The 71932-nt window shown below is 47.5% G+C and overlaps 1 protein-coding gene across 1 annotated transcript; it reads left to right on the top strand.

Annotated features, from left to right (window-relative positions):
* The first annotated feature begins 5336 nt into the window (after positions 1-5336).
* Positions 5337-36172, top strand: LOC142432442 (cytochrome P450 4F2-like). Its single transcript, XM_075537660.1, has 13 exons — positions 5337-5466; positions 5731-5929; positions 10352-10496; positions 13443-13496; positions 13589-13716; positions 24992-25113; positions 26616-26886; positions 27176-27242; positions 27400-27529; positions 34205-34338; positions 34431-34495; positions 34859-34941; positions 35334-36172. Exons 2-13 carry the CDS (start codon positions 5732-5734, stop codon positions 35509-35511), a joined length of 1575 nt encoding a protein of 524 aa, XP_075393775.1. The 5' UTR covers positions 5337-5466; position 5731; the 3' UTR covers positions 35512-36172.
* The last annotated feature ends 35760 nt before the right edge of the window (positions 36173-71932 follow it).

A 71932-nucleotide genomic window follows, 5' to 3' on the forward strand; every position in this document is an offset into this window, starting at 1 on the left:
CATGGTCCCAATTCTACCTTACAAATCCAGCTAGACTAGAGCATGCACCGATAAGAGCCTCCTTACATTTCTGTAGTTAAAGTTTATACCTCTCAGAAAAGAGCATCTAGAAGTTGGACTACCCTACAACTCAGGGTCTTTGGGAAGGCTGTTGTGGGGAAACAACAGCACCTCCATATGGAATTTGAAATTGAAGGAAAAAGGTTTTTCAATTCTGGATGTGGGGTTACTTCCTTAGGGCAATCACTAGGGCCTAAGACCCGCCCACTAATTTCACCTAAATCTAACATAGAGGGAGCCGGAAAAAAACACGGCAGAATCACAAAACTTACAGGGTACAGGGCCTGCAAGGCAGTCAGGTTTAATTAAGCCTGTAGTTATGCTCACTACCTCTGATTTCAACAAAAAGAAAATAGGATGTAAAGGGGGAGGCCTCAGAAAAAACAACAAGGAGATCCCCGCTCCAATCGAGGTTGCTTCTAAATGTAACTATTATGGATTAGAAAAGTCACAGTTTTAATCAGGACTGCTCTTATGATGCCTGTACCCATTAAACCATCTTGGAAGTCCAATGACCCGATATGGGAGGAACAGTGGTTCCTTGTGAAAGAGAAATCGCACAGTTTGCATGAGCTAGTTCAAGAGCTGATAAGAGAAGGCCGTAGGGAAGAAGCTCTCAGCTGTTGGAGTTCCCCTGTATTTGTAATTAAGAAGAAATCTGGTAATTGGCATATGCTCATAGAGTTATGAGCCATTAATTTGATTACACAGTCCATCAAAACTACCAGCCACTCCTTGGGAGAAAGACAGGTTTTCAACTCTTGTAGAGTTACTCCCATAAAAAGTCTTGGAAGACTGCTCTTTAGAGGAAAGGATGGCAAGAGTTTATCTTATACACTTTGGACATGTTGTCGGGAGAGACTAGTCCCTGGAAGCAAGAAATATTTGGTAAAGTAGAGGGGTAGCTAAAAAGAGGGAGACCCGCAATAGGATGGATTGACACGGTGGCTGCAACAATGGGTCAAGCATAGGAACATTTGTGAGGATGGTGCAGGACCAGGCAGTGTTTTGGGTTTTTTTGTGCATATGGCTGCTATGGGTTGGAACCAACTTGATGTCACCTAACAACAAAAGAGTTACAGTCTCAGAACACAGGAACAGTTCTAGTCTGCCCTATAGAGCCATTATGAATCAATATTGAGAGTGAATCCATGGCAGTGAGTTTGGGTGTGAGTATTCTGTTTTTATCTAAGTGAGGTCATAAAATCTTTGTTTTCTTTTACCCTCTTAAGGAAATCACTTTCATTTATTAATAAATAATGACTTTCATAACTTGATTCACTTAAACCAATGCATTTTAATTTCACAAATCCTTTCTAATGAAAACATCCGGACTTCTAAGGATTGAGTTGGCCCTTTCTGATCTTGTTTTCATTAAGCTTATGATCTTTACATAATCACGAATGGAAACGAATTATACAGACTGAATGCCAGACTGTAAACGCCATGCCGCCATGCAAGGATGGACATGTCTGCCCCCAGCACCTGGCACCATTTATGCTACATCACTGTTGGTTAAATAGTCAAGAGTAAATATTCAGTGGGCACTTAGGCAAAAACAATCAAGACCAAGCTCACGGACATCCAGGTGACTTTGACTTGCAGCAGCCCTGTAAGACAGGGCAGGAATGCCCTGTGAGTCTCCAAGGCAATAACTCTTTACAGAAGTAGAAATCTCATCTTTATTTTTTTCTTTTTCCAGCAGAGCAGCTGGTGGTGTTGAACTGTTGACATTTTGGTTAGCAGCCCAGTGCATATCCCACTACACCGCCCAAGCTCCTATGTAACAAAGAGACACAGTATATAATGAAATATGTAGATCTATCTATCTATCTACACTAATAGGAACACAGGCAGGAAATTGATCTAAAGCAAGTCTTGCAGTGATGGTAAGGGTGAGAGAAAGGGCTCAGGCATGGGGCCATGGGTGACAGTGAACTCAAACTATAGAACTATATCATTGATATCACATGCAAGTAAAATTTTGCTGATGATCATTCAACAAATGTTACAGCAGTACATTGACAGGGAATTGCCAGAGATTTAGGCTGGTTGATGAAGAGGATGTGGAACGCGAATATCATCGCTGATGTCAGATGGATCTGACTCAAAGCAGAGAATCCCAGAAAGATGTTTACTTGTGTTTCTTTGACTATGCAAGACACTCAACTGCGTGGACCGTAATAAATTGTGGATAACCTTGAAAAGATGGGAATTCCAGAACACTTCATTTAGCTCATGCAGAACTCGTACATGGATACAGAGGCAGTGGACAACCAGAACATGGTTTAATTTCAGGAAAGACGTGTGTCATGGTTGTTTCCTCTCGCCATACTTGTTCAATCTGTCTGCTGAGCAAATCATCATAGAAGCTGTGCTATATGAAGAAGAGTGTGGCATTAGGACTAGAAGAAGGCTTATTAACAACCTGTGATATGTGGATGACACAACCTTGCTTGTTGAAAGTGAGGAGGACTTGAAGCACTTGTTGATGAAGATCGAGGATTGTAGCCTTCAGTATGGACTACAACTTTGTGTAAAGAAGACCAAAATCCTCACAACTGGATGAATAACATCGCAATTAATGGAGCAAAGGTTGAAATTGTTAAGGACGTTGTCTTGCTTGGATCCACAATCAATGCTCATGGAAGCAGCAGTCAAGAGATTAAATGATGCATTGCTGTTGGTAAATCTCCTGCACAGACCTCTTAGAGTACTGAAAAGCAAGGATGTTACTTTGAGGACTAACGCGCACCTAACCCAAACCATGGCATTTTCCATTGGCTCATATGCATGTGAATGTTGGACATTGAACAAGGAAGACCGTAGAAGAATGGATGCATTTGAATTGTGGTCCTGGAGAAAAATATTGAAAGTACCACGGACTGCTCAAAGGACAAACCAATCTGTGTTGGAAGAAGTACAGCCAGTGCGTCCCATCAAGTCAGTTCCAAATGAAACACTTCCCTGTCATTTGTCACCCTCACAGTTGTTCTTTACTTCGAACCCATTGTGACAGCCATTGATTCAACCCATCTTGTTTCAGGTCTTCCTCTTTTTCACTACCCCTCTCTTTTACCAAGCACGAGGTCCTTCTCCAAGGACTGGTCTCTTCTGACATGTCCAAGGTCTCTCCTGACAACATGTCCAAAGTAAATGAGACAAAGTCTTGCCATCTTGGTCTTTGAGGTAGTTTATTGTGCCAACCTGGCCGATAAACACATGTGGGGCGGAGGGATAAATGGCTTGGCGAGCCTTGGCTCTCTAGTTCTCGGGTCTCTTGCTTTCTGATGGTTGGACCCGGTTGCAGCTGCCTTAGCCAGTCCCCTGCTTCAGCTTGCAAGGCTCACTTCCTATAAGACATCCACAAGGAGAAGCCATATAGACCTACCCCGATGCAGCCCTGGGTGCTAGAGCACCCGTGCGTGTAGACCCCTGCTAGCTCTGAGATGCTTATACATTCACTGACTCGGCTTTCCTTCTAAAGTTGGCATCATTGCAACTGTTTTGTGAGATGGAGGAGGACTTTGTGGATTGGGGTTGGACAGTTGGGTTCATGTTGGACTTGTGGCCCTGGGCAGCACTGGGTGGGATGTTTTCTTGATGCACACTCAGCCTTTATATAAAACTCTCTCTTGTACATGAGTTTCTGTGGATTTGTTTCTCTAAAGTACCCGGACTAACACAGCCTTTAAGGAGCATGCTGGTTGTACTTTCAAGACTGATGGTTGGTTCTTTTGGCGCTCCATGAAACTTTCAATATTCTTCATCAACACCACATTTCAAATGCGTTCCTCTTCAGTCTGCCTTATTCAGTATCCAACTCTCACATGCATGTGAGGAGCATGAATATACCATGGCTTAGGCCAGGGACTCCTTAGCCCTCAAAAAATCTTTTTAGGCTTTTTATTTGCTTACATATTTATTTTTCATAAATAATTTTATTGGGGGCTCTTACAGATCTTATAACAACCCATACATCAATTGTACCAAACACATTTGTACATATGTTGCCATCATCATTTTCAAAACATTTTCTTTGAACTTGAGCCCTCGGTATCAGCTCCTCTTTTTTCCCCCTCCCTCCCTCACTTCCCATCCTCGTGAACCCTTGATAAATTATTATTGCTTTTATATTTTACACCATCCGCTGTCTCCCTTCACCCATGTTTCTGTTGTTTGTCCCCTGCCAGGGGTGGGGATGGGGGTTAAATACGTCAATCCTTGCAATCAGTTCCCCCTTCTCCCCCTGTGATAGTTCTACTCCCATTACTATTCCGGGGGATGAAGGAGGGTGGGTATCTGTCCTGGATTCCACATGTCAAGAGCTCTTATCTGTACCAGTGTACATACTCCAGTCTAGTCTGATAACTTTTGAACATTTCTAAGAGGTCTTGTGCAGCAGATTTACCGAGCGGGGTGCCCTCCAACTATCTGAGGACTCCAGGACCAGCCATGTGGAGCTGCTGCAGGAAGGGCTGGCAGGGATCTGGAGACAGGAGGTTTGTGGGTCTCTCCCAACAGTCTATCGGGTGCAGGCACTCTGTTTTCAAACGGGCCATGGTGAAATCTGGTGTGTGTGTGTGTGTGTGTGTGTGTGTGTGTGATCCTACCCAGAAGGGGCAGTTCTGATGGGGTTAACATTTGCACCCCTTGTTATACGGTCCCCATTGAATGTCCCATTTCCCAGATAGAGAATCTGAGGCCCAGAAGGCAGACTCCACTGCAGGTACCCACACTCTGTCCTCCCCATGCAAGACTGCTGATGGGCTCATCTTACTGTCCTTTCATCTTCTTCCAGGTCCACACTAGCCGCCAGCCAGGTCTCCTGGGTAACCTGGGCCCTTTCTCCCAGAATCCTTTGTCAGGCTGGAGCTTTGTTCCCAGGGCCACCTGGGCTGGTAGGCACCTGGAATGGAATCCTGCTAGGCTGGGTGACTTGGGTCAGCATCTTCCTGTCCTTAAGCCTCTGATTCCTATTCTAAGAAATGGGCACATCACCCCCTCCCCGTGGTCCTTGCCGCCAGAGGAACCAGGCAGATCTTCTCTAGAAAGGGCTCAGCTTTGCCCTTGAACACTTGATCAGGCTTTTGCCTGTTGCTCCCTGAGTCTCAAGATTCCGGTTTCCTCACTGCCCTGCGCTAGCTGCTTCTCTCTGGCCCGCCTCCCATGCCTTGGGCTGCTTGCCCAAAGGGAGGAGACAGCTAGGTCTGCAGGGATTGGCCAGTCCTCTGCCTGCCTACTCCGAGGGTTGAGCTTAGCCACAAGCAAATACCAGAAGACCAAGGGAAGAGGTTTTATTTTAAAGCTGAAAGCCACTGGAGAGAGAACTGGCCTGGTGGGAAGTGTCTGGCTGCGGAGCTTTCTGGGTGCAAACAGTCCCCACAGCTGAGGAGGCTCCAGGAAGTGAGTGGACTCCAGTAACCAGAGGTCCTTGTAACCTTCCATTCCTTGCTAGCTGGGGCTGGCCTTTCCTGGATGCTAGTCAACCTCGCTCTCTCACCACCTCGCTCCCTTACTGTCTCCCTCCATCCCCTTTCCAGCCCTTAATTGATCCATCTCTGCCTCCCACCCTGTTCTCCGAACCCTCATGAGTGGCCAGTGCCCTCAACTTTGTGCCCCTGCCTCTGTGCTCACGCTTTGAGCCCCCTCTCCTTGTTTGGTCTGCAGGATGTCCATGCTGAACCTGTCCTGGCTGGGACTCTGGCCTGAGGGAATGTCCCCTTGGCTGCTCCTGCTGCTGGTCGGGGCCTCCTGGCTCCTGACGCGAGTCCTGACCTGGGTCTTCGCCTATCAGGACAACTGCTTCCGCCTTCGATGTTTCGCACAGCCCCCCAGACGAAGCTGGTTTTGGGGTCACCTGGGCCTGGTGAGTGGGGCTGCAGGAGGGATCTAGGGGAACAGGATATGGGGAAGTAACAGTGGTGTGGCAGGCAAGGGCTATGGTAGGGGGGTGCTGGGGGGGTGATAGGGGTGGTGGTGTGGTGGTGGTGGTGGTGTCTGGGACAGGAGAGCAGTGGGGAGCATGCGGGCAGTCCCTCTTTTCTTCTTTACCCCCCAAGTCTACCTCTACCCCCCTCCTGTTCCCCTGTGCCCATGCCCTTTCTCTCACCCTTGCCCCTGGAGGAGCCCTCGTGGTGTAGTAGTTACTCATTGAGCTTTGAACCACAAGGTCAGCAGTTCAAAACCTAGGAGAAAGTTCCCTGGGGGAAAGATGAGGCTTTCTATTCGCCCTGTAAAGAGTTACAGGTCCAGAAACTCACAGGGGCAGTTCTACCCTAGAGGGATCCCAGGCCCAGCTGGACGGAGCAGTCCTAGACCATGACTTTGAGCAGGTGACCTCCACAGGGCCCCGTTCTTCTTCCCCAGCTCATCTCTTAGGCACTCACCCTCTTCTCCCTGCCACTCCCCCCCCCACAAGTCCCCGACCCACAGGGACTCAGCTTGGGTACAGGGGAGGTGAAGGCAGTCTCCTTCTCCTCCCCATTTCTGGATCACCGCTTTCTACTCTTCTTTCTCCCGCTCCCCTCCAGGGGTCAGCCTGTTTCCAGGGGGGTAGGGGGGGAGAAGTTGGCCACTCCCCTCTTCCCTCTGAGAAAGGATCACTCTGCCCTCTGTCCTAACACTCACTTGCTAAGAGCGGGCTCCCCAGCTCCATCTCCACCTCGTCCTCAGGGCCCCTCCCTCCCAGACAGTGTTGGCCTCCTCTTACCAGGATCACATCCCTGTGAGAGCACCACCCACAATGCCACGGATTCCTACATTGCTTCCCATCTTAGACCCCTCAGGAATTCCAGTCCCTTCTGGGTCAAAGCCCATCTGTCTCTTGGTTTCTTGCATGGGCCTGTCCTAGAGTCCACTCCACCACCTGCCTGTGGGCTGTCTGTCCTTCATGGCCATGTGGAAAACCTTTACCTTGGATGATCCCAGCCACTCACAGGCTCCGAGTCTTCTCCACCATGAGACTGGAGGAGAGCCCCAAACAGGTCATATGGGTGACATGTACATCATTCACTCTCTACCCATCCCACTTGCCCCCAGCCCTCTGGTCAGCTGGCGCTGCCATCTCAGTGTAGACTGAGCGTTATCTCTCCTTGTCCCCACTTGTCTATCCACCACCCAGCCTGATCCCTATTCCGCCATGCCACAACAACACACGGATGATGGGCACATCCTTCATTCCACCCCTGCCCCCCGAGGGGATCCATCTTTCCTGCAGTCCTTTCTTCTTGGGCTTCCAGATACATCCTCTTGATTTCCTGCTTTCTCCCCGCTGGCCTTCTGTCTCCAACCTTGCCTTCTCATCCCGGGGGGAACCTCAGGCCCCACTGGGTCCCAAGATGGTGACTGTGGACCCTCTGGGCCATGACGGACTGCCTTGTTTGCAGATCACGCCCACGGAGCAGGGTCTGGAGCTCATGACTCAGCTGGTGGCCACCTACCCCAAGGGCTTTAAGATGTGGTTTAGCCCCTTCTTGTCCTCCATTGTCCTCTGCCACCCGGACAGCATCCAGTCAGTCACCCACGCCACAGGTACCACCTGGAGAAAGTGGTGGTGGGTGCTGTGGCCATGGATGAAGGTGGTGAGCTTCAGTGCGTCTCCTGCAGGACCCAGGACTCTACTCTCTTGGGTGCCTCCCGCTATCCTGTCTTTCTCTCATCTACTTGCCGATCCTGCTGGGGTGTTCTGGAAAAGCGGTCCTCCTTGGGGAGAACTCAGCTCCCAACTGCCCTGGAGGAACGCCCAATCTTGGGGACACCCAAGACCCATGTGGTCAGGGCCGGAGCAGAGAGAATGCCAAAGCTCAGCTCAGAAGGGAGGTGAGGCATCTGCCTCTGGGAGCCGCTGGAAAGAGCCACGAAGTTCTTTTGCACCAAGATGAGATAGGCGCTTATGTCTGGAGCAGCAGCCCTTGCAAAGCCTGAAGGCGAGCGAGCAAGGGCTGTCTGAGAGCAGCTAGGAGACATTCAGTGAAGGTGGGGGCCAGGGAAGGGGAGAGGGATGAGGGGAGGTGGGCAGAGCTCAGCTTGGGCTGAGTCACAGCAGCAAATGACGTAAGTGTACAGAGAAGTGGAGGGGGGCGGGTGGTCAGCAGAGTGTCCTGGACACCAGGGGCCAGTAAATGGGGCTACGTGGCCACCTGTGTCTCTGTCCTTCTTTCCCCGACTGTCTGCCCCTCTCTGTCCTTCTGATTCTGATTTTATTATGGCCTCCCTTTACTGCTGTCTGTTCCTCTCTCCCTGCCATTGCCAGCAGTTTACAATCAGCTGTTCACATATAGGTTGGCAGTTTGAGCTCACTGGGCAGTGCTGCAGAAGAAAGGCCTGGCAACCAGCTTCCATTAAAAAAATGGGAGCCAAGGACACCCTGTGGAGCGCCTTTTACTCGAACCCATGCAGGGGCAGCAGAGTCAGACTCAATGGCAATGTTACTATTACTATTATTATGACTGGCTTCCATCTCTTCCTGGCTCTCCGCCTCTCTCTGAGTATCTCTGGTGGACCATGGTGATGTCCTGCCCAGACACTCTGCAGGGCATGGCACCCAGAAGCCAGCTCTTGTGAGTGGGGTCCCCGGTAGTTCACTCCTGCCCCATAGGCAGAGGCTGGCACTCAGGTGTGTGTTGTGTCTTACTCAGAGGTTGCTGGAAATCCGGGTCCCTTGATCCCAGGGCTGAGTGGGGTGCTGTGCCCAGTAACTGCCCAATATGGGGGTATAAATGCCCAGCTTCCTTGTTTCAGAGGAAGCCCATCCCACACCTGCTGCTGTCTAGTCAGCTCTGATGCCCTGCGACCCCATGGTGTTGCAGTAGATGGGTGCCCTGTAGTTTTCTTCACAGCCGTCTTTGCAGACGCAGACCGCCAGGCCTCTTTCTCGTGGCGCTACTGGGTGGGCTCGAACCAGCAACCTTTAGGTCAGCAGTTGAGCGCAGGTCATGCGCGCCACCCTGGGGCCATAGGAAACAGTGTCTCCTCGAATCAGTTGCCCTGTGCATTTCAAGGTAGAACGGCTCCCTGTGGCATTGTTGGCTGTCATCGTTACTGAAACAACCGCCGGCCCTTTTCTCTGCAGTGCTGCAACCTTTAGGGCCAGCAGTTGAGCTCATACATCTGCGCTTCCAGGGACCTTCCCTTGCCTTTGAGAGGGCAACTGCAGAGCGGGCCTGCGGGTCCTGGGGCCCAGCTGAGAATGGATCCCCACCTGCCTGGTTGCTTCTTCCCACATCCTCGCTTTCTTCCAGCTCCCCTGAGAGCCCGCCTCCACTCAACCATGTCCCCAACCGTGCCCTCCTCCCACCTCAGGCGTGACTTCTGAAGAACCTCCACCCTGTCAGCACTCCTCCAGGCTCTCCTTGTGCCATCCTCCCCCGACTGCCTCTCCCACCCCTTGGAGTAGCTTCTGCTCCCTTCGCTCCACTTCATTATCTATCTTTTCTGGGGTTCCCCTGGGTAGCCCCCCAGCAGGTGCAGGTGTGAAACATACACCACTGGGCCGGGTAGTACGTTCTCCAGGGGATTCCAGCTTTTCTGTGTGTCAGCAGTGGGGCACTGGGGTGCGGGGAGGAGGCCCTTCCCTGGGCTGGGCTGGTGCAGCCAAGCTGGGGAGAGGGCTTGCCCCAAAGGTGGCATCTTCCCTGCTCAGTATTCCAGCTCAGGTGAAGAGGAGTGGAGGGAAAGCACTGGGGCCGTGGGAGGGTTAGGTGGCTGCGGCGTGTTTGCTGCACAGATGGGAAGGTCCCTGGCAGGAGATGGGGGGCGGGGGGGCGGGGGGGTGGGGGAGGTAAAGAAGGAGACTGGATGCTGAGTGGGGCGAGGTTGTCTGAATTTCCTTGGCATGAGGATGGTGAAGTGTAAGATGTGTGTGGGGAGAGAGGGAAAGAGAGAGAGAGGAACTGATAGAGAGACAAAGAGGGCAATGAACAGAGAGAAAGAGGAAGGAGAGAGAGAGAGAGAGAGAGAGAGAGAGAGAGATCAGGAGATAGCACACAAAAGGGAAAAAGAGAAAGTGAAACACACACACACACACACACATGAAGACACAGAGAATAACAGAGAGTACAAGACAGAGATGGAGCAAGAGAGCAAGAGTGAGTGAGAGTGAGCGAGAGCACCAGGTTCCGAGAGTGCTGAGACAGGGAGCACACAGGAGAAACTTAACCCCATGGAGAGGGGCTGACCCAATGAGGTGGGGGCAGGCATAGGCCAATAGGCAGAATGGGGCAGGGTGTTGGCGTGGGAATGGCAGCACCCTAGGCCCGAACCAGGGATGGCATCAGTTTTCTGTCCCCAGGTCCAGAACAATGAGGAGGGCTTGCGACTGTTGGAGGAATTGGGTCACTTCTTCCTTGACGTCCACGTCTGGTGGATGGGCCCCTTGCATCCCATTCTGCGCCTCGTCCACCCTATGTATATTGCCTCCGTGCTAAAGGCCCCAGGTATCTCTTCCAGGAGCCCGCCCCCTAGTCCTAGGCTTTCCCTTGCCCCTTGCCCTTCCCACCCTCAGACAGGCCAGGCTGAGTAGGGGAGCGAATAGCAACCAGTAAAGACTGAGCACCTTGAACCAGCTGAGTGAATCTGGGCAGGGCCCTGGCTCTCCGGTTGCTGCAGTCCCTTTCCGTTGTGACTGGTGGAAGCTCCAAGCAAAGAAAGGGAATCCTGGCTTGGAAAACCCAGGAAGGGTTGCCTTCAGACATGTCTGGATCCAAGCCGCCAACAGTGCCATCAGGAATCTGACCCCCTTTCTTAACTCTCTTCTCTGCTGTGACTGCCTCCCTCTCCTGTATCCCAGAAGCTCAATGCCCATGGAAAAGGACGTTCATCCCCATGTTGTTGTTGTTGTTAGGGGCCATTTTGTCAGTTCCAGCTCGCAGCAACCCTGTCTACGTGCAACAGAATGAAGCGTTCATTGTCCAGCCCTGTGCTGGCCGTCCTCACCTTCATTATTGTTTGCGTCCATGGTTGCAGCCATTGTCCATCCTTCGTGTTGACAGCCTTCCCCCCACCCCCCTCGCTGCCCGTCTCCTCTACCGAACTTGATGTCCTTCTCCAGGGAATGGTCTTGCCTGACCTGTACAAAGTATGTAGGACAAAGTCTCACCATCCTGGGCTCGAAGAAGTCTTCTGACTACTTCTTCCAAGACAGATGTGTTTGTTCTTTTGGCAGTCTGCGGTACTTTCAATGTTCTTCGCCGGCACCGCAATTCAAATGCACCGATTCTTCTTCCGTCCTCCTTATTCACTGTCCGTATCTCACATGCATATGAGGCAATTGACAATATTATGGCTTGGGTCAGGTGCGCCTTAGTCCTCAAAGTAACCTCCTTGGTTTTCAACACCTCAGAGTGGATGTAACTCGTCAGCTTGATCTCTTCACTGCTGCTTTGTTGCCAGTATGCTATTGTCAGTTCCAGGATCGACTTTAATTGGCTGGTCCAGGTCACGTGACCCACTCCTAATCTAATCATTGTGACCTGCTTGTTGAGGTTCAGGGTCATATGCACAGGTCTGGAGCAGGGGGTGGCATGACGTGGTCACCTTCTGGCGATTTGGATTGGCGGTGGGGGAGGGGAATGTTTCTCCAAAGGGACATGGGAGTGTGCTGGTGGCGTGGTGGCAGAAGAAAGGGGACTTCTGAACAGGCAGGAACCACAGACATCTACCCACTATCATCCCTGGTGAAGAAATTGAAGCGGAGGGAGGCACATTGACTGGCATGCACACAGCCTACCCGAGTCACTCCTTAGTCTGTGTACTCTCCACTGCCCCAGCTGCCTCCTGTGGGAGGAGCCCAGGGTGCAAAGGGACTTTAGGGGTGGCCAGAGTATATGAAGGAAGACCCCTCCAGACTCCAAGATGGTCCATGGTGTCTGGGTGGTGCCCTGTGGAGGCTGCTCTGGCTTTGGGGAGCAGTCTGTGATTCCTAGTGGGAAAAGGGTTTTATCTTTCTCCTTAAGAAGCCCTGGTGGCATAATGAATTACGTGTTCAGCTGCTAATCACAGAGATAGCAGATCAAAACCATCAGCCGCTCTGAGGGAGAAATATAAGGCTTTCTACTCTCTGACAGGGCCAGAGTCTCAGAACCCATGGGGGGCAGTTCTACCATGTCCTATAAGGTCCCTATGAGTTGGAATCAACTTGTTGGCAGGGGATTTTGGAGTTTGGTCTCTTTAAGGCTCTAATGATGTTACCACCAACCTGGTGGCTCGGAAAGGAGCCTGCGGAGGTAGGAGTCATATCTGAACCATGTATGAAACATTCACACACACACATCATCATCATCATCATCATCCCCATATGTGCAGAGAAGAACTGCTCCATTGGGTGTTCAGAGTTGTGGCCTTTCAGAACCTAATAGCCAGACCTTTCTTCCTAGGCACCTCTGGGTGAGTTCAGACTGCCAACTTCTAGGTTAGCAGTTGGGTGCTTAACCATTGATACCACCCAGAGACTCGCTCATCTCCGGTGCATTAATGGGAACACATTGAACTCTTGGTTCAGGCTCATGAGTAGGGCTCCTTGAGGTCCCACCAGACATCTCTGGTTCATGTCACAGCATGTAATGGGGATGTTCTGGCATGTCATGTATATAAGGACATGTCAGGGCATGTTACCACATGATGGCTTCATGTCGGCTCTCTCAGGTCCATGTCCAAAGATGCTAGAGGAGGTTGGATCATGCTAAAGTACCCTGGGTCCATGAAAGGTGCTGTGTAGGGTGTTGGGCTGTGTTTGATGTTCTAGCAACATTGGACACAGAGGAGCCTCCTAGGATCCCATGTTGTGGCGCTGGAAAAGAAAGGCCATAGGGACGTACCTTTCGCATAGGGAAACTTATTTTCTCATGGTTAGGAGGCTGGAAGTCCGAGTTCAGAGCACCAGCTCTAGGGGAAGGCTTGCTGTCCGTGGGGTCTGGAGGAAGGTCCTTGTCTCTTCTGAGCATCTCCTCTTGGACCATCTTGGTGTGGCTTGGTCTCTCTCTTCCTCCATCTCTGCTTCTGTCTTAAATTTAATCTCTATCTCAAACGAGATCCATTCAAGGTACAGGCTATACTGTCCTGACTCATTAACAAAGACAAGTGGGATTATAACCACAAGCATAGAAGTTAGGATGTTCAACACGTATTTTTGGGGGTGCTATAATTTAATCCGTAAACAGGGTGTGCCTAGCCTATTTGATTTTGCTCTACTCCTGCTGCTGCAGCCTGGTCTGGTGTCCCATGCCTCCCCCCTCCTCCTTGCTTCCCTGCCCTTGTCCCCCTTCCTGCTATCCTGGGCTTGGTTGGAGGAAGAGCACAACCCCCGGCTGGGAGCCCACACCCTGGCCCCCAAGCCCTTCCCTGTCTCCGCTCCATGGCTCCTCATGGTCTGTTTCTCACATTAGCCAGCGTTGTGCCCAAGGACATGTTTTTCTATGGCTTCCTGAAGCCCTGGCTCGGTGAGTAACTATGGTCAAAGGGGCTTGGGGACAACCTTGGGGTCCCGGGGAAGGTCATTTCCTTGCCTACTGACCACGGCTGCCCCTCCTAGGGGATGGACTCCTGCTGAGTGGTGGTGACAAGTGGAGCCGCCACCGCCGCTTGCTGACACCCGCCTTCCACTTTGACATTCTGAAGCCCTATATGAAGATCTTCAACAAGAGCGCACAGATCATGCACGTGAGTCATGTGAACCCAGAGTCTTTGTGGGGAGGGGCTACAGACAGACCTGGTCTGGAGTGCTGGTTCTGCTGAGCAGGTTTGGGGGATGTGTGTGTGTGTTTAATTTTTATTAAGCTATTACGTGGGGCTACAGAAAGATCCCCATTTTGAAGGGTGTTCAAGATGGCATAGTGGAATCATGCATGTCCTTGGCACATGGTGGGTGCTACAAACCAAAAACAAGTTAGCTGCTGTCGAGTTGATTCTAACTCTTGGACACCCGTTGGGATTTCAATGGCTATACCCTTACAGAAGCAGGCGGCAAGCTGTCACTCCGCCCCACACTTAATTTTTTTTTCCTTTGGTGCTGTTAGGTGGGTTCAGAGGAGCCCTGGTGGTGCAGTGGCTATGTATTGGGCTGTAATCCACAGGGTCTGTAGTTCAAAACCCACTAGCTACTCCATGGTAGAAAGATGGGCTTTCTCCTCCCATAAATAGTTACAGTCTTGGACACTCACAGGGGCAGTTCTGCTCTGTCCTATTGTGTGGTTATGAGTTGACATGCACTCAATGGCAGTGAGTTTGAATTTCGGTTTGAGCTGGACTTGAATCACCTACTTTTGGGTTAGTAGTCAAGAGCAAACTGTCTGTACTGCTCATGGACCAAGTGGAGGCTCCTTGTTACTGGCAGGTGACATTGAGTTGTTTCTGATTCCTGGGGGCATTCTGTACAGCAGAGTGAAACATTGTCTGCTTCCACACCATTCTCACAACTGTTGCAATGGTTGAGCCTCAAAGAGGTACTTTGTTCTTTCTCTCTCTCTCTCTTTTTACTGATCCTTTACTTTAGCAAGCATGTCCTTATCCAAAGACGGGTCTCTTCTGATAACATGCCCCAAGTAAGGGCGACAAAGTCTCACTTTTCTCCCTTCTAAGGAGGTTCCCCCATTTTTCTTCCAAGATAGATTTATCTCTTTTCCCAGTTCATGGTGCTTTCAGTCCTCTTTGCCAACACCATAATCCGGGGCATGAATTCTCTGGTTCGTATTCATGGCCCAGCTTCCGCACGCGTATAAGGCAATGGAAGATATATGGCTTGGGTCAGGCACACTGTAGTGCTCAAAGTGACAACTTGGCTGTTTAATACTTGAAAGAGGATATTTGCAGCACATTTGCCCAGTGCAATCTGTTAGTTGATTTCTTCACTACTGCTTCCATGGGTATTCATTATGGATCCGAGTAAAATGAAACCCTTGACAACCTCACTCCCGCCGTTGTTTATCCTGATGTGCCTCCTCGGCTAGTTGCCAGGCTGCTGTAAAGGTGTGATCCATAAAGAAGGGTGTGGTCTTTGATCTCAGTCAGCACCGGCTTTAAGTCTTCTCATCTTCAAAGGAAAGGCAATATGCATGAAGGAGCTGATCAGCAGACATCCCCAAGGGAAAACAACAGCAACACGGAGAGGTACATGAGTGATAGACAGCAAAGGCAACAACAATTGCACAAATAAGCAATCCTGCCCTATCAGTAATAAACATTAATCTGTGAGTTGATAGGTAGATACACAGGCAAGATGAACAGCTATGTGTGGGTAAAAGGAACGATACACACGGACATTCATTTATAATCTTGGCCGACAATTGTTTCTATGTGTATTTATCTGTAACACAAATATACCCAGGACTGTGGTGGAGCAGAGAGGGACAAAGTTATGAACCATAACCATAGCCAATCATCTCAAGGGAATGAACAACTGGCTCTGGGAGTTCAGGGCAATAGTCATGGGAGACCTAATATGTTCCAGAAAGGCAACGTTTGACTTCCTGTTGGGTGAAGCAGTATCTGGGAGAATTAAAAGCTTTTGAAGGCACCGTCTTAGTTGACTTCCCTGTAGGAGTAGAGGAGAGTGAAGGAGATCAAAGATGTATGGAAATAATTCGTCCAAAATACGAATCAAGCATGTCATCTTTAACCCCCAGGGCCATGAGACCAGAAGAGCTAGATGGTACCCAGCTACCGCTGCTGACCACTGTGAAACAGACCACCATGGACAATCCTAGATAGAATGGGGGAACACGTGGAACACAGCTCAAAATAATTATAAAAAAGATCAGTCTTGCTGGTTTGATAGACACTGGTGGAACTTCAGAGACTATGACCCTTCAAGCCTGGAACGGAACCCACCCTCACGGGTGAGTTTCCAGGTAAACAATAGGCAAGGTTGACTGGTAAACAATAAATAACCCCAGGCGGTCCCTATTCCATAGAACAGTCAACCATATGAGAACCAAAGGGCAGCCTTTGGGGACAGGAAAGGTACATGGTAAACACAGGGAGCCTATGAAGAACGTGTCAACCCAGTTCGCGGTGGGACTGCAATTAATGCCACAGAACACAATGTATGCAAACTGTTGACTGGAAAACCAGTTTGCTCCGTCAACTTTCACTCCAATCACACTCACGGTGGAAAATTGTTCTCTTCACTTTCAGCAAGCAAAATGGTGTCCTTCCTTTGCGTCTCTGGGGCTGTGCATGAGTCTTCCTCAGATCCAGGGCTTCCTAACCCTTTTCTGCTCTGAAACCTCTTTGTGCCTGAGAAGCGTGCAACACCAGCAACACCTCAGATTCATGACACATGGATTTGAAATTGCATTTTGGTTGTGGTGGGTTCTGAGAACTTTTGCTGTGGCCAATGTTTTGTGACTCCACCACATTCAGTTTCAGAAGCTTTGAAGTAGTCCATCTTCTCTGCTTCTTTATTCAGTGTACTGATTGACTAGGTATGATGAAACCGTACGAACCTGACACTCGCTTTTGTTGATGGAACGCCAAGTACTAGAGTTGCCCCTTGGTCATTTGAATGACCGCCTCTTAGTCTGCGCACAGATTCAAGGTGAGCACAATGAAGTGCTCTTGGATTCCCATTCTTCTCAATGTTATCCATAGTTTGTTATGATCCACACAGTTGATTGTCTTTAGGTCAATATCTTTCAGGTCTTCTCGCCTTTCGGCTAACATCCATCTGGCGTCAGGAGGGTTTTGTTCACTCAACATCCTCCTCTGAATCCAGGTTGACTTTCTGGCAGTACCCTGTTGCTGCATTGCTGCAATCGTTCTTGCATCATCTTCAGCCAAAAATGTACCTGCCTGTGTTGCGAATGCTATTGTTACATAACTTCCACATCCTGTTGAGTGACTTTTCTCTGGAATGGGCACAGATAGGAATCTCTTCCAGTCAGTTGGCCAGGTAGTTGTCTTCCAACTATTTTTGGCATAGGTAAATGAGCATTTCTAGTGTTGCAATTGTTTGTTGAAAAATTTCAGTTGGGAGTTGATCAATTCCTGCAGCCTTCCTTCCCCCGAACCCCCCAACAGTGTCTCCAATGCAGCTTTGCCTTCAGGCCCATTGGTTCTATGCTACCTCTTGAAATGTTTGAATTTCAATCAATTCTTTCTGGTCCAGAGACTGTGCACCCCTCCCCCCTCCTCATTTGATGTTTCCTACACCATTCACTATTTTGTCCATTGACTCCTTCAATAATTTAACTCCAGGCCTGACTTTTCCTTGATCTTGAGAAGTGATGAGCATATTTTTCCTCTTTGGTCTTCTAACGCCTCATCTCCTCATAATACTTCGTATTCCCAAGCTGCCCTTTGCCACCTTCTGTTCAGCTTGCTCGCTTTCCTCATGTCTTCCATTTGCTTCAGCGATTCTACATTGAAGAGCACGTTTCTGGGTCTCTTCTGATGTCCAGTTTGGTCTTATCTCCCGTTCCTGTCTTTTTAATGCCCCTTTGCTTTCTTTATATGTGATGACCTTGATGTCATCTCACCACTCATTTGGTCTTCCGTCGCTAGGGACCCATGTGTCAGATATATTCAGTTTCCAGCATCCATATCAATGCAGAAGCCACCACGGTATGACAAACAGACAGACAAGTAGTAGTAGAAGGTGCTCCGCGCACATTCATTTCCAGTCTTCCTTATAGAAGTCCTGCACGCTGCAGATCACTAGCTGCCCTCGCCAAGTCCACCCTGACTCTCCTGTGGCACATATGTCAGAGTAGCACTGTGCTCCAAAGAGTTTCTAGTGGCTGATTCCACCCCCCCCCCCAAAAAAAAATCACCAGGCCTTTCTTCCAAGTTGCCCTGGGTGAACTTGAACCTCCAACCTTCCAGTTGGGCGTTGAGTGTAATTAGCTATCTGTACCACCCAGGGACTCTAAGACCCGGACAAAGTTGATGCTAAAGATGAAGACAGCAGTCAGCATAGCAACTATCTGTGCCTAACACATCCTGTCAAGCCTCAGTGGCTGGGAAACATGAACATTTTCAATTGCACATGGGTTTACTGGTCAATGGATCATTTTTATAACTTTGAACTGGCTCATTCACACATCTGTGGTCATATGTTGATCAAGTAGGCAGTTCTTTTACGTGTTTGCGTTTGGCTGGCTTCAGGCTGATTCAGGATAGCCTCAGCTAGCACCGCTGGTCTACTTCATCTATTCCTCAGTCCTCTCGTAGACTGGCCCGGGCTTGTGTTCCATGGCAGGAAACAGGGGCATGCAGTAGCTTTTGATTCCTAGGTTCAGAACGAGCACACCATCATTCTGACCACATTTCTATTCATCGAGGTTCCCCATCTGCTGGTTTGTCATTCTGTGTTGCCTTTTATGTTGCGATGATATTCCATTGGGAGCCTTGCCGATGGCATTTTAAATAGCAGCAGGGTCACCCAGGGTGGACAGGTTTCAATGGAGCTACCAGAGAGAGACAGGCAGAGAAGAATGAGGTGAGCTGCTTCTGAAAATTGGCCCATGAAAACCATGCGGACGACAACACATGACTGTTCAGGACACTTGAGGAAGGACCATTTTCTGGAGGAGCATATCATGCTGGGTGAAGCAGAGGCCAGCGAAGCACACGAGGCCCTCAGTGAGATGGGTGGGCAGAGTCTCCACACTGAAGGATTTGAACATGCGTGTGCGAACAGTTGTGTGGCTGGTGCGGAGGAACGCTTCCTGCTGTTAGATATGAGGTCTCCGTGAGTTGAAATGAGCTCACTGGCCAAAGCAAGTCTCAAGGATGGTTCAAATTCAGGAGGTGGGGGTAAGGAGTAACCTCCACTTCTTAACAGAAGAAACTGCAAGTTCTTATTACAAAGGATGAGGACATAGGGAAGGGTGAGTAGTTGGGGCACTGTTTTTAAAAAAAATCATTTTATTAGGAACTCATACACTGCCCATCACAATCCATACATACATCAATTGTGTAAAGCATGTTTGCACATTCGTTGCCCTCATCATTCTCAAAACATTTGCTCTCCACCCAAGCCCCTGGCATCAGGTCCTCATTTTTTACCCTTCCTCCCCCCTTGCCCCTCCTGCATGAACCCCTGATAATTTATAAATTATTATTTTGTCATGTCTTGCTCTGTCCCATGTTTCCCTTCCCCCACTTTTCTGTTGTATGTCCCCCAGGGAGGAGGTCACATGCAGACCCCTGAAATAGGTTCCCCCTTTCCAACCTACCCTCTCTCTACCCTCCCAGTATCGCCACTCACACCACTGGTCCTGAGGGGATCATCCGCCCTGGCTTCCCTGTGTTTCCAGTTCCCATCTGCACCAGTGTACATCCTCTGGTCTAGTCCGACTTGCAAAGTAGGATTCGGATCATGACAGTAGGAGGGGGCTGGGGGAGGAAGCATTTAGGAACTAGAGGAAAGTTGTATTTTTGATCGTTGCTGCGTCACACGCTGAATGTCTCATCTCCTCCCCAAGACCCTTCTGTAAGGGGATGTCCAGAGGCCTACAAATGGGCTTTGGGTCTCCACTCTGCACTTCCACACTCATTCACTATGGTAAGATTTTTGTTCTGATAATGCCTGATACCTGATCCCTTGACAACTTGTGATCACACAGGCTGGTGTGCTTCTTCCATCTGGGCTCTGTTGCTTCTCAGCTAGATGGCCACTTGTTTGCCTTCAAGCCTTTAAGACCCCAGACGCTATCTCTTTTGATAGCCGGGCACCATCAGCTTTCTTCACCACATTTAGTTGTTCACCCACTTTGTTTTTAGCGGTTGTGTTGGGAAGGTGAGCATCATAGAATTCCAGTTTAATAGAAGAAAGTATTCTTGCATTGAGGGAGCACTTGAGTGGAGGTACAATGTCCCTCTGCTACCTTAATACTAATATTTTAATTGTTTATCATTTATTTCATAATCATAAACTTAACTCTGCTTTCCAGCTGGACTCAGGGGGATAAGGAAAGTAGGAAACCCAAAGAACTGGAGGGAGAGCACAAGATGAAACGATACAGCAAGCACATTGGGAATAGAAGGGTGGTTTCCCAAGCTACACAAGGAAGGGTCTGGTGCTTAAGATAAAACAGAAAATTCTGATCACATTTAATTAAAGTTGTCCACAGTCCGCAATGGTGATCTTCTTGCTGGTCTTGCCATTCTTGGAACCACAAAGCTCCACGGCTTCCACAATGTTCATGCCTTCTTTCACCTGACCGAAGACCACGTGCTTGCCATCCAACCATTCAGTCTTAGTGGTGCAGATAAAAAACTGGGAACCGTTCATATTGGGTGCAGCATTTGCCATAGACAGGATGCCAGGGCCTGTGTGCTTCAGGATGAAGTCCTCATCTTCACATTTCTCTCCATAGATACCTTTCCACTGGTGCCATTATGGCGTGTGAAGTCACCACCCTGGCACATAAACCCTGGAATGATTCTGTGGAAGCAGGAACCTTTGTAACCAAAACCTTTCTCCCTAGTGCTCCGAACGCGGAAGTTTTCTGCTGTCTTTGGAACTTTGTCTGCAAACAGCTTGAAAGAGATGCGACTGAGGGGCTTGCCATCGACGGCTATGTCGAAAAACACAGTAGGGTTCACCATGGCTGGGCACAGCAGGACCAGACAAGACTACAGATTCAGGCGGTGGCATCTGCAAAGCCAATACTAATCTTATAAATATATGCACATAGATCTATTTCCCCATCATCACATATAAATATATTTGTACATGTACATGTCTTTATCTAGACCTCTATAAATGCCCTCTGCCTCCCATCTCTTTCCTCTATTTCCTTTGACTTCCCTCCTGTCCCACTCTCATGCTCAGTCCCCACTAGGGTTTCAGCAATTCCTCTTAGTTACATTACCTTTGATCATGCCCAACTAGGCCTCCCACACCCTTCTCACCACAGATTTGGATCACTTGTGGTTCCCTTGTCCCTGGGTTTATTAATACCACTACCTTTCTCCCCACCTCCCCGTCTCCCATGTCCCCATGGAACTATTGGTCCCGTTGTTTTCTCCTCCAATTGTTCATCTAGCCTATCTTATTTAGACAGACCTGCGGAGATAGTAACATGCACAGAAACAAGACAGAGCACAACCAAGCAACAATATACAACAAAATAGCAACAAGCCAATGATAAAAACAAAACAAAACAAAACACAAGATAGAAAAGCTTGTAGTTAGTTCAAGGATTATTTGTTGGCCTTTAGGAGTGTTTTCCAGTCCAGTCTGTTGGGACACCATGCCCTGGTCCCAAAGTCCACCTTCAGCTTTCCCTGGAGACCTCGCCGCCCCATTCCCTTGCTGTTCTGTTGCATCCCCTTAGTGTTTTGCATCGGTGTGGTGGATTGGATTGGGTGCAATTCCCTCACTGTGTCTTCGGTGTTGTTGCCTGTAGGGCTATGGGTCAATGAGGGACGTCGTGTCTCATAGAGGGGCTGGCCATATGGTCCTCTCTGTGGACTGGCTGCTCTAATTGGGATCATTGTCCTCACAGCCTGGTTGGCCAGGATGTGCTCCACTCTCTCCTCCTCCCACTTCATCTGCTCCCGTGTGCTCCAATCAGATATGTCCCTCTCCTGGAGCTGTAGATTCAGTGCCATCCTTTGATATAAATTCTTCTGAGGGGAGGGGCAGATGTCCCCTTAGTAGTTGGGGTTAGGGCTGGCCCCCTAGACCTCTCCACTGGTTCCCTACTCCACGCCGGCATGGTGCATTCACATCTTGGAGCATCGGGTTGAAGTCTGGTCCCTCTTTCCCTGTGGAGACACAAACAATACCCTCCCCTTGGGTGGGTTAGTGCCCTGTGTCCCCGCTACCCTTTTCTTTTTTTAAATTATTTTTTCCCCTTTCCCCACCTCTGTTTTAGTTGTCTACCATGTGTATCCCTGTATTTGGTCTGGTCCCTGCCATATTACCTGGTCCTCACCCCAGGAATGTTTGTATACCGTAGCTTTTCCCTATGTCCCATTTGCCTTAAAAAAAAAAAAAAAAAAAACTTACCTCAGCAGCCTTTCAAGTCTTTCTATTTTTAAGTCAATACTATCTTGGGGTCTGTTTTCTCTTTTTTGCCCTCTGGGTGAGGTTGTTCTATGTGGTGGTCTCTTATTTATGATTGATGAATGTTGTTCTTCTGCCCATACTGGGTCGGGAAGGATCTTTTGTAGGGCTGGGTTTCTTCTAACGTAGTCTTTGAGTTTTTCCTTGTCTGGGAAGACTCTTACTTCTCCATCTACCTTGATCGATAATTTGGCTGGGTAGAGTATTCTTGGGTTTGCATTGTTTTCTTTTTTTGAATATGTTACTCCACTCTCTATTTTTCTTCATAGTTTCTGCTGATAGGTCTGAGCATATTCTTATTTGGGAACCTTTATATGTGATTGCTTGTTTTTCCCTAGCTGCTCTCATGATTTTCTCCTTTTCCTCCAAGTTGGATGATTTAACTATTGGGTGCCTTGGTGACTTCTTCTTGGGATTCAGTCAAGCTGGTGTTCTTTCAGCCTCCTGAATGGTTGCCTGGTTTTCATTCACTAAGCTGGGGAAGCTTTCCTCCAAAAATTCTCACTATTGTTGCAAATGACATCTTTGTTGTGTCTTCCTCCGGTAAGCCAATAATTCTAATATTGTTCCACTTCATAGCATCAGACATAGCTCTTAAGTTTTCTTCAGTTTCTCTGATGATCTTATTAGATTTTTGTTCGCATTTGTTTAAGTCTGCTTGGCTGTCCTCCAAGTCACTGATGCAGTTCTCTGATTCCTCCAGTCACTTCTCGAGGTCCGTGAGTGTGCTACTGGTTTTTGTTATCTCCTCCCTAAGCTCCTGTATTTCTCTTTGATTTATGGCTTTTACCTCTTCTATCATTTCATCCTTTTCCTGTATTGTTCCCCTCATATCCTCTATGACTCCAAGTAGCATTCTGAAAATTTCTTTCTGTGGCAGCTCAGTGTCTACTTCCTCTATGCATGTCATTATGTTCAGGACATCTTCTAGCATTGCCTTTTGTTTTTCCTGTTTTTTCGTTGAGGTTGTTGGGGCTGATGGTTGTTTGTGTTGCGTTGTTTTAGAGGAGCCAGGTGTCATTTTCCTAGGAGTTGAAGAGTATTGGCTCTCTCTGGAGACTTGTAGGAGTACTTCTTCGAACTGCCTATAGCTTATTTCACTATGGAATTAACCTACCACTTTATCCTCCTGTGGCTTCCCTTTCAGGCAAGTGACCCAGAAGGGTTACCTGCTTTGGTGTTGTGGAGGTTGGGCAAAGGTTCCTGCAGTAGCTTGGAGTGTTGAGGAGTGTTGGCGGAGCTGCCTTATGCCCCCAGGCACACAGGCAGGAATTGCCCAGTAAGAAATTGAGCAGATTATCCCCTGGTGGGAGTCAGCAGGGCTTTTCCCAGCCTAGTTATCTGCACAGGGTCGAGGTCACCTTGCTGGGTGTGGCACAGGTGTAAATGCCCTTGGGAGTGGTCTGGAGGTTAGCAGTAGAATGGGAGAGACCAAGATAGAGGCAAAGAGGAGACCAAAAAGTTAAAAAGCAAGCCTGATGAACCTGAGGATTTTATTTTTTTAATCTCCCTGGCCAGCTAGATTATACTCAAATGTAATTGTCTCTCAGTCACTGGGCTGCAGCTCCTTGCTGTTTAAAGCTGACTCTTGCTACAGTGTGTCTTTGTTATGCTAAAAGCCGCCAGGCCCTGTAGCTGAGTTCTGGCATTCCTTAGCTAGGTTGCTTCTTATGCTGATTTATGTTAAGGGTCTCCGCTTATGTGCTCCTTGGAGCTGAGCAACCAGACTTGGGTTTGAGTTTTAAACCAATAATATATATTTCACCCCTCGTTTTTGCTTGTGATGTGCTCTGATTTGGTGACTGTCATGCTGGCCCCCAGAGGGGGAGATCCAGCTTATTAGGGGGGTTGCTTCCTTCTCGGCCAATTGCAACTAAATTTGTTCCCTGGACTCCCAACTTTCCGCTTATTTTCTCCCACACCGTGATCTTCCTAAGGTAATACTATATTTTTTCTTTTACTCTAAATTATGGCTACCCGCCATCATTCCCCTGACCGTGGGCTCAAGGCAGCCAACCAGGCGGAGAGCTCCTGAGTGAGGTTCCCCTCATGTCTTGGATTCTGTACCCTCTTGGGCGGCTGCCTGCAGAGATCGCTGCTCCCAGCAAGGGCACAGCCGGTGCCTGCAGACTTGTCAAAACTAAAGCGCTTTAAAGCGTTCTTGGTTTGCTTTGTGAGTGGAAATCCCACACAGAAACAGGTTCGGGAGAAACCCTGGTTCCCTAGTTCTAATTTCAGGACTCCAACTCCCTGTTTCCTTTGCCTTACCTCCCAATTTTCTGGTCTGGAAGCAGGAGCTCCGGAGGGATGAGTCCTATCTGGTCGCCATTTTCGCCCCCTCTCCTGAGGACACTGTTTAAACTCTCTACTACTAAGATAATGATGATGAAGATGATAGTTAAAATTTACTGAGCATCCATTATGTGCCAGAAGCTATGTGCTCATTCCGTGACATATATTGTGTACGTTAAGCTTCACAGCTTCATGAGGGGGAGATAATTGTGAATTGCTACATTACAGATGACAAAATAGACTCAGAGACATTTCACATCGTGCCCAGTGTGACCCAGTTAGCAATTGAGCTCATAAGGTGGATCTGACACGTTTTATCCCAAAGCAGGTCATTTAAACTCTTAGTGACATTTAGCCATTGGGACCCAGGTGAGGACACTGAATTGATCAAGGACACACAGGACATAAGGAACAGATCTGGGACTTGAATCCAGGTGTCCTGTTGTACAATGCGTTGTTTTCCTATCTTCCACCTCCACCCAAGCCTGATCTATATCCTGGGATGGGGTTCTCAGGCGGAAGACCAGAAGGGTGGGTTCTGGGTTAAATCCATCCTGGTGGTTGGGTCTGGGGAAGTCATCAGAGGAGAAAGATCCCAAGCCCATCTCTTTATTTTGTCCTTGTCAGGCCAAGTGGCGACGCCTGGCTTCACAGGGCAGTACTCGTCTGGACATGTTTGAGCACCTCAGTCTCCTGACCCTGGACATTCTGCAGAAATGCATCTTCAGCATGGACAGCCACTGTCAGGAGTAAGTCCAAAGCCCAGATCTAGAAACATGAACTCTTGACTCCTGGGGTCATGTGGGGACGAGGGACTAATGAGGGAAACCCGAGGCGTTAAGTTGGAGAAGGTGGGCCTGAGTTGGGCGTTACAGGAAAGAGCAGGAGAAAGATAAGAAGTGCTTCCAGGTCGGTGGGATGTTTGGGTACAAACAAGAACAGAGCACGTGCAACCGACAGTGAGGGGCACCTTGACTCTGAAGTTGATGAGTTAAGCAGTAGCTAGATCTTAAGGGGCTTCAAAACCCAGGCTAAGGGGTATGGGACCCTTATTCTGAGGTTTCCAGGGAGCTGTGGAAGGTGTCTGAGCGGATGAAGGGGGTGGCCGGCGCTGAGCTTTAGATCCTGACTTTGCGGAGGGCTGACTTTTATGGTGATGGTGGATGCAGGAGATCTGAACTTGGTGTAGAATCTACACGGTGGAACATAGTGGAGGGCTGAAACCCAACGATAAGGAGGAATGCGTAGAACCAAATGCTGGGTAGGAGGAGAGAGCATGGTGTCCAAGCCTTGTTTGGCTCCCTGGTGCCTGAAGGCAGTCCCCAAGGTTCAGAATACCAGTTTAAGGGCACCCTTTCCTTCATAGGGCATAGAGTGGGAGGTGCTCCCCGAGTTTCATGTGCTTTAAAGAACATCCAGCCTGTCTCTGGCTTGGCCTTTTTTTTCTCCCCTCCTTTAAAGAGTTTTATTGGTATATATTCCACACACCATGTAGTTTTCCAGGAAGCTTTTTAAAAAAAGATCATTTTATTGGGGGCTCTTACAACTCTTGTTACAATCCATACATATTAGTATCTGACATATTAGTACATTGTATCTGACATATTAGTACATATATTGCCATTGTTCTTGTCTAGACTTTTACTTTCTGTTCAGCCCTTGGGATCAGCTTCTCCTTTTTCTCCCCCTCCCGCCTCCCCCCACACCCTCGTGGCCCCTTGATAGATTACAGATTGTTATTGTTTTCATGTCTCACACTGACCGCTGTCTCCCGTCCCCTCTGGTTTCTGTTGTGCTTCCCCGTGGATGGGTGTGGGTGGTGATGTGCCATTCATTGCGACTGGTACACCCTTCCTCCCCACCTCGCTCCCCTCCCTTCCCCCTACCCTTTTGGTATCGCTATTCCCATTCCTGTTTCTGGGTTCCCTGTGTCGTGAGCTTTATCTCTTGCCTATACCTATGTACATGCTCCATCCAGTCCAGAGTGGGAAGCAGCACTGGGGTCATGATAGTGGGGGGTGAAGAGGCCTCAAGGGATCAGAGGTATATTGCATGATCCATCAGTGCTCTACTGCACCCTGATGGACTCTTTCCATCCCTGCGACTCCTCTGTGGGGGGATGTTCCATCATCCACAGATGGGCTTTGGGTCTCTGCTCCAACCCCCTTATTCTGATCAATGCATTTTTGTTTGTTTGTTGTTTGTTATGAATCTTCTGATGCCTGTTACCTGGTCCCAATGACACCCTTAGACGTTCCAGCGAATATATTGCTGCCATCTTGGAGCTCAGCACTTTGGTGGTTAAACGACATCTTCGTATCTCCCAGCACCTGGACTTCCTGTACTACCTCACGTCTGACGGACGGCGCTTCCGCAGGGCCTGCAAGCTGGTGCATGACTTCACAGACACCGTGATCAAGGAGCGGCGCCAGGCGCTCACTGCTCAGGGTGTTGACAACTTCCTCAAGGCCAAAGCCAATGCCAAAAGTTTTGACTTCCTTGATGTGCTCCTGCTGGCCAAGGTGGGTTTGTCTGGTTAGAACTCTGATTTCACCTGCCCTGTTGAAGAGCTTAGGTCTGATTCTTAGGTTTGTTGGGGAGCTATAGAAGGTGCTTGGGAGCAGGGAGAGATGGTTCAGAGATGTGTATTCGGGATTAATGGAGTGGAATTTTGTCTGGAGAGACAAAGAGACAAGAGGGACAAAGTTTGAGGTGGCAAAAAGCCTTTGGGGATGGTGTGGGCAGGGTGGATTCTGGAGCCACCTGGGCAAGGATGACTCAGGGGTGGTGGTGGTCTTACTTTCTCTCCAGGATGAAAAAGGGAATAAGTTGTCAGATAAGGACATCCGAGCTGAAGCCGACACCTTCATGTTTGAGGGTGAGAGTCTCCGCATGGTAGTGTATCGGGGGGCAGAATTCACCCCTTCCTGGACCCCCCCATCCTGACCCCCCATCCCTCTTTTTCTGGAAGACCTCCTGCCTGCCTTCTGGTGCTGAAGCAGCCAGTGACCTAAGCCCCAATACCTGGCCCTCAGGTCATGACTCAACAGCCAGCGGCCTCTCCTGGGTCCTGTACAACCTGGCCAAGCACCCGGAATACCAGGAGCGCTGCCGGAAGGAGGTGCAAGAGCTCCTGAAGGACCGTGGGACCGAGGAGATTGAGTGGTGAGTGCAGTTCTCATGACCTGTGTTCCCTAAGTCCTTGCCTTGGCTTTGTCCCAGGTGGAGACGTGGGAAGATCTCTCTGCCAATGTTCCATGATTGTCTGGAGGGAATAGGAGCTCAGTTGTGAAGATGGCAGTGTTAGAAAGGTCTGCTTGTCAACATTTGTTGTGCCCTAACTTGCTGTATGACTTGAATGAAATGAATCTCTTTCTCTATTATGCTTTTTTTCTTATACAAACCCCAAATACCTAAGCACATTGCCTTCATGGGGATTCTGACTCATAGCGACCTTGTAACACGGAGTGGAACGGTTGCCTAGGATCTCACAGGCTGTGGGACAGGGTCTCCGAATCTTTAGGGAAGGAGGGGAGGTACAGGTCGGACCTGGGTTTTAGAAGCTCGCTCTGTGCCTGGAGGCAAACTGGGGGAGATGCTCTAAATATTGAGTGACTAGGTAGCAGGTTCTGGATGGGAGCCAAAGAGGAGCTAGAGAACTATACAGACATTTTGGGAGAACGACTCCCTACTTAGCTGGAGGGATCAGTGGTGACTCCATGGTAGAAATATTACCTTCCACGTGGGAGACCCCCGTCTCCCCATCACTCCTCTGCTCGTTTGTTGTACTGTGGTGGCTCTGTGTTGCTGCGATGCTGGGACTATGTCACTGGTAAAATACCCATGGTGAACAGATTTCATCGGAGCTTGCAGACTGAGACTGGACTATGAAGAAGGAATAGGCTTTGAACTCCTGAGGGAAGAGCGCATCTTAATGACTTAACTGGAGCAAAGCTTTGGGGACATTCATTTCCTGATGGGGCATGGCTCCAAATGAGGAAAAACAAACAAAACAGCTGCAAACACTCATGAACAATTAGAATAGGGAATGTGCAAAGTATGAATCTAGAAAAAAATGAATTAATAAAATGTGAAATGGATATACTAGATGGATATACTAAGCATTGTTTTTAGGCACCATTGAGTCAGTTCCATCCCACGGCGACCTTATGCACTGGTCCTGTGCCATCCTCACAATCGTTCCTATGCTTGAGCCCATTGTTGAAGCCACTGTGTCCATCCACCTCCTTGAGGGCCTTCCTCTTTTTCACTGCCCATCTAGTTTACTAAGCCCGATGTCCTTCCCCAGGGATTAGCCTCTTCTGACAACATGCCCAAAGTATGTAAGATGAAGTCTTACCTCTAAGGAGTACTCTGGTCCTCCACCTTCCAAGACAAATTGGTTTGTCCTTTTGGCAGTCCATGGTACTTTCTATATTCTTTGCCAGCACCACAATTCAAATGTATTGATTCTTCTTTGGTCCTCCTGATTACATCCAACTTTCACATGCATATGATGCCATGGAGAACACCATGGCTTGGGTCAGGCACACCTTAGTCTTCCAAGTTCCATCCTTGCTTTTCAACACTCCAAAGTGGTCGTTTGCAGCAGATTTACCTAGTGCAACTTGTCTTTTGATCTCTTGGCTGCTGCTTCCATGAGCATTAATTGTGGATCCAAGCAAGACACAATCCTCCACAACTTCAACATTTTCTCCATTTTCATGATGTTATCTATTGGTCTAGAGTATTTGGGTCTTCTTGATATTGAGTTGTTATACTGAAAGTTTCAAACCTTGTTCTTCATCAGCAAGTGGTTCAAGTCCTCTTACTTTCATCAAGCAAGGTTGTGTTATCTGCATATTACCGGTGGTTAATTAGCCTTCTTCCAATCCTGATACTGCATTCTTTATGTAATCCAATTTCTTTGATTATATGCTAAGCATCCAGATTGAATAAAGATGGTGAGAGGATACAACCCTGTGACACACCTTTCCTGATTTTAAACCATGGAGTATTCCCTTTTTCTGTTGCACAACTGCCTCTTGACCCGTGTACTAGGCATTAGTGAGCCAACATGGACTAGTATTGGCCATTTTGACTTGGATAGTCATATGGTTTACTATATTGGGAATTACAATTAAAGAGGAATGGATGACATTTCATTATCTATCTATATTGAAGCACAACACTGCCTGTGATAGGATAATATCTATATACCCACAAGGAATTACAGTTAATACAACTATTATTCAAATTTACATCCTAACTACTAAAGCCAATGATAGGATAATTAAAGAATTCTACCAGTTTCTTCAGGGTGAAATTGATCAAGTATGCATTCAAGATGAATTGAATTATTGGTGATTGGAATGTGAAAATTGAAAACAACGAGAGAAATAGCTGGAATATGGCATTTGTGATAGAAATAAAGCTGGAGATGGTATGATAGAATTTTGCAAACCAGTGACTTTTTCAGGGCAAATATCTCTTTTCAACAACATCTCTCTTCAACAACATAAACAATGAATGTACACATGGACCTCGCCAGATGAAATACATAGGAATCACATTGACTACATCTCTGAGAAGAGATGATGGAGAAGCTCAACATTATCAGTCAAAACAAGGCCAGTAGCCAACTACAGAACAGACCATCAATTGCGTCAGATTGAAGCTGAAGAAATGAAAACAAGTCCACAAGAACCAAAATGCAATCTTGATTATCTCCCATCTGAATTTAGAGACCACCTCAAGAACACATTTGATACATTGAACATCACTGAGTAGAGACCAATGGAGTTTGAATCCCTGTTTTCAAATCTTTTGGGTATGTATCTAGGAGTGGAACTGCTGGTTATCAGAACTCCTTATTTATTAAGTCCTTTCACACTTATAAGGAGCCCTGGATGGCATAGTGGGTTACTCACTGGACTGATAACCACCTGTCAGCACCTCGACTCCAGAGTCTGCAACTCAAGAGAGTTATGGCTTTCTACTCTTATAAAATGGTTACAGTCTTGGGAACCCACAGGGTCAGTTCCACCCTGCCCCCTAGGGTGGTTATGAGTCAGAATTGATTTGGTGGCAATGGGTTTAGTTATGGTCTTCACAGTTATATAAATATTGGTCCTTGATTTGGCTTTTGGGGCCTTAGTTTTGGCTAGTGTATTTGTAATCAAATTCAGTTTTTTCTTCATGACTTCTGTTTTCTTCTTCTTTTTTGATGCTTGTAAGTCTGCTGGGTTTGAGTCTCTGTGAAATTCCAGATCTTCTCCTTTGCTCATGCTTTTCTCTTGGGCGAGTTGTCATTTCTCTTGTTGGCTTTCAGGGGTCCTCGTATCATTAAAATATTGTTCTAGAGGATGTTTACTGAAACAATTGTTCAAATCCGTCATCTAGATGCTCATTTGACCTAAAATTCTTGCCTTGTTGTAGGTCACAAACATATCTCTTCCAATATTAGCCCGACTTGAATCTTACCTTGCCTATGTCTATGGAATAGATGAGGATCTAGTTCCATTAATTTCCACATTGTTGGCCTCCTTTAAAAAAAACAAACCAAACTAGTTGCCATCAAATTAACTCTGACTCATGTTGACCCGAGAGCAGCTTTGTTGGTGTAGTGGGTGACGCATTGGACTGTGAACCCCAAGATCAGCGATTCGAAGCCACCAGCTGCTTCACAGGAGAAAGATGAGGCTTGTACTCGGGTCAAGAGTTACAGTCAGGAACCCACAGAGCCAGTTTTAACCCATCCTGCCCTGTCTTCTGGGTTGCTCTGAGTTGGAATCGACTCAATGGCAGTGACTTTGGTTCTGGTTTTCATGGTGACCTCAAATGCGTGAATAGAAGTATGCTCCCAAGGGGATCCATTGGCTGAGTTTTTGGACGTGGGTCACTAGGCCTTTTTTCTGAGGTACCTCTTGGTGGACAGAGCCACTCAGTTGGAAGCTGAGCCCATTAACCATTTGCACCGCCCACCCAGGGGCTCACCCGGCATCAACAAGGTAAAGGCCAGCACCCCAGTGGAAAATGGGCAAGGACAGCTCAGTCACAACAGGAGTAAATGCACAACCAGCCTTATAATGACAAGAAGTGCAGGTTAAAGTCCCAGACACCATTTTCATCCACTGGATTGGCAAAAATAGAAAAGGTGTGTTGGTCAATGAGACAAACAATATTCCTTTGATTCCTTGAGGCTTCCTCACCCTCCCCCCCTCACCACACTATCATGACCCCTTTCACTGCGGGCTAGACTGGAGCATGTACACAGAAGAGAGACAAGAGCACATGACACACGGAATCCAGGAACAGGAACGAGAGTAGCGATACCAGAAGGGTAGAGGGGAGGAGGGGAGAGAGGGGAAGGAAGGGAGCACCGATGATATGATCGACACATAACCACATATCCCCTCCCTTCAGGGGGATAAACAACAGAAACTGTGGGGGAAGGAAGACAGTAGTGGGTGTAAGAAATGAAAATAATAATTTATAATTTATCAAGGGGTCACAAGAGTGGGTGGGGAAGGAGGGAAAAGAGGAGCTGAAACCAAGGGCTCAATAGAAAGTAGATGTCTAGAAAAGAATGATGGCAGCACATGTACAAATATACTTGATACAGTGTGGGGGGAGGTCAGATGCTCACAGACATCCTTCCAGTTGCCAGACTGCAGTAGGCCCCACTCCCTGCTGTTAAAGACAATGGATGCCTGCAGTCATCTATTTGGTTCCAGTAGGTGGGGTTTATACCCTACTGATAATAGTTCCTATGGAGATCTAGGGAATAGGTCAAAGTTAAGCCGCCATCCTAAACCTAGGATCTGCCCATCTTGTCACATGTATAACCCCAATCCCTCCCCTTCCTATTGTGTGTATATCCCTAGACCACCCCACTCATTACTGTATTACCTATAGGACAGCCCCTTCCTGTGACGTATGTCCTCACCTGTAATTAGGGGGCTTGCATGTCCCCGGAGAATATAAAAGGCCTGGGCTAGCATTAAATCTCTCTCTCTCCCTCCACATGGACCATCAGTGGGGCTGAGGTGAGCATGCTACCATGAACCGTATCTGACTCCATTTATTTCAATACTTCACTTTTATCTCTCATGCTCTTTATAACTTTACTATGATCTTTACTTATCATCACTGTACAATTGCGCCTACCGGACCCGTAATGGTGTGTTGGGGGCTGGCTTCCCCTGACAATACAGTTGATGTATGGATTGTTGTAAGAGCTGTAAGAGCCCCCAAACAATCTTAAAAAAAAAAAAAGGTGCGTTGGGTGTGATGCGGGCAGACAGACTATACATAGCTGCTGGGGAGACTGGACTAAAGTCTGACCATTGTTATAAATAATGCAGAATCCCATGGGCTGCTAACTGGAAGGCTGGGGTCTATGCCCACCCAGAGGTATGGATAGATACATACTGTGGACACATTGCGCTATCCATTCTTTCTTGTTGTTAACATCTTCCATCACTAGGGGCTGTTTGTCATATCTAAGCGACCAGCATTAGCACATCAGTATTAAAGAAATGCCACTGTTTCTCAGTTTTCATCTGATGTCCTTTGCCGGCTCCTTCCCACAAGGTGTTTCGTTATGGCTAAGAAGTTATCACCTTTCTTCCTGTTTGCTGTACAATATAAATGGGATCTATTTACAGTGCACACAGTACATAGGTAGAAGTACACTCTGCCAATCCCATAGGTCATGCGTGTGGTCCCATTCATCTACCCATACCTGTTAAGGTTGCATGTCTGTCTCTGTATCTACTCAGAGATTATCGTTTGTTATTACCGACCCTGCAGTATTGTTTAAGTAATCGTTTTGATTTTGCCGCTGGTAACTTTCATGTACCTCTCAGTAGCGTCCTTTGCTGTTGTGACGGTGGGCTGAGCACCCCCGGATTGCATATTGCCTTTCCCTGCACCCCGGCTAATCTGTGTCTGCGATCTAGCTAGTGATTCTCTCCTCTTCTCCCATCCCTGGGCGCCCTCGAAGCACTCTTTCTGTGTGTAAAGCTTGCCTGGACTTTTTAAGAGTAACGGTCTCAGACGTTGTTTATTCACCCTTTTGTGACTGGCCTATTTCACTCACTATAGTGAGTGGCTTCCAGGTTCACCCACAGGATGAGGACTTTCACGGCTTCTTTGTTGTTCTGGAAGTTGCATAGCAGTCCCTGGGGTGCACACAGCCACCAGAGTTTGCTTCTCTCGATCCCTTACACGGTTTCCATCCCTGCTATGGTCAGTCATGCAGCCTCATCACCGAATTCTCATTACTGTGATGCTTTCTTGCAGTGGATTTTCTTGTTGACCAACTCAAAACGAATACTGGGCCAACATAGGCATCTTTTCCTTTATATTTCTCCTTCTCCTTCTTCCTCTTCTCCTCTTCCTCCTCCTCCTCCTCCTCCTTTTTCTTCTTTTTCAAAAAACTTATCGAATTGCGTTAGCTAATATCAGTACAACATCACATGATAGATTGTAAAAGCAGACATCCTTGTTTTGCTTTTGACTCATTTGTCCTTTGCTTATTGTATGCTAAAAAGTATCATTCATCTTCATGCAAATGTATGCACCTTTTCCAGGATGCTCTTTGAGGGCTGTATTGTGCTTTGCGGGGCCGTCTTAAAAATGACAAAACACACAAGGCTGTGTTTTCTTCTAGTACTGAGACATTTTTGCTTTTCAATGTGCACATCTTTCATCTGCCTTTGATTTTGTCACAGGAAGTGAAGGTCAAGAGAAGGTGGTAAGAGGATGCCACTGAGTGGCAGGGGGCTGGGGGCGTCTTCACTCCCAGGTTACTGGTTGGAGGGGGTTGTTCTTCAGGGATGACCTGGCCCTGCTGCCCTTCCTGACCATGTGCATCAAGGAGAGCCTGCGGCTGCATCCTCCCGTCACAGTCATCTCACGGCGCTGCACCCAGGACATAGAGCTTCCAGATGGCCGGGTCATCCCCAAAGGTGCCCACACAGCAGGGGAGGGCGTCTTGCGCAGGAAGGGGGTCAGTCAGGCTGTGGGGCCTCATCCTGACCAATTCCTCTTCCCCCCACAGGGAACATCTGCTTGATCAGTATCTTCGGGACTCATCACAATCCAATAGTGTGGCCTGAGCCTGAGGTGCTGTCCATGCCCCCTCCCCCACCCCCACCCAGAGACTTGGGGGAGGGTGCAGGGCGGATGCCTGGGACAGGAGCACATTCTTTCTGTCCCGAGACGCCGGGGTGGCAAAGGGGTTACAAACTGGGCTGCTAACCACAAGGGCGAAGCCACAGAACCAGCAGGCCATCTGTGGGAGAGACAAGGCTGTCTACTCTTGCCGAGAGTTACGGTGTCAGAAACCCACCCGGGCAGCTCTACCCTGTCATGCAAGGTCCCTCTGAGTCGGAATCGACCCTCTGTACCCTAGCCACACTGTGTTGGCTGAGGTGCCTGGCTGTGCAGCGAGAGCCCACCCAGAGGCCCCGTCTCGCCCTGCTCCAGGTGTTCAACCCCTTCCGCTTCGATCCGGAAACCTCCCAGAGGAGGTCACCGTTTGCTTTTGTTCCTTTCTCGGCAGGGACCAGGTGAGTGCAGCCTGCGAACATGTAGTACAGATGGAATGCGGAGGGGCAGGGCTTCTGAAGGCAGCCAGAGCCCCTGATCCCAGATTGAGGGCGGAGGTGGTATGTTCTGGGGGGCAGAGGAAGCTAGCGAAGGCACTGGGTCCAAGGAGGGTACCAGGGGCTTGGAGCGCCTTCCTCATCTGCTGCTCTGAACTGGGGTCAGGTGCGGGGTAGAGTCTCAGAGGGTACAAAGCTCACCCTGGGGTCTCTTCCTCTGTTACTCTGGCTAATCTAGGTGGGGTGTGGCTTCCAGGTGGATATCCAGGTGGCATGGGGCGAGCATCCCGGGCACAATAAAGCCCCGCTCCCCGCCCCCGCCCTGTCACCCCCCATGCCCCCTACCCCACCTGCAGGAACTGCATCGGGCAGACATTCGCCATGGCAGAGATGAAGGTGGTGTTGGCGCTCACGCTGCTGCGCTTCCGTGTCCGGCCTGACCACTTGGAGCCAAGGAGGAAGCCGGAGCTGATCCTGCGCGCAGAGGGCGGGCTGTGGCTGCGGGTGGAGCCGCTCCAAGCAGCCCCGCAATGATTTCCCCATCCCTTACACCTGCCCCAGTCACCGCCACCTAGTTTAGCCTACCCGCAGGAATAGATCGGCTGTGACCTCTGTCTGAGTCTCCCCGGGGGAGCCCACAGGGAAGCTTGGAGACCTTGGGAAGCTGGAGGTGGGCGTGGCTGCAGGTGTCTCTGGGCTCATGCTGACCATGGGATTGTCCTGTGGGTGATAGGGAGCCATGGGAGGTATTAGAGCAGGTCCTCTATATCGAGGATAATCCAGGTTTGAAGATGGACTTGAGGGACAACATGAGGCCTTGCATCAGGCAGGTTGAAAGATCTTTCTCTAAGCTCTGAGTGTCCTCCAAGATGAAGGCCCTGAACACTGGGGAGGAAAGTACTGCCCACATGCTAACACCTGGTCCAGGACACTTAATTCGTTCCTGAGGATGAGCCAGGAGGGCTTCTCATGGAGAACTGGAAGTAAGTGATGGCATGAGTCCCTCCCCAGACCCGGAGAGAACACCTGGCACACAGTGGGGCTTGGCCCCTACCTGTTGGTCAGGCTGTCTGGGTCCCAGAGGGTCAGGGAAAGTCGGGCTTCAGAAAAAGGGGAAGTGGTCAGTCTGGGGACCACTGGGAGGGACAGACACAGGATGTGTTTTTGATGTATTCTAAGCCGATAAAGTAGTTTAGTCAGATCTGCATTTCTTTGTCTTCAGACTTATGATTTTTGAATGCTTTTCTTATCTCAGAGGTGATCCTAATTCACAGAACAAGATACAATTAAGCAAAAGTAATGAATACCTATCCCCCACAGCCCCCACTTCAACTAATCCCTGATACAGAACTAGTAGAGACTAAAGAAGAACTAAATGAAATGGAAAACAGGTAAGAGATTAGTCAGAATCGACAAAACAAGACAGTTGGTTCTTTGCAAGGATCAACAAGGCCACCAAACCACTGGCAGAGCTACTGAAAGAAGAGGCAGAGAGGATGCAAATTGCATGAATAAGAAATGAAGCAGGTGACATCACAAAAGAACCAAGGGAAATGCAAAGGATACTCACAGACTGCCACGGAGGACTGGGCTCCCACAAATGCGAAAACCTAGGAAAAATGGCAAGTTTTCTAGAAACACACTAGCTACTGAAACGAACCCAGACTGGAGTAGGACATCCAAACAGACCCATACCTAAAGAAGAAATCAATCAGGTCATTAAAAAACTCTCCCAGCAACACCAAAGACAGCCAGACCTAGCTGGTTTCACCGGACAAATGTCCCCAAGCATTCAGAGGAGAGCTGGCATCAATCCTACTCCAACTATTTCAGGGTATAGAAAAAGATGGGACACTCCCCGATTCATTTTGTGAGTTGAGCATAACTCTGATATGGAAACCAGGCAGAGACATCACCATAGAGTAGGATTATAGACCAAGATCCCTCCTGAACAGAGATATAAAACTTCTCAACACAACCCTAGCTAATAGAATCCAACGATAAATACATATAAAAAAGAATACATCATGTACCAAGTGAGAGATTCACACCAACATTCGAAAATCAATCAATATAGCCAACACATAAATAAAACAAAGAAAAAGAACTACTTGGTCACACCGGTTGATAGAAAAGGCACTGACAAAGCACAGCACACATTTCTGATAAAAACACTAAAAAAAAAAAAAAAAGGAAGGAAAATTTCTCAGCTTGTTGTCAGGTGCTGTTGAGATAAATGGCTGGAAAGACGAGATGTTAATTTGCCAAAAATAAGGGTGAAACAGGACGCCTATCTCACACTATATACAAAAATGAACTCAAGATGACTAAAGACCCAAAGGTAAAGTCTAGAACTAGAAAGTTCATGGATGAAAAATTATGGACAAATTTGGGGACCCTAATACAAGGAATAGATATCTATAAAACACAACAAAAAACACATAGCCACAGAAGCCAAAGCAAAATTCTTGGGGTCTCTTATACATTGACATTATGGGCATCAAAATATTTTATCAAATGAGTCAAAAGAGAACCCACACAGATGGGGGAAAATTTCTGGCAATGATAGCTCAGATAAAGGTTTAATCTCTAAAATTATAGAAAATTTTATGTCATAACAACAAAAAGACAAATAATACAATAAAAAATGATCAGACACCAACAGCCTGCATCTCACTTAATAGAAATAGAAATCATTCCCTCTTTGAGTGGGAACTAGACAGGATTGCCGTATATCACCACTTTTATTTAATATAGTCCTAGAATTTTAACTAGAGCCATAAAACATCAAAAATATATTAAAGGTATCCACATAGACACAGAAGAAATAAAAATGCCTTTATCCATAGACAATATGAGTATAATCCTACATATAGAACACCTCAAAGATTAACCTAAAAAATTGCTGAAGCTAATTGAATAATTTGGCAGTGTTATCCGATCAACATATAGAATTAAGATCAGCATACCAGAATCAGTTGGAGTCTTATATATTAAAAATGATGATACTGAAAAAAAAAGATATTAAAAGAATAATATAATTTATAATGACTACACAAAAGATAAAGTATTTAGGAATAAACCTTTCCAGAGAAACCAAGACTTATACAAGGCAAACTACAAAACACTTCCAAGGAAACAAAAGAAACACAAATGTAATAAGCTACCATGTTCCTAGATGGACAGACTAAACATTGTGAAAATGGCAAAATTACCAAAAATACTTGACAAATTCAACACAATTCCAACCCAAAGCACAATTCCTCAGAGAAATGGAAAAATGAAATCCAGGATAAATAAAACACTACTAATCCAGTCTCATCAATGTCAGAAGTGAGGATTTACAACACATATTACTATATAAAAAAACAAACCAACCACCCCAAAGGTCACTGCCGTTGGGTGGATGCTGAATCCCAGCAACCCTGCAGGGCAAGGCAGAAGGCCTCCTGGGAGTGGCTGAGACAGTAGCTGTTTACAGGAGCAGAAAGCCCGTCTTTCTCCCCCAGACCACGCAGCGGAGGATAATTACACAGGACCAAGAATCTTGACGGGGCCAAGTTGATGAATATTTTGGGGTGGGGGTCAGGCGGATATCATACAACCCCCAAATAGTGTATCTCTTCAGTGTGTGTCTCTTTGGTTATTTTGCTTTTTTGCTAAAAATCATTTTACTGGGGACTTGTACAGCTCTTATCACAATCCATACATATATCCATCATGTCAAGCAACATTTGTACATATGTTGCCCTCATCATTTTCAAAACATTTGCTTTTTACTTGAGCCCTTGGTATCAGCTCATTTCCCCCCTTCCCTCACTCACCCTCCATCCCTCCCTCATGAACCCTTGATAATTTATAAATTATTATTTTTTCATGTCTTACACTGACTGGTGTCTCCCTTCATCCACTTTTCTGTTGTCTGTCCCCCTGGGAGGGGGTTATATGTAGATTATTGTGATCAGTTTCCCCTTTCTCCCTCACCTTCCCCTTCTCTTGGTATCACTACTTATTATTGGTCCGGAACATGATAGTGGGACAATGATAGTGTAAGAAAATAAAGGAAAGAACTATGAGGCAAAGAACATTTATAGAGTTCTAAATACAGGCATGTGCATATGTAAATATGTTTATACGTAATCATGAAAATAGATCTATGTACATATGTTTATATGTTAAGTATTAATGTAGCAGACAGACATTGGGCCTCCACTCAAGTACTCCCTCAATGCAAGAACACTTGATTCTAATAACCCTGCAGTCTGTGATGTTCACCTTCTCGGCACAATCGCTGAAGACAAAATGGGTTCATAAGCAAATGTAGGGAAAAAACTATGGGGCCCGGCTATCAAAAGATATAGCATCTGGGGTCTTAAAGGTTTGAAGATAACCAAGCAGCCATCTAGCTGAGAAGCAACAAAGCCCACATGAAAGAAGCACACCAGCCTGTGTGATCATGAGGTGGAGAAGGGATCAGGTATCAGGCATAAAAGACCAGAACAAAAAATCATATCAATGTGAATGAGGGGGAGCATGGAGTGGGGACCCAAAGCCCCTCTATAGACAATTGGACCCCCCTTACAGAAGGGTCACAAGGACGAGATGAGCCAGTCAGGGTGCAGTGTAGCAACGATGAAACATACACTTTCCTCTAGTTTTTTTTTGTGTGTGTGTCTTTTGTTAAAAAAATCATTTTATTAGGGGCTCATATAACTCTTATCACAATCCATACATACATCAATTGTGTAAAGCACATTTGTACATTCATTGCTCTCATCATTCTCAAAACATTTGCTCTCCACTTAAGCCCCTGGCATCAGTTCTTCATTTTTCCTCTCCTTCTTTGCTTCCCCGTCCCTCATGAACCCTTCATAATTTATAAAGTATTATTTTGTTGTATCTTGCACTGTCTGACATTTCCCTTCACCCACTTTTCTGTTGTCTGTCCCCCAGGGAGGAGGTTATATATAGATCTTTGTAATCCATTCCCCCTTTCCACCCAACCCTCCCCCCACCCTCCTGGTATCGCCACTCTCACCACTGTTCCTGAAGGGATCATCTGCCCTAGATTCCCTGTGTTTCCAGTTCCCATCTGTACCAGTGTTCATCCTCTGGTCTAGCCGGATTTGTAAGGTAGAATTGAGATCATGACAGTGAAGGGGTCGGGGAGGAAACATTTAGGAACTAGAGGAAAGTTGTATGTTTCACCATTGCTGCATCACACTCTGGCTCGTCTCCTCCCTGAGACTCTTCTGTAAGGGTTTGTCCAGTGGCCTACAAATGGGCTTTGGGTTCCCACTCTGCACTCCCCCCACCATTCACAATGATATGATTTTTTTTTTGTTCTGATGATGCCTTGATCCCTTCGACACCTCGTGATAGCACCGGCTGGTATGCTTCTTCCATGTGGACTTTGTTGTTTCCTCTAGTTTTTTAATGTTTCCTCCCCACCACTATCATAACTCCAATTCTACCTTACAAATCTGGCTAGACCAGAGCATGTACACTGGTACAGATAAGAGCTGGAAACACAGGGAATCCAGGACAGATAAACCCCTCAGGACCAACAACGAGGGTAGCCATTCTGCTGTTTTTTAAATATATCTCTCAAAGTAATTAGGTTTGGATTCACCAAACTCAGTCAATGCTTTGGGTGTGATGCAGCTGGGTGCTGGACTCAGAGTCTCTGAAGAAGTTGCAAGCAATGCTTCGCCCTCTCCCGCTTCCCTCCCAAACCTTGGTAGCCATTAAAAAACTTTGATCTCCATACATTGGCCTGCTCGGGGAAAGTGGGAGCGCACGCTCTATGTCCCTATGAGCCTGATCTTTTCAGGGGTCATCCGTGTTGTGGCAGGCAGCAGTCCTTCCATTCTCTTTATGTCTGAACACCATCCTGTCATTTGGTTATCCATCCATCTACTGATGGCCCCTGTGGCCGTTGCTGCCTCTTAGCTATTGTGAAAATCGCTGCGGGCAATGTTGGTGGATGGGCTTGCTTGCGTGCCTGCTTCCAGGTCTTTCGATTAGATACCTAGAACCGGGTGTGCTGGCTCATATGATAATGCTGCATTTCACCGGTTTGGCGCACTGCCAATCTGTTTTGCATAAGGGCTTTACCGGTTTGCATGTCCACCAAGCATAGATGATCGTTCAAAACTCTCCGATGTTCAACAACCCCTGCTATGTAAATGAACAACAACAACAAATGTTAGATTCCAACCCATAGCAACCCTGTGTGCAGTGAAAGGAAGCCCTCCCTGCCGGTCCTGCACCGTCCTCACAACTGTTCCTTTGCTCGAGCCCATTGCTACAGCCGCGGGGTCACTTCACGCTCTTCATTCACGTCTTCGCGGCCTCTCTGCTTCATTGGCTTCTTTCAGATGGACGCGATCCTACCACCTGTGTCCCTTCACAACCGGCTTGTTGCATCCAGCGGGACGTCCCCAGGGTTCGTCCATCCTGCGGCACACCACAGGACGTCGTTTCTCTTTACGGCTGGCTAATGTTCCCCCGCGTGGGTGGGCCATGTTTGCCTCCCTGTTTTCCTGCCGCTGGCCGTTTCCCCATTTTGGAACAGGGCTGCAGGGAGCAGGGCTGTACAGGTTCCTCTGGGAGATCGTACTGGCCGTTCCACAGGAGAGATCAAGACTCAGAGGAGGGATGGTGGTGCCTGAAGTTGACACCTCACAGCGTCCTAATCCCAGCTGCTTTGACCCACGTTTCCCATGGTCCCACTCTGGGCAGCTGGTGTGGTCCTTGGAGAAAAGGCCGCCTCAGTTTCTCACCCCTGTGAGAACCTTCTTCTCCAACTGCCCTCTACCTGTCCCTGGCCTCCCCAAGCTGCCCCGCGCACCTCGCATAAGTCTAGTGGTTAAAGTGCGTTGGCGCAGACGTTCCTCGGTTGGGAAGGCTTCTATGGAATAGCACCTGCTTCCTCAGGCAGAGAGTTCCCGGATGAGCATTCCCCCTTAGAGATCCCCCCTTTATTGGCCTCCTTCTGCCCATTTTGGCCATTTGATCTGACCCAGGAAGGAGGAGTTCCACCATTGGATCTTGCCTTCCCCAGGGCCGTAGCACTCAGGTGGGTGTGGAGTTCTTGCTGGTCGCGGGTGAAGCTCCACCCTGGGATGCTGCCAGCTGGTGCCGCTCCTTGGGATCTTTGGAGGACACTGGCTGCAGCTGCGTGGTTCTGCCAACTGGGTTGCTCAGCACTAGTATAACAGGGCAGGACTCCCCTCCCTGGGGCGGCCGCGAGTTCTCGCCCAGCGGAATCTTGCCAGTGGAGTCCCTCTTCATTTGCTGTCCTGATCAAGCACCACCTCCTCCCGGAGGTCTTCACTCACCCAGCCTACCGTAGGATAGCCTCCCCACCCCCCAGGCCTCTCTCACATCGCCTGCGTAGGGATGCAGCATGAGATATGATGGAGGGCAGGGACTGCCTCTTAAGGGTCTGCCAAGAAGCAGACTCAGTAAGATCTATCTATATGTCTGTCTGTGCTTCTATATCAACATCTGTCTCTAAAAGTCTATCAGTATCTGACTGTGCAGATCTCTCACTGTCTCTGTCCATCCGACATCTATAACGATAACCACACCCATACTCATTAAGGTAGTTAGTTTATTGTGCCAACCTGACCAATAAACACATGTGGGGTTAATTGAAGGGTGGAGGGATAAATGGCTCAGTGAGCCTCGCTTTTAGAGTTCTCGGGTCTCTTGCTTTGTGATGGTCGGACCAGGGCGCAGTTCCCTGCTTCAACTGGCAAGGCTCACTTCCTGAAGACATCCCTGAGGAGAAGCCACATGGACCTACCCTGATGCAGCCCTGGGTGCTGGAGCAGCCATGTGGAGACCCCCGCCAGCACTGAGATGCTCACACACTCACTGACTCGGCTTTCCTCCTGCAGTCAGCATCATTGCGTCTGTTTTGTGAGATGGAGGAGGACTTTGTGGATTGGTGTTGGACATGTGGGTTAAATGGATTAATGTTGGACTTGTGGGCTTGGGCAGCACTGGTTGGGATGGTTTCTTGATGTGCACTTATCCTGTATCTAAAACTCTCTCTTATACATGAGTTTCTGTGGATTTGCTTCTCTTAAGTACCCAGACTAACACACCAACAGAGTTTGATGAAAAGGATGGCATGGTCATCCTAAACCAAGACCTCAAGAGGCTTCACCACTTACTCTCACTGGATTGGGAGCATGCTTTACCATGGGAATATGTTTGAGCTGCCCCAGGAGGCAAAGAAACCACCTGGAGCAGACCAGTGGCCACAGCCAAGCCCAGGTTAAATCAGCCTATAGTCAGCTGAGCCCCCAACCTGTGAAAGAGCCAGGTGGATGAGCAGAGCTGCCTACCCATTCCACTCCTGATCACAGACGCAAGAGGAAGCCCAGACAAGATGAGAAGAATGGCCAAACTGACTCATAGACTCATAAACAAATCCCAATTCCCCCAAGCTGGTTAAGTTCCAAAGTTGTTGGTAACTCAGCAACGGTTATAATATCATTTTCATCCTGTTTCAGCATGCCACGGTTTCAGAGAGGGGAATGTAGACACGAACACCTTCTGCATCATGGTGACATCTTATGCTCCCTTCCAAGTAGAGATCATGATTCCCAATTCACAGAGAAGAAAACAGAGGCAACAACAATAACAATAACAGCAACAAATGCTTGGAGAGGAAGAGCAATGGCCCCAAAGCCACCCAGCAGAACCAAGGCTCCTGATCTGTCTGTGGCCCCTCTTCCCAAGGTTCTATTGGGGATGCTTAGTGCCCAGGACTCACATGCATGATGTTCACACCCTCGTGGAAGATCTTGATGTGGGGCTTTAGGATGTTGAAGTGGAAGGCGAGTGTCAGCAGGCGGCGGTGGATGTTCCACTTGTCACCACTGCTCAGCAGAAGTCCATCCCCTGGCCAACAGATACATGGTTGGAGCCCCGTGTGCCCAGTGGTGTCACCTGGTGTCAGAGGAAGCTCCTCCTGTCCTCCACCTTCAGGTTCTTCCTTTCCCATCACAGGCCCTCCTGGCCCAGCTTGGGTGGGATGAGGGTCTTATTTGGCAGATGCTGTTTAAAGCCAAGCCACTGAAAACAACAAGAACAAAACCAAAAATCAAGGGCCCGGCTCTCGGAGCCAGACTGTAAAGGTTCAGGTCTTAACTTTTCTGTGGGACTTTGGGAAAGGGATTCATTCCCCTCTCTGTGCCTCAGTTTCCGCTAGGGGTCATAGCAGTCAGAAGCACCTCAGGGTTGTCCTGGGACTGGACGTGAAGGACTCTGAGCTGTACTTGGCACAGTCAATGCCGAGTAAATGTGGCCATTTTAGCCTCTCGGAAAACCTGGCTCTTCGCAACCAGAGCGTGCTGCCGCTCCTGTCTGCTTGCAGTGTGATGAGGGTCAGAGTGGGCTTGGAGCTCCCAGGGAACCCCGAGTGCTCATTGAAGCATCCCTTCCCCGGGGGGTGGGGGTGGGGGGGTGCATCAAGGAGCATTTGTTTCTCAGTGGGGCCCCTGGAGGTGCAAGAGATGGGGATGTCAGAGCAACCTCAACCAGCATCTCAGAATAAGATCCTGCTACAAACGAATTCAGAAGCGGGTGTGGAACAAGGGGTTTCATGGGTCTTGGCTCAAAGCAGAGAATATCAGAACTGTGTTTACTTGTGTTTTACAGACTACGCCAAGACGTTTGACTGTGTGAACCATAATAAAGTATGGGTAACCTTGAGAACAACGGGAATACCAGGACACCTTGTGCTCACGAGGAACTTGTACCTGGAACAAGAGGCAGCAGTTTGAAATCAGGAAACGTTCGTCAAGGTCGTATCTTCTCACCACACTTGTTCTACATGCTGAACAAATCATCAGAGAAGCTGGATTGGAGGAAGGCTCATGAACAAGCTGGGATATGCAGATGGCACAGCCTTGCTTGCTGAAAGCGAGGTGGACTAAAGCGCCTGCTGATGGAGACCAAGGAGTGTCGCCTTCAGTATGACTTGCATCTCAATGTCAGGAAGACCAATCCTTACCACTGAACCAATAGGTGACATCATGGCAAATGGAGAAAAGAGGTTAAAGTTGTTGAGGAGTTTGTCTTACTTGGACCCATAATCAATACCCATGGAAGCAGCAGTCGAGAGACCAACACATGTATGGCATTCGTTCTATCTGCTGCATAAGACTTCTTTAGCGTATTGAAGAGCAAGGAGATTACTTAGAGGACAAAGGTGCTCCTGACCCAAGCCATGGTATGTCCACTTACCTCATATGCATGTGAAACTTGAACATTGAGCACCGAGGAAGAATGGATCCAGCATTTGAATTGTGCTGGAGAAGAACCCTGAGGGTGCCATGAACCACTACACAGATGAACGATCTGTTTTGGAAGAAGTAAGGCCAGAGTGTTCTGTAGAGACAAGAATGGGGAGACTTCACCTCATATACTTTGGACAGGTTGTCAGGAGAGACCAGTCCCTGGAGAAGGATATCATGCTGGGTCAAGTGGAGGGGCAGTGAAAGAGAAGAGGGTTCTCAAGGAGATGGATTGATACAGTGGCTGCAGCAATGGGCTCAGGCATAGTAACAATGTAGGGATGGTGCAGCACTGTGCAGTGCTTTGTTCTGTTGTAAGAGGGTCGCTCTGGGTTGTAACTGACTTGATGGCACCGAACAACAACACAAATGTAGATTGTTTTTTTGTAGCCTCAGGAACCCTCTGCCACCAAGTCCCTGCAGACGCTTTAGGACATTCCCCTACAGTAAATCTCTGGGTCTTTCTTGCAAAGTGCCTCTAGTGGACGTGCATTCTCACCCTTTGGCTCAGCAGGCGAGTTACTTGGTAGCAGCAGACAGGAACTCCAGAGAGGGTCAAGCGCGCTGTAATGTACTGTTTTTGATGAGTAGCAAATATTACCACCGCAATAACACACTATCTCATCATTTGTTTGTGGAAAGTATTCCTTTTCAACTTTTCCCCACACCCATGGTGCCAGAATGGGTTATAGAGACACAAAAGGAGCGAAGTGCATACGTGTATGCATGTAGAAAGAGATTTATATCAAGACATGGCTGGCATGGTTGTAGAGATGGAGAAGTCCAGTCTGCTTTAAGTCTGTGAGTCCGGTGGTAAGCTGGAGGCTTCTCCTGCTCCTGTAGCTGGAGCTGATGAACCAGGAACATAAAGCAGGAAGATCACATGCAAGGTCAGCAATCCACGGATAGTTTCTGAGATCAGCAGGCAACATGGCAGGAGGTCAGCAGGCCAAATGCAGGATCCGTATCCAAGGGAAGCGACAATCTTTTCCACAGGTTAAAAGGCGCAGGCCACACCCTCAAGAAGTCGTTGTCCATTGCATGAAGATGTCCACCTGGAGGGCCCGGCTCCAGAGGAAGGCTCTCCCTGTGGGATCTGTGGAAAGATCCCTGTCTCTTTCAGTTTCTCTTCTTCTGTGCCTTGGCAATTGCCTTATAGCGTCTGTGCTGAGTTTTCTATTTTTCCATATCCAGAGTGATTAGTTGCATGTAGCTCCTACTCTGATATGGGCTCATTAACACGCCAAAGGAAACTATTCCCAAATGAGATTCCACCCACAGGTGAAGGGGTTCAGATCAACGGCACTTATATTTTGGAAAATGATTCAATCCACGACAGTCCTCAAGAAAAGAGTCCCTAAATGGAAAATTGGAATTTCTCTCAATTGAAATCCCACAACTTCTGGTCTGAACTTGGCAGCATGTTTCACACTAAGCAGCTGGAGCAAGGTGGTGGTGGGGGGATTCTGGGTCATTCCATGTTTCTGCCATCTTGGAAAGCAGTCCAGTTTGCATAGGAAGCTGGGCACTGGTTGCTCTCTGTCCACCGTACTCACTGATGATCCTCATCTGCGATCTGAAGCCACATGCTGAGCCAGGAAGAGAGATATCTTTGAGGGTTCCAGGTCTTGTTTCCTTCCAAGACCAGGGAGGAGTCGCCCAGAACCACCCCACAGGGGGCTGGTCTCCTCTGTGCCTAGCAAGTTGCAGCCATAGCTGAAGATGTTGACAGCTACCGAAGGACCGCCAAGAGCCCACAGAAGTGGGAGTCAAACTGCCCCCCCCGCCTCCCCTCCCCCCTGGGCCATGGGAAGCTGTTGAGGCGAGAATCAGGGAACGGGATCCCTTCTCCATGCCAATGAAGAACTGCGTGCTGGACTTACCCTTACATCTCAATAGACTTTGGAGAATGAGAAACATTGGCCTTGTATGGTCCTCGGCTTCCTCTTCACCCATCATGCCCCAACCTCAGGGCAGGGCTCGTCATTCCAGAAGGCTTGGTGTCTTCCTCTCCTCGTGCCGCTGTAACTGAAGTACCACTAGGGGGTGACCGTGAAGACCAGAAACCAATGCTGTCCTAGCTCTGGAGGCTGCAAGTCTGAATGCAAAGCCTGGTTGTAGGAGGAGGCCCTTATACGTTTCAACTGCTGCCGCCTCCTGCCTTGGGGTTGATGCCCATTCATGGTGACCCCATGTGTTACGGAGCAGAACTGCTCCGTTGAGTTTTATTGGCTGTAAGCTGCACAGAAGCAGAGCACCAGGCCTTTCTTCCGCAGTGCTGCTGGGAGGGTTTGCACCGCCAACTTTTCAGGTTTCAGCAAGCGGCAAGCATGTCAGCATCGAGGGGCCTTCATCTTCTCTAGCTGAAGGCCATCCTCGGAGGGAGTTCCTGGCTTGGCTGATACATCCACCTTTGCTGTCCTCGGACGGTGCTTGCTTTTCTCCTGCGTCTGCTTGCTTGTCTCTGTGTCCGATCTTTTCCAAAGGGATCAGACAGCACAATGGTTATGTTCTTAGTTGTAACTTAGACCCCGCTCGGGAGCCCCAGGTGGGGTGGGGGAGGGAACACCTGGCAATCTACTTCAGTATAATTAAAGACACCAAACCCCCATGGGCCCCTATAGACCCTACTCTGTCTATAGTGTCGCTGTGAGGAAGAATCAGCTAGAAGGCACTTAGCAACACCCCCTACACCTCTCTGTCCGAATTCACATCATATAAGATCCCCTTCGCAACCAGGTCACACCCACAGCACCAGGCTTAGGAGCCTCACACGCATTGTGAAGGAAAGCACAATTCAGCCCACCACACTTGGCTTCTTTCTCTGGAGTCTAGAGACTTTTCTGAGTCCCTCACGCCAGGTAGATCCACTGAGGAACTCCGAATGCCATGGGGGTGATGGTGGTCACCCCACTCAGTCTGAGAGGTGACTCAGGCACCCCTGGGGTGAGAATGCGTGTCTCTGCAGGGAGGGTGTCTGATCCGGCATCACTCTAGGGCAGCGGTTCTCCACCTGTGGATTGCAACCCCTTTGGGGGTCGAAGGACCCTTTCATAGGGGTTGCCCGATTCATAACGGTAGCAAAATGGCAGTGATGAAGTAGCAACGAAAGTAATTTTACGGTTGGGGGGTCACCACAACATGAGGAACTGGGCTAAAGGGTAGCGGCATGAGGAAGGTTGAGGACCACTGCTCTAGGGTAATTGGACAGAAGTCCCGGCCAAGACCTGGAAGTGAGTCTGCCTGAGGATGTCTCTGCCCTTGCTTCTCATGGTTGTTACCCTTAGTGTGGCTCTGTCCAGAGGCCAGGCGAGGGCTGGAGAGCCCGGGGAAACAGACACACCAGGCCCCAATCTGAAGAGGCTGGACCATAGGGAGGGGAAGGGTGGCATCCTTGGGGATGGTTTGTGTCCCTGGTGATGCTAACGGTGGCAGGAGGGAGCTGCTGTTCCAGCTGACGTCTCCTCAGAGACCAGCCCTGGTCTCTCCCGTCAACAGTGTAAAAGCCAGCACAATAGGCAAACAAACACACGAATCAACAAATAAACCACAACAGAATCCTCATAATAAAACAAATCCAAACCTGCCCTCTTCAAGTCAATTCCAACGTGGTAGCAACTCTATAGGGTCCAGCAGACGGTCCCGTAGGGTTCTCGAGGCTGTAACATTTACAAGGGCGATAGCTTAAAGCCACGACCTGTCAATTAGCATCCGCGTGCTTAACTCACTGCATCAGCAGGGCTCCTTTTACAGATGGACAGACTTCACTAGCAGCCTGTGTGTGAGGCTGGGTTGTCCAGAGAAAACCCAGTGACACTCATCTCAGCACACGAAAGAACTTATCAAGAAGCAACTGCACATCAAGGAGACACCCCAGGCCAGTTCAGCATGGTGCCCCCTGGGTCTGATGCTCCTTGGGGCCCTTTTCAGACTCAAGTAGCTGCCGGCCAGTGGTGCAGGAAGGTGAGGTGGGAGGCAGGGAGATCACAGGCTGGCGGGTGTCGTCGTGTGGATCCAAGGTCAGTTGGAAACAGGGCAAGGAGACACAGAGTCCCAGAAAGCAGGAAGCAAGGGGCAACGAGAGAGAGGAAGGAAGTTCCAAGTTTCTCTTATAAAAAGACGTCATCAACTGATACCAAGGGCTCAAATAGAAAGTCAATGTTTAGAAAATAAAGACGGCAACATATGTACAACTATGCTCGATACAATTGATGTATGGATAGATGGTTATAAGAGCCATAAAAGCCCCCAATAAAGTGATATTTTAATTTTAAAAAAGCATGAAAGAAAAAGAATAAAACAAACAGGCATCATCAGGCTGCTGGACTCCACCCCTCCCCAAGTACAAGTTGACATAAAATCTAGCTACCACATTCTACTTGGTGGCTGGTGATTCAGTGGGAGGAGTCCCACCTTTCCGGCTGGGGTTTTCTTCCCAGCCAGTAGCCCTCCAGTGCATTGGCCACCACAACTGGGGGACTTTCATGTTGTGTGACCTGCACAGGTTGCTGCAGGGCTTCCAGACTAAGACAACTGGGATGAAGGGCCTGCTTTTGATCTACGTTAGAAAATCAGTCCATGGTTGGCCATTGCTCAGTGGGCATCCACCATGGGGATGGCGCAAGACTGGCAACATTTCATTCTATGTGCAGGGGGTACCCAGGAGTCAGGGCCCACGTTAATGGGACCTAACAGAAGGAACTTAGACCTCCGTTTTCCCATCTATAAACTGGGTCGGGAGTGTCAGAGCCCCATGCTGGCTTGCTGTAGGCCAAGGGGAAAGCCTAGCCCTCAGGGTTTCTGGAATAGAATGAAACAGAGAGCCTGGGGGTGTGGTAGTTATATAATCCTTTGTCAATCTGAAAGGATTAACAGTGAAGGGGTGGAGTCTAGCCTGTCAATCAGGTCATAGCCAATGAGGTCTCTGTGTGAGCATGGCCCTCCTGAGGATTCTGGGAACCCCAGAGACACACTCTCTCCCTGATCACTCCCTGGGAGACATTGCATCTGATGAGACACATGGAGCTATGATAGTGCCCTGAGCTGGAGAAGCCACGTGGAGATCCCTGCCAGCGCTGAGATGCTTACAATACCATTGGATCCATAAGACTTCCCCCCCATTGGCCTGTGAGCTTTCTCATTGGGCACCATTGCATGTGTTTCAGGAGTCTGAAGAGGACTTTATACACTAGTATCAGATATATGGGATAATACTGGACTTATAGACTTGATCTGGACTGGGTTGGGAGGTTTCCTTAATGTAAAATTACTCTTTATATAAAACTCTTTCTTAAGTACATATGTATGTTTATGAATTTGTTTCTCTAGTCAACCCAGACGAACACAGGGGGGCACTGCTGTCCTTCCCCCCAGTCTTCAAGGAGATAAAGAGGATTCAGGAGGACGTTGGCCCACTCAGGTACAAGGTCAGAGGGGTAAGAAGTTGGGCTCCACCCTTAGCCACACCCCCATCCATCCACCAAGACCTGGACCAGCTCCTCCTCTGTGGTTCTCACAGTGACACAGGGGCTGGGAGTCTCCTAATCCGAACAGAGTGTCTCCTGTGGGGAGCCGTTCCAGCAAATGGAGAGGATGTGGGAAAGCAATGGCGAAGGGGTGGAGGAAAGGGATATGGGGAAAGGGAAAGGGGCATAAGGCGGGGGGAGGTAGAGAGAGAAAGGAGAGAAAGACAGGTGCTGGAGAGGTTGATCTCATTCACTGTTATAGAGTCCATTCTGACTCATACTGATTCACAAGGACAGACTGCCCCTGTGGGTTTCCAAGAATATAACCCTTAGTAAACATCAACAAAACACCTTGCTGCAACTGACTCTGACTGATAGTGACCCCATAGGACAGGGGAGAACTGCCCCTGGGGATTTTCAAGACTGTAATTCTTCACAGGAGTAGAAAGCCACATCTTTCTCCGGAGGAGTGGTTGCTGGTTTCAAATTGCTGACATTGTTATTAGCAGCCTAATGCGTAATCACTATGCAGTAAAGAGTTATAGTCTCAGAAACCCATAGGGGCAGTTCTACCCTGTCCTCTTGTGTTGCTGAGCTAGACTCGCAGTGACCTTGTAGGACAGGATAGAACGCTCCTGCGGGTGTCCATGACTGCAACCCTTTATGGGAGTAGAAACCTCTGTCTTTCTTTTGTGAAGTGACTGCTAGAGTCCAACTGCGGCAGTCCAACTCAGTGGTCAACAGAAAGGTTGGCGGTTCCAACTCACCAGGAGGCACCTTAGGAGCCTGATCTGGTGATTTAATTCTGAAAAAAACCCAGCCAATGAAGCTCCTATGTAGCATGGTTTAAAATCAAGACAGGTGTGTGACAGGCTTGTAGCTTCTCACCATATTTATTCCAACTGCATGCTAAGCATAATCAGAGATGATATGAAGAGGAAGGGGGCATCAGGATGGGAGGAAGGCTTGTTAACACCCTGAGATATGCACAAGCCATAACCTTGCTTCCTTAAAGCGAGGAGGACTTGAAGCACTTGCTGGTGAAGATCAAGGATTGCAGCCTTCAGTGAGGCTGATGTACCACTCCGTGTAAAGTAAACCCACATCCTCGCAACTGGACCCACAGGGAGCATCATGAAGAATGGAGGAAAGAGTAAAATTATCAAGGGTTTGGTCTTGCTGGGCTCCACCATCAATGTTGAGGAAAGCAGCAGTCAAGAGACCCAAAGACAAGTTGTGTTGCACTGATCTGCTGCCACAGACCTCTGGAAAGTGTTGAAAAGCAAGGATGCTCCTCTGAGGACGAAGGTGTGTCTGACTCAAGCCATGGTGTTTTGAATGGCCTCAAATGCCTGTGAAAATTGGACATGAAATCAGGAGGACCAGAGAAGGCTCGATGCATTTGCGTTGTGGTGCTGGAGCAGAATATTGGCAGTACCATGCACTGCTAAACAGACAAACTGATCTCTCGTGGAGGAAGTTCACCAGCATGTTCCTTAGCAGACAGGTTGTCAGGAAAGACCAGTCCCTGGAGAAGGACGCCCTGTTTGGCAATGTCGAGGAGCAGCAAGCCAGAGGAAGACCCTCGAGGGGGTGGGGTGACACAGAGGCTGCAGCAGAGGGCAGAGAGAAAGGTGCAGGACTGGCCATGCGTCACTCTGCTGCGCATTAGGTCACCATGGGCAGGCACCAAATCACTGGCCCCTAACGCAACAACACTAACGTTGTGCTACTCAGACACACCTTGGGTTGCCATGAGACAGAGCCGACTCTGTGGCAACTGGTTTGTTCCCCTGCCCCACCACCCCCATTGTGCTCCCACATTTCATTCCGGGCTCAGTACAGGGCCACCTACACTAGCTGGCTCATCATCGGTTCATACCATGAGGCACAGGCATGAGGGTGAGGGCATTTTGCACAACATTTTCTCCACAAATATAATTTCTCTAAGTTGGTATAGGAGAGGCTGCCCCAGGAATGTGCCTCAAATGGGCTTCTGATAATAGTCGCCTGATAGAATCTAGTTGCTTCTCAGAGGCAAAGCTGTGGTCATGGAAACTTGGGCGACATTCTTACAAATCTCTCTCTGAGCACAAGGCCAAAGTCTTTCCCTCCCATGAAGTTAGTCTTTAATTTGTGAAAAACTTTATTGTGAATTAGACGGGGGTTTACATATCAGATTGTCAATTTTGTATTCCAAAACTTTAAAACCAGACCAGAAAGAACAAAGCACCCAAGCACTACAGGCAATATCCAATGTCCTCACAAACGCAGGATTGGAGTCCCAGAAGGAAAAGAGAGAAAAAACAGAGTGGAGGAATATTTCACTAGATATTGCCTGAGAGTTTTCTAAAAATTATGAAATATAATCAAGCTTCAGGTACAATGACCTCCAAGCAAGGTCATTTCTGACTGCAATTACATTCACACACATACACACATGCACACACACACACACATACAGAGAATCTACACACATTCTCGTCCGACTGCTGACAAGCAATGATAACGAGAGAGACCATTCGAGCAGCGGAGTCAAACGGACACATATCCAGTGATATGATATATGCACATTCCCTTACAACGGATTGATAACTAGAAGACATTTCATTGACATTAGAAGGTTTCTTTTCAGTCTTGTAACCAGCTCTCCGTTAAAACATTGAGAATGACTTTGGCCCCATGCTTTGAGAGTCATAAAAATACCACTTAACTTTCCATGACCACAGCTTTATCTCTGAGAAGCAGCAAGATCCTTACAGGCAAATGTGATCAGAAATCTAGAGTGATATGCAACATAGATGTTTGAGGCCCACTCCACAGCAGAGCGAAATAAAACTTGTGGCTAAATGCCTTCTCCCTGATGCCTCGTGACATGGTGATATGACAAGCCCAGTACTGATAGTGGACACTGCTGAGCCAGGAAGGAAATGGGGGTGGGGCTGGTGGCTAGTTTGGGGGGCATAGCCTATAATAGGATGGGAGTGTCTTCACTCATTAGTCCAGGGGCTGGGAGCAGCTTTGCAGAACCGGCAGCAGGCAGGGTGAAAGGAAGGTACAGGACCTCACCCAATGGATCTCACCCAAAGACCTCTCCCCACGCCCAGGGCACCTGGTGAGTGGAGAAGCTCTGAGCAGGGGAAGCTTCGCACAGCCTGATGTGCTGGGTCTGGGTGCACACCTGTGCTCTGGCCATATGTGGGCAGGATGCTTAGGGCTCCCCATCATTCCTCAGTCCCCTTCTTGAAGCCTTTGATAACCCAAGGTCTCCCCTCCCCCGTGACCGGAGTTTGACTAGTGCGGTCGTTTTCACGGCGGTGCGTACTAACGTTTGCTCCATTCCACACAGGACAGCGGGATGAAAAGCCGCCCCCGGCTAAGCCCTGGAAGTTTTTCTCCCTGGCAATGATGTGCGTGCTGTTTCTGCTGGCCAGTATTCTTGGAGTGGCCTTAGCCAAGGGTGAGGTGGACCAGCCCGGTGGGGGTGGGGGTAGAAGGGAGCAGGGCCACAAGCTGTGTCTCCACAGGTGGGTCCTGTAGGTCTGGGGCAGAGATGGAGCTGGAAGGGGAGGTTAGGCTGTGTTCCTGGTTATGGAAGTTGTAGAAGGACGTTCTCACGCTCAAAGGATCCTGGGTGGCACAGTGGCTTGCAATGGACTGAACCGAGGGGCTAGCAGACTGAACACAGCCAGCCTCCGCACAGGGGAGAGACCCGACAACGCCCTGTGGTGAAGATGACAGTCACGCAGTGCTTCTGGAGCGCTTCTCCTCTGCGACCCACGGGGTCCCCAGGAGTTGGAAAGGAGCCGATGACCACGGCTTCCTTTACTCAAACTGATCAGGAGGGTTGGGGGCCTGGGAGTAGAACCCATCCGCGGTGTAAACGTCTGGGGCATGTTCTCTTCTCCTTCCTCAGTCCTGGAGATCACAGCCCTCCTGCAGGATGAACTGAATCAACTGAACAATGAATGTAAGCGCTGATGGAAATGGGAACTCCCCCCCCCCCCCACAGCATTGTCCCTCACCCTCCACGTTCTCAACCAGCCTTCTCTGTGTGCCTCTTAGTTGTCCAAGGACTGGCAGATGCTCGATACCGCCGGGACTCCTTTCGGGGAGAAATGTTCCGGCTAGTGGAGGCTTTGCAGGCAGGCAACGGTAGGAGCCTGGGGTTCCCCGTGGATGGTGGAGAGGGAGGCCCGTGAGAAGGATGGAGTTCTTCCCTTACCACTGTGGACAGTAGTGGTTCTGCAGGGGCACTGTAACTACGCCCACCAGTGTTGACATCCCTTGAACTACTCTATGAAGCCTCGACATGGTCCCTGGAGTGGGACGACACATCAGACACTCCCAGTGCAAACTACCAGGGGCACAGCAGGTTGATTGGCACAGATGCCTCACTGGGCTGGAGGCAGATGCAGTGGCCAGTGCGACTCCAACCCAGCCGAACTGACCTCTTTCCTCTCTTCCAGGGTCCTCCTGTAAGGCCTGCCCCAAAGTGTGGAGGGCATTTGAGGGCTCCTGCTATTACTTTTCTAATAATACAGACAACTGGTTTCATGCTAAGGATCACTGTGCCCAGCACGGATCTCACCTGGTCATCATCAACAGTGAAGCAGAAAGGGTGAGCTGGGGAAAATGGGATTTGTGGGTCTTCTACAAGACACTGCAAGGTCCTGTCTCAGACCGACTGCAGGCAAACACTCTGGGCTTTCGTTATCCTGCTATCTTGGCATGCATAGTGACCCCCATTCATTCACGTCTAGTTTCCTGAGCAATTATGCAAGGCACCTCTTCTATGAGAAAGCCTTTCTTTCTGCTCTCTGCATGGAAGGCTTCTCCTCTGTGTTCTTCGCAGTCAAGGTCAAACACCTTCCCTCAATAGCTCCCCAAATTCTCCTCTGCCACAGGTTCATATTTTGGCGGTACTGTCTCTTGGGTTCCTTACCCTACACAGGAAGTGGCCTCAGGCATAATTTGGATTAGACTTATCTTTGAGGATTTAGTACCTGGAACTGCACTAAGACCAAGCAGGATCTAGTATTTTCTGTGGAATAATTTTCATGGCCAGAGCCCTTCTATCAAAGTGGTGTATGTGAAGCATCTTACCTCCTGGCAACTTCATAAGGGGGGAGGAAAAGAAAACTTAGCATCATCTGAAGGATAATTACAACGAAGCAAGGGGTCATTGATGATGATTGACAATTGAAATGACAATATTGGAAACAAAGTTGAAGGAATGTTGTTGGTGTTGTTGTTATGCGCCATTAAGTTGATTCCGACCCATGGCGACCTTATGCACAGCAGAATGAAACACTGCCCGATCCTGTACCATCTTTACAAACCACAGTTGCCGCCCCTGTGTCCAATTCTCTCCTTGAGGGACCTCCTCTGTTTCCCTCTCCCTCTCTTTACCAAGCATGCTGTCCTTCTCCAGGGACTGGTCTCACCTGAGAACATGTCCAGGGTAGGTAAGGCAAGCCTTGCACTCTGGAGCACTCTGGCTGTACTTCTTCCAAGATAGAAGGGCTTGTCCTTTGAGCAGTCCATGGGACTCTCATGATTCTTCGCCAGCATCACAATTCAAGTGCATCATTTCTCCTTGGGTCTTCCTTAGTTCATGTGCAAGTTTCACACGCACGTGAAGCAATAAAAATGACCATGGCTTGGGTCAGGCACAACTATGTCCTCGAAGACTAAGGACACTTCAGAGGGGTCTTGTGCATCAGATTTCTGCAGTGCAGCTTGTCTTGGGATCTCTGGACTGCTGCTTCCACGAGCACTGGTTGTGGAGCCAAGCAACACAAAATCCTTGACAACTTCCATCTTTTCCCCATTAGTCATGATGCTACTTATTGGTCCAGTTGTGATCTATTCCGAAGGCTGAAATCCTTGACCTTCATCAGCAAGCGCTTCAAGTCCTCCTCACTGCCAGCATGCAAGGTTGTGTCATCTGCACACCGCAGGTTGTAATTACCCTTCTTCCAATTCAGCTTCTCTGATGATTTGCTCAGCATACAGTTGGATCGAGCGTGGTGGTGAGAGGACTCAAGCCTGCCGCCCAGCTTTCCTAGGATTAAACACGCTTCTCGTCTTCTGTCCACATAATCCATGCGTAGGTTTCACAGTAGAACAATTACGTGCTCTCGAATTCCCATTCTTCTCAAAATTAGCTGTAGTTTTTCATAGTCTACATAGTCAATTCCCTTGGTGTAGGCAATGAAGTATAGGTAAACATCTTTCTGGTTGGTATTCTCTGCTTTCAGCCAAGATCCATATGGCATCAGTGGTGATATTCCTTGTCCTCTTCTGAATCTGGTTTGAACCTTTTATTTTTAGTTTTTTTTAAATTAAAAGACCCTTTTATTGTGGACTTTTAACAATCCATACATCAACTGTATTAGGCATATTTGTACATATGTTGCCATCATTCTTTTCTAGACATCTACTTTCTATTGAGCCCTTGGTATCAGCTCCTCTTCCCATTCTCTCCCCGCCCCCCCCTTAGTGGCACCATGATAAATTATTATTATTTTCCTATCTTACACCGATCACTGTCTCCCGTCCCCCATGGTTTCTGTTTTTCATCCCCTGAAGGGGAAGGGTGTGGTTCCATGTGGATCATTGAGCTTGGTTCCCCCTTCCTCCCCTTCCCTCCCTATGTTCCTCCTACCCTTCTGGTATCGCTATTCCCATGCCCGTTCCTAGATTCCATGTGTTGTGAGCTCTTCTCTCTTATCTATACCTGTGCACATGTATGGTCTAACCTACAGTGAAAGGCAGTTCTGGGGTTATGATATTGGGGGGTGGGGAGGATGAGGAAGTCTTACAGAACCAGAGGAATATTGTGTGCTTCATCCCTGCCTTACTGCACCCTGGCTGACACCATATGACCCCTCTGTTGGGATGTCTCATTAGCTACAGATGGGCTTTGGGTCTCTGCTCTGACCCCCCTCATTCTTGACAATATGGTTTTTTGTTTGTTTGTTATGGGTCTTCTGATGCCTTTTACCCAGCCCCGACCACACCTCATGATCCCACAGGCTGGTGTGCATCCTTCATGTGGGCTTGTTGCTTCTCTGCTAGATGGCTGTTTGTTGAATTTCAGGTCGTTAAGACTCCAGACACTATATCTTTTGATAGCCGGGCACCATCTCCTTTCTTCATCACATTTTGTAATGCACCCATTTTGTCTTCAGTGATTGGGTTGGGAGGGTGAGCATCACAGAATGCCAGATTGTTAGAATAAAGTGTTCTTGCATTAAGGGAGGGTATGAGCAGAGGCCCACTATCACAGCATATTGTCATATAAATACATGTACCTAGATCAATACCTCTGTTTTATGCATTAATGTATTTACATATGTACCCACCTACGATTATACCTCTATCCATAGCTTTGCTTCCTAGATTGTTTCTTCTACCATTCTCCTGCCCCACCATCATGCTCACTCTACTTCCACCTCTTAGTGATTCCTCTCAGCTAGATTGTTGTTGCTCCAACACCCCCAGGATCTCTATGTTCTCTTGTTGTTGATTTTTATTCCTTAGATTCCACCCCCATCTATGGTGTTGTCTGCTCAGCACTCCCTCCCATGCTTCCTTCTCTCCCTTACAACAGGTCCCCCTTAGTCGCATTTCCGGTGCTCTTGGACCAAGAAGCCCATCCTTCAGCACTCTCTCTGACCATGTTCTGCTGCCATTCATTAGGCCTTCGGTATCTGACAAGGTTTGGAAGCTCTGCATAAGGTTTTCAGTGGCTACTTCTTCCAAAAGGGGGCAACCGATCCCTTCTTTGTTATGTATTCGCAGTCTGGATGCTCCGCGTGACTCGGTTCACTTTGGGTGACCCCGCTGGCATTTGAAATACCAGTGTCATAGATTCCAGTATCACAGCAGCACACAAGCCTGGACAGTGTGACACACTGACAGAAGAGTGGTTAACATATTAGAATTCAAGATCAGAAATGCTGAAGCCACAGTTCTTTAATCAGGACAGCTTCCTTCTAGCCATGCCCACAAGCAGTCCACTCTCCAGCCTATGACCTCTCAGTTACGAGGCTCATGGTCTCTGCCCTGTTTGGGCAAGGTCCCATAGCTTATTTAGTGCCGCTAAAATGCCCAAAGGAGATATCATTTTGTTATAAGCCTCAACTTGAAGATGCTCATGACCCATGGGTCTGTGGGTCAGCAAATCGAGTTTCCCCAGTGAAATGTCTTGAGACGTTCCCCTCTAAGCAGACTTCCTACCCAAAGGTACTCAGCTTGGCTTGCTGTGAGGGGTGGGAACCCCACCATGCTTGGTTCTGCTGCTCCTCTGTCACTCCTCTGTGGCTTCTCTGCGCCACAGATTTTTATTTCGGAAGAAGGAAGTTCATTGTGCATGGGGTTCGGGGTCTAAAGAATGCACCCCACTCCCTGATCTTCCTTCTGCCTATGGCAGTGAATTAAATCTCCCCTCCTGGTTTTGAGAAGGCTCACTTTAACCTGAGCACATTGGACAACTGACCAATCCCCTCAGATTTTTCCAAGTTTTTACCATACAATCAACCTCTTTAACAATCCCTCACAATTGAATCAGATAATCCCCCAAACATTTCCCTCCGCCTTTGTCTATGGGGGAAAAGCCATTTGGCATGAGTTACAAAGTAACAAGATGCATATTAAGGAATTTACTGTACTGCCCATTCCTAGTGGAAGCACTCAAATCCCACCTGGCTATTCCGTGCCCTTTAATACCCACCCTCTTAATATTAGTTAGTCAATTGCTGTCAGGTAGGCTCTGATTGACAGTGGATCCATCTGTGCACAGTGGAATGGTTCCACATGATTTTCAAGGCTGTGGTCTTTCAGAAGCAGATCCCTAGGCCTGTCATCTGAGCCTTCTCTTGGTGGGTCACGGAGGTCAACCGCCAAGGCTATCCCCATTGCACAAGGGAAGGGCCTTAGGGCATAGGCGTACCTCATGTCCTTGGTGACATGCAACATCATAATGGTGAAAATGGAAGTCTATCCTTAGAAATCAACTTCGTGCTCTCAATCATCACCCGAAATAACTTTGTTCCCTCATGGACTTCGCCCACTCTCCAGGTCCACCCTGATCCCTCTGTAATTCTTTGTTGATCTTGCCTTCTCCCTGCCCAGACTTTCCTGAAGGACTCCATAGACAACTGGAGTGTCCTCAACAACATGGATATAAGGAACACCTACTGGTGGCATGATGGCTCAGTCTCGACCAACAGGTGAGTCTCTCAGTGGGATTCAGGACCCCTCTACCCAGCCCTTCACTCCATCTGGATATTGAAGGCATCTTCCAATATAGGAATTCCCAAGTTCCTCAGATGCCCTAATCTTATTTATTCCTATTCCAATCACTCTATTTGTTTTTGCCATAAACCAAACTGCTTATCACATCTCCTGTTGTCATTCTTACTGTTATTTTCTTACCTGCAAAAGTGTGTGTGTGTGTGTGTGTGTGTGTGTGTGTGTGTGTGTGTAAATAAGGGAGCAAACCACACAAGCTGGAAGTTCTCTTTTGCCAGTAGTCAACTACCTTAATATGTTTAAGATGATTGTGCACTTTAAGGAAGGGACTATAGCGGTATTGTTTTCTAAACGTAAGGGGGAGAACTCTTTTGAGTGTGTCATTCAATGGACTTAGGCTCTCACATACAAAGAAATGGTCTTGAGAATCCAGTTTTAACTCAATGGTCCACATATTCTGGCCATCACTGGTCTTTGAGTACTTATCTCGATTCACCAAACCTTTACCAGAACCAGACCTCAAGCTTTCCAGACCACCATTGGGTATCGCTCCTTCCCTGTGTCCTCACTGCTTCTGCCTGAGCTCTGTGATGGCCTTGTAGATGGACCAATGCTTTATATGTAACCTCGATCTTTTTGTCCTCATAAACCTATACTCTGCTCAGGACTGTGCCACCATGGTTCCACACTATGACTTTGGCATGGCTTAAGAGGACACCTCTGCTCCCCAACAGCACACTGATGTGATCTAGATTTTTGAGAAAGATGGTATTCAAAGCTTGCACACTGGACGCTATATCTTTACATCCTCTGCCCTAGATTCTTGAGGAAGGGAGTATTCCATGCTGCACACTAGATAATATTCGTGTTCAAGCCCTCCTCTCTCACACTCCCATGTCCTCTCTACCTCTATATCTGAAGCTAGTGACTTGTGAATTCCAACACTGACCTGCACTTTCACTCTTTGACTTAGTTCTTGATGTGGGCATTCCCTGTAGCAGTTTGTGTGATGTGAACTGATGTGATGTGTTAAACTAACAACAACGATGTGAACTGATGTGATGTGTTAAACTAACAACAACAACGGGAATCTTTTTTGTGCTGACGAGGAAAATAACAAGGTCATTTTCTAACTGGATTCCATTTAGATTTTCATTTAGAAATTTTTATGGGCTCCTTTTGTCTTTGGTTTCCTCCCCCATCAAAGTGGCCAACAGTTTAGAGCAGAGAGGAGTGCCGCTCATTTTTTGTGTCTCCAGTAGCTAATACAGAAAATTGCTCAGAGTGGGTGCTTAACAAAGTTTTAGAATGAATGAATGAGTTGTTAAAGGCTGAAAGGCTATGCGGTAAAGCAGTCAGGTGCTCACTAGATCTGCCAGCACTTTTTTATATGCCAGACATTCCAGCACGGCATATCACCTGCCTTTGTTCCATTTGTAAAAAGAGTCACAGAGAAGGGAATTCTCTTGTCCAATTGGACCTCATTGATTTCATTCATGATGTAAGAGGTTGGGTCAGATGATGCTTATAAAACAGTAGTCCTAATCTGACGTGTCTCTTACCCCAAAGTGGTTTTTGGCATTGCCTGGAGATATTTGCATTTGTCATAACTAGGCATCATGGGTGGAGGCCAGGGAGCAGCTCAGTGTCATACAAGTCACAGGCTGCTGCCTCCTCCAACAAAGAATCATATAATCTTGCATGTTCCAAGTGTTGAGGTGAAGAACTCCTGCCATTGTTTGATAATCTCTTGGGTGTCTCAAGTATCCCAGAAGCTCAGTCCTTGCTCAATGGAGCTGACATCATCAGAGATCTTAGTGGTCAGACCCACCATTGGGCACAGTGTGGTATGCCTCCCCTGCTCTGTGTTAAGGGGTTTCCTGATGCTTGTTTATGTATTCACAGGAACTGGGATCTTCAGAAATTTCATTTCTATGATTGTGTTTCTATGAGATGGTTCAACACCTGGTCCAGGAGTTATTGTTTTTGGAATTTCAATTGGATCTGTGAGAAGCCTCAGATCTGTTGAGTGCACCTCCCCTCTGTTCCTAGCTTTAGGAGATTTTCCTGATGTGGGATCTTAGTACAATCCCCAAATTTTCTGTAGCACTTGTTCCTTTTGAGCCCCAGGCCTCTCAGTCAATTCTGCGTCTTCGCTCATCTTCTCTCTTAAGTTCTCTGGAGGAGCAAGATAAAGATGATACTGTGGTGACACACGAAGAGAAATGTGGCAGGTAGGACTTTGCACTAGGCTCCTGGGTGGCACTTGACAGGAACTGCCCGAAGTTCAGCTCGGATTCAGAAGAGGATGTGGAACAAAGGATAGCATTTCTGGTGCCCCCTGGATCTTGGCTCAAAGTCTAGAGTACCAGAAAAATGTTTACGTGTGTTGCATTGACTACACAAAGGCCTTCGATTGTGTGAACCTTCAGGAGCTATGGAGAGTCTTGAGAAGAATGGGAAATTCCAGAACATTTCATTGTGCTCATGAGTCATTTGACCATGGATCAAGAAGAAGTCGTGGGAGCAGAACAAGGGAATACTGCCTGGTTTAAAATCCGGAAAGGTGTGCACCAGGGTTGTGTCCTCTCGCCATACTTACACAATCTATACATTGAACCAATGATCAGAGAAGCAGGATTATAGGAAGGCGAATGTGACATCAGGGTTGGAGGAAGGCTTATGAACAACCTGAGGTATGCCAATGACACAAACTTGCTTGCTGAACATGTGGAGGAATTGAGGTATTTACTGATGAAGACAAAGAATTGTAACCTTCAGTATGGACTACAACTCAACACAAAGAAGACCAAAATCCTCACACCTGGTCCAATAGGTAACATCATCATAAATGGAGAAAAGGCTGAAGTTGTCAAGGATTTTGTCTTATTTAGATCCACCATCCAGGTTTATGGAAGCAGCAATCAAGAGATCAAAAGATGCATGACATCAAGTAAATGTGCTGCCCAATAGCTCTATTGAAGAGTAAGTAAGGATCTTTCTTTGAGGATTGAGGTCTGCCCGACCCAAGCCATGCTATTCTCCATTGCATCGTATGTATAGGAAAGTTGGACATTGAATAAGGAAGACCAAAGAACAATAGATGTAGTTGAATTGTGATGCTGGAGAAGGATATTGAGAGTGCCATGGCCTGCTAAAGCCACACACTGATCGGCATCAGAAAAAGTAAGGCCAGAGTGCTCCTTAGAGGCAAGGATGGCAAGACTTCATCTCACAGACTTTGGGCATGTTGCCGGGAGAGATCAGTCCCTGGGAAGGAAATGGCTTAAATAAAAAATAAAATGAGATTGTTGTAGAATAAGTGTCATAATAGGTTGAACTAATGTGTAGGTCTCTGCATTTGATTCCAACCAAACACCTAACAAAGATGCTGTGTACACGTGTGTGGCAATAACAGCATTTGGCTACCGGGTGTTGAGTTGATGGTGGCCGATAGCAACCTGATGCCCAAGAAAAGGAGAACAGTGCAGTCCCGTACCGTCCTCAACATCTTTTCTGTGGGTGAGCCCCGTGGTGTAGCCCCTGTGCCAACCCATCGAGCGATGGTCTTCCTCTCCTGTGATGACCCTCTACTTCCCGAGTATGATGTCCTTCTCCAGAGACTAGTCCCTCCTGATCACATGTCCAAGGCATATGAGACAAAATGTCACCACCCTCACTCCCAAGGAGCACTTTTGCTTGTGCTGTTTCCAAGATGGATGTGTCGCTCTTCTGGTAACTCACGGTACATTTGTTCTTCTCCAACACCAGATGCAAGTGCATCTATCTGTTCTTCTGCGGTCTTCTTGACTCATTGTCCACCTTTCATATCTACGAGACGATTGAAAATACCAAGATGTGGGTCAAGGTCACCAGAGTCCTCAAAGTGACATCTTTATTTGCAAAGAGGTCTTTTCTAGCAGATTTTCCCAGTGCAATGTGTCACTCGATTTCTTTACTGTTGCTTTCATGAGAATTTCTTGCGAATTCAAGTGAGATAAAATTGTTGAGAGTGTGAGGATTTTGAGAGTTGTTGCTTATTGGTCCAATGTATTGGGTACTTCGATGTATTTAGTAATTTTGGTTAATTTGTTATAAAATTGGAGCCCAATGGCCATTGCAAGTGGCTATGTGTAAAAAAGAAGGTGTTAAGTGTCAGAGCTATTTGAATGTGATAGTTAAATGATATTATGCCAACTAGACACTCCTGGCTAGGGGTGGAGTCAGACTGGTCAATCAGGTCACAGCCTAATGCTGTGTCCTTGGGGGTGTGACCTTTTCATAAGGAGAAACCCGCCTCTTCTCTCTCCCTCCATCCCCATTGGTTGGACCATGGCACTGCCTAATCCAACTGCCCTGTCTCATCTCATGTACCACGCTACCTGTGGGTGTGTCTCACACTGTATGCCACCGTGCCGGACCACCTGGAGACTGCTTCCCAGGGTCGACACACTGCTCCACGTTGCCAGGCTGTGCTGCCTGTGGGCTGACTCCGCTTGCCTTGCCATGCCTCACCATGCCACACAGCCACCTTGCATGGCTACACTGTGAAGTTCCACCATGATTTGCTTCACCACACTGCGCTACTGGCTACGAAGCGTCACCCTGTCTTCCTGCTTTCTGGTCCTTTGGGTCTGGTGGCGGAGTGAGTTTGAAAGACCTGCAGTATATTAACTGACTCCTGAGCTCTGTATAGACTTATCCACTCATGTATAATTCTAAGTGTCCTGGTTTTGCTTTCTTCGGAGAACCCTGTCTAATAAATAAATAACCACAATCAATTATGAGTTAGGTCACAGAGTGCCTGAGATGTCTTTTTTAATACTCAAGGAAACTAATGTGAAGATGATGCAGAGAAATGAAATTAGCCAGATGTTTATCATTTTTTAAATGAAATATTTTCATTTGACGAAGAGTCATTCTTCACAATGGATGGATGGATGGATTGCGATAAGAGCTGTAAGCGCCCCCAATAAAATGATTTTAACAATAAAGCGGGTCCCTCTTTTTTTATTCTTAATTGGGATTTAATACACGTATCATTCCAAATTTCAAGCATGTCAAGTAGAATATGCAATTGCTACCGCCTTTTATGAACATTCTTTTTCTACATAGATTCCTTGGCATCGTCTCTGTTTTATCCCACCTCCACCACTGTAGGTGTTTATAATTTTTGAAGATGTATTAGTTCAGTATACAAACAAACCTCAGCGTCACTCCATTGAGTCAATTCCGACTCAGAGTAATCTTGGAGTACGGGGTAGAACTGAGTCTGTGAGTTCCTGAAACTGTCACTTTTTATGTAGAAATCCCCATCTTTCTCCCAAGGAGCCCTCCTTTCCCCTTCCTTCATTTATCCAGTCCCATAATTCCTACCCTACTTCCCAGTTCAGGGGTTCACAGGGATGTCTGGGGGTACAAGGCCTTGTCCAGGAAACACCTCCATCATTATCCACCCAGTCCTCACCCAGCAGACACCCCTTACTGTACCAAACTCCACCCCCATCCCCAAGGCTGTGCCATTCGGTGCCCTGGATTGCAAGGAAGTGCTCCGAGTGCAGGGTTCTTCAGTCTGGCCGGGCATCGTGCCCATCCTGACCAGTCCGAGCTCACATGCATAGAATTGGGGTTGAGAGAAAGAAGCCAGGGTGGAGGTGGTGTGGAGGGTGCGTCAGTGAACATCTGGAGGGATTTTTCAGTAACTATTTCAGAGCAATTAGGTTGAGTTATGGAGCAAAGAAATACCCAGGGCAGAGCCAAGGTATGGGGGTTGGGAGACCAGGTGGTGAGTGGGGAGAGAGAGAGAGAGAGAGAGAGAGAGAGAGAGAGAGAGAGAGAGAGAGAGAGAGAGAGAGAGAGAACACTAGTTAGTTTTGTTTTTTTTTTTAGAACTCAGCAAAATAAAATTCCGGTTTATTGTTGAACAACATTGCTTCACACATACGTCAAACAGGCCAAAAAAAAAAAAAACCAGCAACTTCATAGACAAAAAAAAAAAAAGAAAAAAAAGAAGAAACCTTTTATCTTTGGCCTTTTTAACCATCTCATACAAACCAACTACTTATAGTACAGCTAAGTACATACACAAAAAGAGTTACTGGAATGCTCGGAATAAGATTGTATTTTTTTTTTGTTGTTTTTGCTTTTTTTACAAGGTTTTTTTTCTCCTTTGAGATAATGAACATGGTCACACCACAAGTAGAGTCAGACGTAGGACAGAGAACGCTCCAAAGGCTGGCTTGGTCATCCGAGATTATTAAAAATGTCTGACCCCTAACAATATGTACAAAAATATAAAATGTAAATAAAAAATACAAACAAATTTTCCTTTTCAAAGTACTTTTAAGAAAAAAAGCAGGGCCCGGGAAGTTTTGGTTATTTTTGCCTCCCCTGTTGCAAATTCACGGTGTCGTTTTGGTGGGATGGTGGTGAGCGCGTGTCTGCAGTGGCGCAGCCCGAGGTGGGTGGGGCGGGACTCTTACTCGAAGGTGACCACGTTTAGATTCTGAGACAGGAAGTGGGGGGTGGATAGGTCACGGTGGCCTTTGTGTTTTTGTTTTGTTGTTGTAAGTTGAACTTTTCCTTTTGCTGTCTAGTCGTCCTCGTCAGTCTTCTGCTTCTTGGAATCCACATCGTCATCCTTATCATCTTCAGCTGCCCGTTTGCCTGTAGCTGCCTCAGCCTCCTCTTCCTCATCCTCTTCTTCACCATCACCTTCCTCCTCTTCATCCTCCTCTTCCCCTCCTTCTTCCTCTTCTTCATCTACCTCGTTGTCAGCCTCCTGTTCCCCATTTTCCTCATTAGCGTTGCCGTTAGCGGGGGCCTCTCTCCCATTCTCCGCCTCCTCCTCCACAACCTCCTCCTTCTCCTTTCAGTCCTTGGTGGTGATCTCGGAGCTGGTGTCCACGGCCGCGTCTGACATGGTGGGGCACGCCAGTGATCCGGTACAGCGGATGACAAAGAGCGCGAGTTCCGGGACTCTGGCGAGGGAGCTGCCCGAGTGCGCGGCGGCGGCGGAGGAGGAGGAGGCGCGCGGCGGAGGTGGCTGCTGCGAGCGGAACCCGGGAACAACGCAAAGATGGCTTTTCAGAGCAGCCAGTGGGGGGAACACTAGTTAGTTAAGTGAAACCCAAAACAAGCACACACAAAAAACTTGGTTGCTGTTGTGTTGATTCTGTCTGAATCCTGATGATCTCATGTATGTTAGAGTAGAACCACGCATAGGCTTTTCAATTGCTATAATCATTTAAAAATGATTTTGAAATTCATTTTATTGAGCTATAATTAACACAGCGTACAATCCAAGGGTTCATTCCTACAAAGAAGGCTTGTCCAGTTATCACCTCGATCAACTTTGGAACTTTTTCTCCCTTCTTGTTCCCCTGCATGTTGATTTCCCATTCCTTCCCAGCCCCTGTCTGTGCCCCCAGGGAATTACAGTTTCAGTTAGTCTTCATCGATCCTGGCTTCCCTGTACAGGAAAATAAATAAAGCAGAAGAGCAAAAAAGACAAGGAAAGAAGTGCCCCCACTAACAATGATCCTTTGTAAAATTCTGAGTTAGGTAGGAGGTTTACATTTCAGGGCACCACGTCTGCATTCAACAGTTAAAAGCACCTATCAACTGCCCCGTATTGGTTTCCCTCCTCCTTCATGTGGAACCCCCTCCTCCCTTTCACCCAAGGCAGCACCTGTCAACCCTCTAGCCCATTGCTTCATCTTCCTCCTTGTCCTCCTTCACGTGGTAGCACCCAAAGTCTATCCCCTTTGATCTAAAAGCCTCTGTGTTGGTGTGTATCCTTTTTGTGATTGACTCACTCCACCCGGCATCATGTTTTCCAGGTCCATCCACACTTTGTGGTTTTAACATTGCTTTTTTATTGATGCACAATAGTCCCTTGTGTGCATGTACCAGCATCTCTTTCTTCATTCTTCTGATGGACATTTGGGCTGTTGCCAATTTCTTGCTTCGGTCGCTATAACGTTTGGATTTTTTGTTTCCTTCTTTTGTATTGCCCAAGATCATGTTGACGTGTTTTTTTGGAAGTCAGCTGTTTCGATCTTTTTTTATAGCTAAACTATTCTTCTAATTCCTCGGGTCTTGTGGAACCTCCTTTACCGGATGCTGTTCTTTCTTTGTCCCGTGTCTGCGCCCTATGTCCTTACTCTGCCCCAGGGGCTGATGACTTTGTTCTCTCATCATTAGCGCACTGATCTCTCTCAGGTCGTTTTGTAACAGGCCTTAAACCTAGTAGAATGAGTTCCCTCTTTCTGATCTTTTATCTTTAAATTGGCCTAGTTCTTCACGATCTCTCATTCTTCCAGAGAAGTGTAAAAATGTTTCAATGTACTAAGAAAATCAGTTAGATGGTTATTTTTTAATAATCACTTTATTGGGGGCTTGTACAATTCTTAGCACAATCCATCCATCCATCCTTTGTGTCAAGCACATATGTACATTTGTTGCCATCCTCATTCTCAAAACATTTGCCTTCTACTTGAGCCTTTAATATCGGCTCCTCATTTCTCCCTCCCTCCCCCTCCCCCCTCCCTCATGAACCCTTCATAATTCATAAATTATTATTATTTTGTCATATGTTACACTGCCTGACATCTCCCCCACCCGGTTTCTGCTGTTCATCCCCCAGGGAGGAGGCTATACGTACATTCTTGTTATTGGTTCCCCCTTTGTGCTTCTTCCATGTGGGCTTTGTTGCTTCTGAGCTAGATGGCCACTTGTTTATCTTCAAACCTTTAAGACACCAGACACTATATCTTTTGATAGCCGGGCACCATCAGCTCTCTTCACCACATTTGCTTGTGCACACACTTGTCTTCAGTGATCGTTTTGGGAAGGTGGGCACCCACTGATATGATTTTTTTGTTCTTTGATGTCTGATAACTTGTCCCTTCTACACCTCATGTTCAGACAGGCTGGTGTGCATCTTCATGTTAAGTATATAATCAATTTGTGGAACATGGAACATTCCATGATGTTTAGACACAGTATTAAGGCATCCTGATGGTGCAATGGATTAAGTGTTGAGTGGGAACTAGAAGGTTGATGGTTCAAGCCCACCAGCAGCTCTGTGGGATAAAAACAAGTCTTCCTGCTCCCATAAAGACCTACAGTCTCAAAAATACAACAAAGCAAATCTACTCTGTACTATAGATAGTATTTCTATAAGTCAGAATCAACTCCATGGCAGTTGGTATTCCAGAATATATAATGGTTATCCAGTTATTGAAACTACCCTATCATCTCTTCAATGCACTAGAAACTGCCGACTTAGAGAGTTTACGCATCTTTTGTTTTATGTTGCACAAGAGTCCTTTAATATTTTTGTTCCAATGGGAGTGTGTTTGGGTAGACTAGAGAAACAAATCCACAGACACGCCTATGTGAATAGGAAAGAGGTTTATAGATGAGAGCAATTGACTATTGAGAAAACATCCCCGCCCAGTCCTGTTCAAGTCCATAAGGCTGATATTAGCCCATATGTCCAATACCAATCTATAAAGTCCTCTTCAGACTCACGAAGCACATACAATGATGCCGAATGCAGGACAATCACAGGTCAGTGAATTGGAAGGCTTGTGGATCCAGTGGCGTTATAAGCATCTTAGGGCTGGCAGGGGTCTCTATGTGGCTTCTCCAGGTCCAGGGTTCTGGCTGCATCGGGTAGGCCCATGTGCCTTCTACTCAGGATATCTTGCTGGGAGTGAGCACAGAGAGACAGAAGTGTCTCCCACCTCCAAGGAGGAAAAACAGGAGTTCCCAGAATTCTCAGGAGAAAGCCATGCCCACACAGAGGCCTCATTGACTATGACCCAATTGAAACACTAGACTCCACCCCTTTACTCTTAACACTCTCAAGTCCGAAATTGACACCAGATTATGTAACTACCATGGGGGGATAATATCTTCTATTGGCTTTATATGGATTGGTGACATTTATAAATATATTAGTAATAAAGAGCTTTCACATTCCTTTCTTTGAGATGGCATGATTTTTACTGTTTATTTTCTCAAGACTAACCCAACGTTCTCTAATCTGTTCACATAGGATGATGAAATTAATGTCTTAGTGTACTTATTGAAGGAGTATAAATTGCTGCTGGTTTTAACAGAATTTCTCCTCTCACTCCCCAACGCCCCCGCCATGCTCGCAGTTCTGTAGAAATGCTTCCATGATATAGAGAAGTCTATTCCAGAAACTGACAGTTTATTGCATCCCGAATTTTCATTTTGCTCTAACTTTTCAACCATTATATTGAATTTTAATTCATTTTATTATCATGGTAAAATATATCTTACACAAATATTTGCCAGTTCCACATTTTTAATGTAAATTATATATCTTTATTTCTATTTTAAATAGTTTTGTTGACACATAGTATACAATTTAATAGTTCAATCATATCAGGAAAAGTTGTACAATTATTACCACAATCAATTTTAGAACAATTTTTTCTTTATTGTATTTATTCCCCAGCCTTCTCTGCATATCCCTAAAAACCATTAATGTCATTACTGCCCCCATAGATTTACTTATCCTGATTTTCATATACAGAAAAATATCCTAAAAAACCCAAACCAATAAAATTTACTTTAAAACCCCCCAAAAACTAACAATGAAAATGAACGTAGAAAATATTTTAAAAATACTAAACACCAGAGCAAATTTGGTAAGGTGTTAAATTTTAACCTAAATTGCACCTGTAATAATACACTTTCCAATTTCAACTCTGATAGCAGGACTATTCACAGGCCTGGTCAATGGTCAGAGGGCAGTCGCCAGAGGCTTGATCTATGTGTGGGCCCTGCAAATGGATTTGGGGTTTCCTCTGTTATTCATACTCTTCCGCAAACTAGGTGTTCACGGTGTAAACGCTGATACTATTCCCTCCTTCAGGTTTGGGGATATTATTTACAATCCTTGCATCACACAAGCTGGTATGCTTCTTCCAGGTGTTCATGGTTGACCCCCTGTTGAGATGGCTACTAGTTTGAAGCCAAGCCTTTAAGACTCCAGGTGCTGTTCTTTCTGACTGGCAGGCACCATCTAGTTTTTTCACCATGTTTTGCTATAGCACCCAAATCTTCAGTGATCTCTGCAGAGCATCAAGCAAGGCCATGTCATAAGAACTAACTGTTCTTAGAACGGGGCTAGAATTAAGTGTGAGTCCCAAATCCATTCATATCTCATATATATATTTAATAGGTATATATTAATATATAAATCACACACACACACACCCCTCTGTTTCACCTTAGATACATCCTTATCTTTTATGTTAGAGAACATTACCCTTTTTTTCCTTCACAATCAGTAATATTTTATTGATCTCTGGGTTATTAAAATATGCTTTTATCTTATGTTTTCCAGTAATAACAGAGGACACTTAACACCAAGTAACTGACCAAAAATCTGGGAATTTCACAGCAATGATTATCATTGAAATCATTTCTTTCTTTCTTCTTTTTTTCAGATAATTTTATTCATTCTTTTTTAACTATGCAAAGATCATTTTATTGGTGGCTCTTACAGCTCTTATAAGAATCCATACATCAATTGAATTAAGCATATTTGTACATATGTTGCAATCATATTTGTTAAACATTTACTTTCTATCGAACCCTTGGTATCTTTTTCCACTCCCTCCCCCACCTTCATGACCCCTTGATAAATTACAGATGATTATTATTTTCATATCTTATAACAACCGCTGTCTCCCTTCCCCCATGACTTCTGTTGTTCATTCCCCTGTTGGGTGGTGGTGCTTATGTGTTGATCATTGTGATCCATTTCCCCTTCCTCCCTTCCTCTCTCCACCTTCCTCCTACCTTCCTGGTATTGCTATTCCCATTCCTATACCTGGATTTCATGTGTTGGGAGCTCTTATCGCTTAT

Source organism: Tenrec ecaudatus, chromosome 1 (genome assembly GCF_050624435.1).
Source record: "Tenrec ecaudatus isolate mTenEca1 chromosome 1, mTenEca1.hap1, whole genome shotgun sequence".
Classification (NCBI taxonomy): domain Eukaryota; kingdom Metazoa; phylum Chordata; class Mammalia; order Afrosoricida; family Tenrecidae; genus Tenrec; species Tenrec ecaudatus.

What these genes read in the sequence shown, in the direction of transcription:
- LOC142432442 (XM_075537660.1), top strand. Translation starts at nt 5,732, where the DNA reads ATGTCCATGCTGAACCTGTCCTGGCTGGGACTCTGGCCTGAGGGAATG. An exon ending in CTCCGTGCTAAAGGCCCCAG is followed by an intron (nt 10,497 to 13,442) that starts GTATCTCTTCCA and finishes TTCTCACATTAG; the next exon opens with CCAGCGTTGTGCCCAAGGAC. An exon ending in CTTCCTGAAGCCCTGGCTCG is followed by an intron (nt 13,497 to 13,588) that starts GTGAGTAACTAT and finishes TGCCCCTCCTAG; the next exon opens with GGGATGGACTCCTGCTGAGT.